Here is a 66,324-nt window from a genome sequence, read left to right on the forward strand (position 1 = left end):
ACTCTTTGTTATTTGGTTGCAGGGTTGCTTGAGAGAGACCATCTTCATCCTACGCCTCCTACGGATTGATAAACCTTAGGTCATCCACTTGAGGGAAATTTGCTACTGTCCTACAAACCTCTGCACTTGGAGGCCCAACAACGTCTACAAGAAGAAGGTTGTGTAGTAGACATCAGCAGTACACATCAAAGCTGCGGTAGATGTCTGGAAGAGTCAACACAGGTGTTGTCCTCAGTCGGATTTTTAGCTCATTGAAACTTTGCTCACAGTCCTCAGTCCATTCAAACTTCTTATCTTTCTTGAGAAGCTCCGTCATGGGTTTAGCAATCTTGGAAAACCCTTCAATGAAACGACTGTAGTAGCCGGCTAATCCAAGAAAACTCCGGATTTGTGATACGGTTGTGGGTGCCAACCAATCGAGCACATCCTTTACTTTGCTCGGGTCCACGGCTATACCTTCTGCGGACATCACATGTCCAAGAAATCCAACTCGCTTGAGCCAAAACTCACATTTACTGAATTTGGCGTATAGCTGATGGTCACGGAGTCGTTGTAACACAGCTCTGACGTGTTCTTTGTGCTCTTCTTCACTTTTTGAGTATATAAGTATGTCATCAATGAAGACCACCACGAATTTATCAAGGAAGTCCATGAATACTTTATTCATCATATGCATGAAGAAGGCAGTGGCATTGGTGAAACCAAAGGACATAGCTGTATATTCATAAAGACCGTACCGAGTAGTGAATGTTGTCTTAGGAATATCTTCCTTTTTAATCTTGAGTTGATGATATCCTATCCTTAAATCAATTTTGAGAATACCTTGGCCCCACTGAGCTGATCAAACAAGTCATCAATCCTGGGCAGTGGATATTTATTTTTGATGGTGACATCATTCAGTTGACGGTAATCCACACACATGCGGAGGATGCCATCCTTCTTATCCACGAAGATAGCAGGTGATCCCCATGGTGAAGAGCTGGGACGGGTATATCCTTTCTGGAGCATTTCACCAAGCTGTTTCTTTAGCTCCACTAATTCTGATGAAGGCATCCGGTAATACTTCTTGTATAACGGTGCGGTTCCGGGCACAAGATCTATTGCAAACTCAAGCTCTCGATCGGGCGGCATGCCTGGCAGTTCTTCTGGAAATACATCAAGAAACTCACAGACCATAGGAATTAATTCCAACTCACCAGCCACAGCGGTGAAGACCATTTCTTTCTTGGGTATGCTCCTGCGAGCATAGAATTTGATAGTTTGCCCCTCTTGACTGGTCAAAGTGACTTCTTGGGTCGCGCAATTTATGCATACTTGATATTGGGTCAACCAATTCATTCCCAAAATAATGTCCATCTTTACAGACTCAATGATTATCAAGGAAGTTGGAAAATGGGCTCCGTTGATATTGATTTCCAGATTACAGCAGACCAGATTGCTCCTGATCAAAGATCCTGGGGATTGTACCAGCATATTCTTGCCCAAAAGCGAACAAGGAAATTTGTTTTGGGCAACAAAACTCCGCGAAATAAAAGAGTGGGAAGCCCCAGAGTCAAATAAAATTACGGCAGGTATGTTATTAACAGAAAACATACCAATGGTGACTTCGGGGTTCTCTTGGGCTTCGTCTGCGGAGAGATGATGAACGTGCCCAGTGATGTTTTGCTGGGTAGGGTATGACTCCATAAAGTTGACTTGTGGCCTGAATAGAGCATTTGCCTTGCCGTTCTTGGGATACTGTCTGGCATAATGTCCGGTTTGCCCACAACTGAAGCAAGAATTGTTGTGCTGGCACTCTTCTCGCACCGGGTTGGTCACGACATTCTTGACTTGTGTGGTGGTTTTGTTAACATTCTGCTGTAAATTGGGCTTGTACTCCACCTGAGTATGCTGCCAGGTACGAGCCTTTTGCCCTGGCTGCACTTCCTTCCTTGGCTCGAACTTGCGCTTGTGATCTTTATTAGCAGGCCTATTGTCCAATACGAGCTTGTGCTCCCTTTCAGCAATGAAAGCCTTGTTTACCAGAGTTTGGAAATTTGGGAAATCAAACATACTGAGGGTACATCGGAGTTGCGGGTTTAATCCCCCAAGAAACCTGTCAATCTTTCTTTCTTCGGTGGCCACGTCATAAAGGGAGTAACGGGCCAAATGATTGAACTTCTGCAAATATTCACCCACAGACCGACTTCCTTGGAGGAGCGCGAGAAATTCACGCTGCTTAACCTTCATAATTCCAGTAGGAATATGATATTTCCGGAACTGATCCTTGAATTTTGCCCAGGTGATTTCTTCATCGACAGGCCACATGGCTTTTGCATTTTCCCACCATATGGCGGCAGCGCCTTCAAGATAATGAGTTGCAAACGGAACTTTTTCATCTTCTTCAGTACGAGCAATCTCAAGCTTCCTCTCAATGATTCACAACCAATCGTCTGCATCCAAGGGATCAATAACCTGACTGAAACTGGGAGGCTTGGTTCTCTGAAAATCTGACAGTTTGGAGTGATGACCGTTCTGATTTCCATTCTGTCCAACCACAGCTTGCACACTCCTTAATATTTCAATCAGATCATTATTCCTACTTTCCTCAAACATACGCAGAATTTTCTCGATGGAGGGCGGATTTGGCAATGGAGGCGATGGTGGAATGTATGGCTCGGGGGAGTGTCCTGCCTGTCGTGCGGAACGACAAACAGGAGCATCCTCATGAGCGTCGCTACTGCTGCCTCCCCGCGTCATCCTAATGTGGATTTTTCCCAAGACAATGCAACCGAGATGAGAAACATCCAAAATAAATTGGGGAAAATCCAGCAACAAAGCCCAAGAGAAAGCGAAATAACAAAGAAAATACGACGAATAAAATAGAGTTCCAACATAATTATACATAGACTCATACATGAAAGATAAACAACAAGCCAAGTTCAACTACTCTCATACATGAAACGGAGCATCATGACTCGTATGACTACATCCGTACATCATCCTGACGACTGCGGACACTCAAACGCTCTACTGCTCCGCTGGTGCTGCGAGGTCCTCTCCTGAAGCGGACTCGGATCTTGAACTGACGACGTTAACTAAAACCTCCGGGTTAAAGGTAACACAACAACGCTTCCTCGAGGGCTCTCCCTCTGGGGCAGGTGCAGGGTGAAGCATTGGGGCTACGGGAGTAGTGAGAAGGGAAGCCCACTCAGCAGGAGCGCTGAGAGCATTCATGGTCGTGGTGCCCGAGCTACTCGGAGGAGTAACCGGTGAAATAGGTGAACTAGAACTGGATGGAATATAAGGGGTAAATCCCATAGAGGATGGAGTAGTGAAATATCTAGAAGTGGCTAAAGCAGTACAAGCACGAGTCAGCTCTCGAGCCAGCTCGTGGATCATAAGGTAGCTAGAAGTGATATAACAAGAAAGGTGGCTAGCAACACTATCAGACTCCGGATCAATGATAGGAGAACGGACACAACCATTGTCGTGCAGGGAGGGATAGTAGTGGAAACCTGGGTGGTTCTGCATCCGGACCTCGTTATAATGAAGCTCGACAAGGACCTCGAATGCAGCAAACTGGACGGCCTGGGAAGCGATAGAAGCAAAACTGCTCCGAGAGGTACGAGTGCAAGTGATGGAATCGGAACTGGTGCGCGGAATAACCACTACGTGATACTCATACACTAAGTCTGCTAGACGCTCCCGGGGCTCCAATTGCCCGTCCGCTGAGTCCCGGATGCAATAAGCCCCTCTAATGAGGACTTGGTGTGACACCCCAAAATTTTGGCCTTGTTTTAATACATTAAAATTTTGCCAGGAAATTAAAACTTTTATTTTCTGGGCTCCCTTTTGATTTTTGAACCATTTTCTCCCTTGTTATTATGGAGTTTTTCCCCAAAGTGAAAACCTTTCAAATATGTTATTGGACTTGTTTAACCTCTCAAGAAAAACTTTTCTTTTATCAGTATAACTAATTACCTAATTAAATTGCTTGATCTTTATTTTCTTGAAAAATGGTTTCCCAAGGTTATATGGCCATAATTGAACTACAACAATTTGATAAATTCACCTAAAATTCCAACCAAAATTTGGAGATGTCATGTGATGTTTTTAAATCACTTTTATACAAAAATATCTTTTATTCATGTAATATTTTGAGCTCTACACTCAATTTTTCTTCTCTGGTCCAGAGTGCAATTTTGCACTACAACCCATCTAAATATTTCTTTCTGGCCTCCACCAAAATTATGGGATGTTGGTAGTAGCATATTATTCAACTTTATGCAAAAACCCAGTGATGTTATTTGAAAATTTTGAGTGAATCAACCTCTTTTCCATTCTGGTCTAGCCTTGTGATTTCTACTACAACCCTATTTATTTTTGCTCCAGTAACCTTGTGCCTTCTCCTACTTGTAGACAGCCCTACCAAACCCCTAAGTCCAGGAGCATGCACCCATTTGAATATTTTTGGTTCATGAAATAATGCCATTTATCTCCTGTCCAGAATTGTAGTTTTGCAAAACTTGCACTAACAAGTTTGTGCTTTTCACAAACTAACCTCACCACCCTCTTATTCATCTAAAGAGACCACCATCTGGAGTTTTTGGCCACTCCAAGACCTGCCCAAGTGCCCTTAGCATTTTGTCAAACACCTTATGGGCATGATCAGTTTTGACATGGGTTTGTGTTTGCTCTATGAACCCGATCCCCTGACCAAACCACCTTGTCCCTTGTTATCCTTACTAAACCTAGCCTAGTCCTGTTGCTTGCCAACCTCACCTGTGAACTGTAGCATGCCACGGCATTGTATCGAACAACTTCCGTGCGTGCACTGGACGCGTCCAGAGTGCGCGTATTGCACGAACCGCGCCCGAGCCGACACGCTGGCCCCCCTGGTTTTGGCCCGCTCTGCAGCACCACGCCACGCACTCCCCCCCCTCACAGCAACGCGCCAAGCCGCCCTGACAGCCTACAGCGATGCCGACAGAGCCTTTGGCGGCACACCGGTGTCCGCAACGCGCCTCTGCCACGGTCGGCGCCGCCAAAGCCACCCCGGCTCGCCACCTGCCCCTGGGAACAGCGCAAGCTTATCCCCTCGCTCGTCGGCTAGCTCTCGTCGCCTCCACGTCGCCCTGCAAGCTACAGAGAGGCGGTTCGCCGGCATCCTCATCCACCGCCGCGGAACCGACCTCGTCGCGCTATAAAAGGAGGTCCCCGAACTCCCCCGAGCACGCAGGCGACCTCAGGCCACCCCCATGGCACCCCCACAGCCAGCAATCGTCGGGGGAAAGCCGTCTTCCCCAACTCCGGCAGGTTCGGCCGCCGCCGCGTCCCAGCTCCATTCACAGCAACCAGAGCCCCTCCCGTCCGTCCAACGCCACCAAATGACTCCACTTTGACTTGCGGAGCCGCCCAACTACTCAAACCCGACCGGGAGCCACCGTAGTTCAAACGCCCAAAACTCCCGAAGCCACCAGCCGCCGCGAAGCTCGCCGTCGGCGATTCCCTCCACCCCCGACGACCCTACAACCACCGGGAGGACCGCCTAGGAGTGGCGGATCCATCCCTGCATTCAGATGCCCGCGAAGAACCGCCGTTCGCCGGCGACGATCGCCGGATGTACCGCCTCCTCTCGGGGCAGAGGAAGAGGAGGGAGGTCGACTAGTCAAACCTGACCAGTGGGTCCCCGGGCCCACTGCTAGTGACTCATGCGCCAGCCACGCTGGATAAGTGGAGGCGTAAAGGCTCAAGTATGTCTTCTCTGTGCGAAAGCGTAATCCCGTTCGAAGCGTTTTCTTTTCTGTTTTATTTAAATAACACATTTGACCAGAACTTTGACTATCTATAACTCTTTGAATATAACTCCAAATGAATTGATTCTTTTTCCTACATCTCTAAAATTCTGTCTAGTTTATTTTAAGATTTATTTGAAAATTTTCCAAACAACTTTTTTGTACTGTTTTTGAAATATGTGTTATTTGCATATTTTTGAAAATAGGATTTTGGAAGAGAAGAAAACTTTCAAAAGTTTTGGAGAACACCCCACCTCTCCACACCTTTAAGGAAAGCATTCTGAACCCCGGAATAATATTTTTGGTGTGTTAGTTGACATGTTTATAACACCACCTTATATCGGAGAACTTGTTATTTCATGTGATATGATCATTTGCATGAATGCATATTAGTGATTTCCTTGCTGTTGGAAATGAATATACTTGTGATGGTAATCATCCTCATGTGCCTTGCATGCATGCCGGAAAGAAATCCGGGAAAGCCTCTGCCTTGGGTAGGTGTGAGCTTATCGCTGGTCTTCGTCGGGACGGTTATGTCCGGTATGGCATGGTAAGGTATATTGAGTGGTGATTTTGTTGGTTGAAATATATTTGTTATACATGTCATGCAGGGAATTTATAAACCTCCTGAGTCGACCGTAGATCGAGTCTTGTTCCAGTAACCCCCATACTTGTTTTGTACTACCACTTGTCCCTGCCGCAGGTAGGGTACGGTTCAGTAAGTCGTCAACCCCTTTCAAGCACACACCGTACAGAGAGGCCACGGTGGAAGATACCGGTTGTAGCCGGTAGGTAGGCCACCTGGTCCGGGGGCATGGGTGTTTCCGGTTGGGACCGAGAGGGGAGGCCACCCCTTAGAGCGCGCGATATAAATTTGATCCCATGCTACGCGAGGTTGTAGCCTCCCCACTTAGAGTTTTGCTTAACAAGTGTCGTGGGTGATTCCAGACACCGATGAGTTAAGCTGGTGTGTGCAAGTTAGGCGTGTTTTCAACTAAAAGGCCGTAGACGGAATTAGTCCCGATGGACTAATGGAATCCATTACTCGTGGGTAAAGAGTACACCCTCTACAGAGATTAAAACCTATTCGAATAGCCGTGTCCATGGTTAAGGATTACAGTCTGGGATGGGTCAAGTGTTGGTCTTAGTGTCGGTCTTCGGAGGAGATATTGTTAAACCAAACTTGGATACCGACTAGTTACTTGCGAGGACCATGATTATTATTTTGTGATGGACTAACCCGTTGCATTATCTGTATTATTGAGTATCCCTGGGACGGTTCTACCTCCTGGATATTCATTGTGATTATTTATTTTATAAAGCCCTTTATGTGGTGTCGCTCAGACGCCCGACGGTGGCATTTCTTTAAAAGCCCTTTATGTGGTGTTCCTCAGACGCCCGACTGTGGCATTTCTCTTATAAGCCCTTTATGTGGTGTCGCTCAGACGCCCGACTGTGGCATTTCTCTTATAAGCCCTTTATGTGGTGTCGCTCAGACGCCCGACTGTGGCATTTCTTTTAAAGCCCTTTATGTGGTGTCGCTCAGACGCCCGACTGCGGCATTTTATTCCCACTCCATTACTGCTTATTCATGATTGCATGAAAATAACCTGCTTGCATGCATAAAAGATGTTTTAATTATGACTGACGATGTGATCATAGAATTTTTCAGTGCATGATTATCAATTATATTATCCCAGTGTTCATAATGTTTGCGAGTACATTCAAAGTACTCACTGGCTTGTCCCTGGCTATTGTCTTGGCCAGATTTCTGCATGGAGAGGAGCGTTGCGGTGACAGCCCCGGAAACTAAGCAACGGTGATAGCAGCCTCGCGAAGATAGGAGTTAACCTGGTCAGCTGTTCCTGTGGGAAATGGAGTCCCATAGACACTGATGTCTCACAAACCGCTTCCGCCATCGACCACTAGAAACCCAATTGTTGTACTCACAGGCCAGAATGGTCTTGTACTACATATTTTGTATTTTGCTTGGAATTTCTGTATCAAGTTGGAGCCTCATCAGCTAACAGTAATCCTGGGGCTGGTGAGCACGACGGCCATTTTCTGGAAATTTATACCCGGAAAACCGGTCGTGACAGACTTGGTATCAGAGCCAGGCTGACCATTGGCTAATCCTATCTTAGCCGGGTCTATAAACTTAGGCAAACCAACCCACCAAACCATAACCAAACCCCAGCCAAGCTTCTCGTGCAAGATAGCCACACAGTGACCCAACACCTTTTGGCAGTCGGTGCCCAACCTATCAACCTAACCTGTCGCTCATGCGGGAGTGATCGAATCTTAAATAGACCTTTCTCGCAAGCGTGCAAAGGAAGACTCCGTCCCCTTTTCCTATAAAAAGGGGCACGCTAGCCCCAACACAGCACAGCACAACCTCTACCCCAAACCAAGCTACAATGCCTGGCCCTGTCGTGCACAATGAGACCACGGCAACCAACCTTGGAGGCTTTGTGACCATACTCGCAAACCTCACCCGTCGTGCCTATGCGTTAGAAGAGCCCCCAGAATATGTTGTGTACCAAGGACCCATGAGCGGTGAGAACCGTCAATTCTGGGCCACTGTACACATCTACGGTAGGGTTCTAGAGCCCGAGCGCCCCTACAGGTTCACCGGAAGGACAACTTCCTTTGAGCCACAAGCCATCCAACTAGCTGCTCGAGAGGCTATAGTTCATCTCCGGCACTTGTCGCCCAGAGTTAACTGTCGCTCGTTCCACTACTACCCCAGACGTGAAGGGTATGGTAGACCACCCCAAGTTGCCAACGGAGATCACGAGACAGATCCTGCATTGTTGCACCTAGTGCGCTATGTAAGTGCACTAGAGGAACTGTGCGATCAAATCACTATTGATCTAATCGCAGCTCGTGGAGAGCTGGTTCGTCGAGCCCCGGCGAGAGAAGAGAACGAGCCCAACGCCGACAACCCAGTCGTGCTGTTTGGACACCCGATCGAGTCCCTGAGGCCTGCCCCAGCCATCGGCCAAGGTGCTGCGATAACCCCAGAGGTGCTTCGTCGCATATTGGGAGCACACTCCAACGGGATTGTGGCCAACAATCCCCGAGATGGTCCTCATCGCTACCCCGAGCCTGCAGCCCCTCAACCCACTCCAGCTAATTCCGACGACGAGACTCGTGGAGGAGCCTCAAGGCACGCCCGCTTGGATGTAAACGAGGTAGACTAGGTCACCCGAGTCGTATCGAGTCCCAGTGTACCCTCGCTTTGTAATCGTGTGGCCTTGTAATTAAATGCCGCCTGTTGTCGTGCCTCTGTTTTAATAGTAGCCTTGCCTGGATACGCCAGTATGCAGTATAAGATTTCTATCCCAGACACAGTTACCAAAAATCACCCCGTCAACCCCACTGTAACACATCACTATAGTGAGATGTGTGAATCTGTGGCTTGACCCCGACCCTTGGAACAGAGCTGAAAATTTTCTTTACCATTCACCTTGGTAAAAATGACCCAACTCCAGTGCTATAAAAAGGCCACCGCGTGACCTTGCCAAGCACCTCTCACCTTGTGCACCACCCTCACAACCATTTCCTAGCCATGCCGAGCCCCAGCATTTATCTGAGAACCCCAGATGCAACCCCGGGTAGTTTTGTCAAGATATTGCGGGATTTTACCTGCAGTACCATGGGCGCTACCCAGCCACCCCAGTATGAGCTGTTCAAATCGAGAATTACCCCTTCCACCTCAAGATATTGGGCAGCAGTACACATCCCTCCCGTAAACTCAAACCAAGATCCAACGGAGGTCTCCTTCGTGGGGAAATCTATGCCAACCCCACATATGGCCATAGAAGTTGTTGCATACAAAGCGCTTACTCGCCTTCGATTCGCGGTACCCTATGCCAGCGAACGAGGGTATTATTACTTCCCGAGCCGTGCAGCACCCGGAGGAGTGACATCTTTTCCCGGTGGACGCATTGAGAGAGACCCATTCCTGGCCAACCTTGTCCAGTACGTCATCGCTCAAGAGCATTTAACCCAATGTGTGATGGGTTATCTCCAGAGCCTCGCAGATTTAAATCCTCAGATCGCCATCGGCAGAGCACTAAGGCCCGACCAGGAGAGACACGTGCATCAACTGGTCAATCCACTTCCCCCGATAGAAGAGGAGTGTATCCCAGTACCAGAGACGTTTTCTAGGGACCCCGTCCAGTTACCGTTTCCATTTTAGACGTCGCTGCGGTGTTCATTATTGCAACATTTATTTATGTGTGTGACTTATGCGTGATACCCTGAGTTTGTATGACGAGTCAATAAATTGGCTTCTATTAATGTGTGTAGTTTTTGTTGTGGTTTATGCTCCTTTAAATTAACTGTTTTTCCCTCGTAAAATCCTGGAGTGAGATTTCTTTTCCCTGAGTTGCTACATCTGCACCTTCTCACGGCGTGGATTAATTAATTTCTCGCAACACCACGGCAGCAGACTCACAACCATAATCATGCGAACACATACACTGTTTGCAAAACTTTGCAACGGTGTTACATCCAGCTAATCACCCCCTAACAACAGTTAGCACCCGGCACACCCCATCTACTCCTCGTGATCACCACCACCGCGGAGAGCCAACACCCGAGCAGCAGCGTCGCGACGATCGTCGAGGATCATCGCGCACAGGAGCACGGAGAGCCCCAGCAGTGTTGCCAGCCCTCCGCATATCAGGATCGCAAACCAGTCCGGCATCGCCTCCGCCATTAGAGCCTAACCCGAGCTTTTGTAAGCAGTAATGGAGGAAGGAGGAGGAGAAGTGAGGCCAGGTGCGAGGAAGAAGAGAGGGGCACCCCGGCCGTTTTATAGCTCGAGCTCGGTGTACGGTGGGCGAAGTCCACCAACGCCGCTCATCGCCGATCGCCGGTGTTCGGAGACGAATCCGCGAGCAGTGCCGATAGCGCGCTGGCCCACGAGGTGAGTGCACGCTGCACCGGCAGCTAGCACGCCGCGCACTACCGCGGTACGGCCTAGATGCCCTACGCGCTAGACGTCGCCGGTGGAGAAAGCGCGGAAGCCGCGGGAGAGAGGAAGAAGAGAGAACCAGAGGGAGAAGAAGAGGCTGACAGTGGGCCCCGGGTCCACCTGTCGGCCAGAGAGAGCACTGTGCTCTCGGGTACGACCAGCGTATATTTAAATTTAGAAGTTACTCTAAATTTATATCCAACGTAGAAATCTCACGTTTTGTCCTGAACCGTAGATTTTTCCACGCAGCACCAGTATCCACACTGTGGTTTTGCACCACTTATTGCCCTCTCACTGTAGCCACATTTTTTATTGCGTATAGTTTTTCTTAAAACAACTTTGAACAAATCTCGAGGACGAGATTTTTCTTAAGGGGGGTAGTGTTGTGACACCCCAAAATTTTGGCCTTGTTTTATTAATTAAAATTTTGCCAGGAATTAAAACTTTTATTTTCTGGGCTCCCTTTTGATTTTTTGAACCATTTCTCCCTTGTTATTATGGAGTTTTCCCCAAAGTGAAAACCTTTCAAATATGTTATTGGACTTGTTTAACCTCTCAAGAAAAACTTTTCTTTTATCAGTATAACTAATTACCTAATTAATTTGCTTGATCTTTATTTTCTTGAAAAATGGTTTCCCAAGGTTATATGGCCATAATTGAACTACAACCATTTGATAAATTCACCTAAAATTCCAACCAAAATTTGGAGATGTCATGTGATGTTTTTAAATCACTTTTATACAAAAATATCTTTTATTCATGTAATATTTTGAGCTCTACACTCAATTTTTCTTCTCTGGTCCAGAGTGCAATTTTGCACTACAACCCATCTAAATATTTCTTTCTGGCCTCCACCAAAATTATGGGATGTTGGTAGTAGCATATTATTCAACTTTATGCAAAAACCCAGTGATGTTATTTGAAAATTTTGAGTAAATCAACCTCTTTTCCATTCTGGTCCAGCCTTGTGATTTCTACTGCAACCCTATTTATTTTTGCTCCAGTAACCTTGTGCCTTCTCCTACTTGTAGACAGCCCTACCAAACCCCTAAGTCCAGGAGCATGCACCCATTTGAATATTTTTGGTTCATGAAATAATGCCATTTATCTCCTGTCCAGAATTGTAGTTTTGCAAAACATGCACTAACAAGTTTGTGCTTTTCACAAACTAACCTCACCACCCTCTTATTCATTTAAAGAGACCACCATCTGGAGTTTTTGGCCACTCCAAGGCCTGCCCAAGTGCCCTTAGCATTTTGTCAAACACCTTATGGGCATGATCAGTTTTGACATGGGTTTGTGTTTGCTCTATGAACCTGATCCCCTGACCAAACCACCTTGTCCCTTGTTATCCTTACTAAACCTAGCCTAGTCCTGTTGCTTGCCAACCTCACTTGTGACCTGTAGCATGCCACGGCATTGTATCGAACAACTTCCGTGCGTGCACTAGACGCGCCCAGAGCGCGCGTATTGCACGAACCGCGCCCGAGCCGACACGCTGGCCCCCCTGGTTTTGGCCCGCTCTGCAGTACCACGCCACGCACTCCCCCCCCCCCCCTCACAGCAACGCGCCAAGCCGCCCTGACAGCCTACAGCGACGCCGACAGAGCCTTTGGCGGCACACCGGCGTCCGCAGCGCGCCTCTGCCACGGTCGGCGCCGCCAAAGCCACCCCGGCTCGCCACCTGCCCCTGGGAACAGCGCAAGCTTATCCCCTCGCTCGTCGGCTAGCTCTCGTCGCCTCCACGTCGCCCTGCAAGCTACAGAGAGGCGGTTCGCCGGCATCCTCATCCACCGCCGCGGAACCGACCTCGTCGCGCTATAAAAGGAGATCCCCGAACTCCCCCGAGCACGCAGGCGACCTCAGGCCACCCCCATGGCACCCACACAGCCAGCAATCGTCGGGGGAAAGCCGTCTTCCCCAACTCCGGCCGGTTCGGCCGCCGCCGCGTCCCAGCTCCATTCATAGCAACCAGAGCCCCTCCCGTCCGTCCAACGCCACCAAATGACTCCACTTCGACTTGCGGAGCCGCCCAGCTACTCAAACCCGACCGGGAGCCACCGTAGTTCAAACGCCCAAAACTCCCGAAGCCACCGGCCGCCGCGAAGCTCGCCGCCGGCGATTCCCTCCACCCCCGACGACCCTACAACCACCGGGAGGACCGCCTAGGAGTGGCGGATCCATCCCTGCATTCAGATGCCCACGAAGAACCGCCGTTCGCCGGCAACGATCGCCGGATGTACCGCCTCCTCTCGGGGCAGAGGAAGAGGAGGGAGGTCGACTAGTCAAACCTGACCAGTGGGTCCCCCGGGCCCACTGCCAGTGACTCTTGCGCCAGCCACGCTGGATAAGTGGAGGCGTAAAGGCTCAAGTACGTCTTTTCTATGCGAAAGCGTAATCCCGTTCGAAGCGTTTTCTTTTCTGTTTTATTTAAATAACAGATTTGACCAGAACTTTGACTATCTATAACTCTTTGAATATAACTCCAAATGAATTGATTCTTTTTCCTACATCTCTCAAATTCTGTCTAGTTTATTTTAAGATTTATTTGAAAATTTTCCAAACAACTTTTTTGTACTGTTTTTGAAATATGTGTTATTTGCATATTTTTGAAAATAGGATTTTGGAAGAGAAGAAAACTTTCAAAAGTTTTGGAGAGCACCCCACCACTCCACACCTTTAAGGCAAGCATTCTGAACCCCGGAATAATATTTTTGGTGTGTTAGTTGACACGTTTATAACACCACCTTATATCGGAGAACTTGTTATTTCATGTGATATGATCATTTGCATGAATGCATATTAGTGATTTCCTTGCTGTTGGAAATGAATATACTTGTGATGGTAATCATCCTCATGTGCCTTGCATGCATGCCGGAAAGAAATCCGGGAAAGCCTCTGCCTTGGGTAGGTGTGAGCTTATCGCCGGTCTTCGTCGGGACGGTTATGTCCGGTATGGCATGGTAAGGTATATTGAGTGGTGATTTTGTTGGTTGAAATATATTTGTTATACATGTCATGCAGGGAATTTATAAACCTCCTGAGTCGACCATAGATCGAGTCTTGTTCCAGTATCCCCCATACTTGTTTTTTACTACCACTTGTCCCTGCCGCAGGTAGGGTACGGTTCAGTAAGTCGTCAACCCCTTTCAAGCACACACCGTACAGAGAGGCCATGGTGGAAGATACCGGTTGTAGCCGGTAGGCAGGCCACCTGGTCCGGAGGCATGGGTGTTTCCGGTTGGGACCGAGAGGGGAGGCCACCCCTTAGAGCGCGCGATATAAATTTGATCCCATGCTACGCGAGGTTGTAGCCTCCCCACTTAGAGTTTTGCGTAACAAGTGTCGTGGGTGATTCCAGACACCGATGAGTTAAGCTGGTGTGTGCAAGTTAGGCGTGTTTTCAACTAAAAGGCCGTAGACGGAATTAGTCCCGATGGACTAAAGGAATCCATTACTCGTGGGTAAAGAGTACACCCTCTGCAGAGATTAAAACCTATTCGAATAGCCGTGTCCATGGTTAAGGATTATAGTCTGGGATGGGTCAAGTGTTGGTATTAGTGTCGGTCTTCAGAGGAGATATTGTTAAACCGAACTTGGATACCGACTAGTTACTTGTGAGGACCATGATTATTATTTTGTGATGGACTAACCCGTTGCATTATCTGTATTATCGAGTATCCCTGGGACGGTTCTACCTCCTAGATATTCATTGTGATTATTTATTTTATAAAGCCCTTTATGTGGTGTCGCTCAGACGACCGACTGTGGCATTTCTTTAAAAGCCCTTTATGTGGTGTCGCTCAGACGCCCAACTGTGGCATTTCTCTTATAAGCCCTTTATGTGGTGTCGCTCAGACGCCCGACTGTGGCATTTCTCTTATAAGCCCTTTATGTGGTGTCGCTCAGACGCCCGACTGTGGCATTTCTTTTAAAGCCCTTCATGTGGTGTCGCTCAGACGCCCGACTGCCGCATTTTATTCCCACTCCATTACTGCTTATTCATGATTGCATGAAAATAACCTGCTTGCATGCATAGAATTTTTCAGTGCATGATTATCAATTATATTATCCCAGTGTTCATAATGTTTGCGAGTACATTCAAAGTACTCACTGGCTTGTCCCTGGCTATTGTCTTGGCCAGATTTCTGCATGGGGAGGAGCGTTGCGGTGACAGCCCCAGAAACTAAGCAACGGTGATAGCAGCCTCACGAAGATAGGAGTTAACCTGGTCAGCTGTTCCTGTGGGAAATGGAGTCCCATAGACACTGATGTCTCACAAACCGCTTCCGCCATCGACCACTAGAAACCCAATTGTTGTACTCACAGGCCAAAATGGTCTTGTACCACATATTTTGTATTTTGCTTGGAATTTCTGTACCAAGTTGGAGCCTCATCAGCTAATAGTAATCCTGGGGCTGATGAGCACGACGGTCTTTTTCTGGAAATTTATACCCGGAAAACCCGGTCGTGACACTTGGTCAATTACGAACGACCATCCCATTTGGGTGACAGTTTGTGCTTATGCTTCTCCGGGTGGAGCCTCATGACCATGTCTCCTATGTTGAATTCCTTCGCCCGGACTTCCCTGCTTTGATAACGTCGTGCCTGCTGCTGATAGATCACGGATCGTAAGGCGTCCTGCCGATCGAGCTCGGCTGCTCCGTGGATTATATCACAAGGCAAGACGGCATCGGCGTCGTATACCATGAAGAATGGTGTGTACCCAGTGGATTGGTTTGGCGTGGTGCGTAGTCCCCACAGGACGGAATCAATTTATTCTACTCACTTACAATCTGCTTCCTTGAGGGAGCGGACCAGCCTCGGCTTGATGCCACTGAGGATGAGGCCATTTGCTCGTTCTACCTGCCGGTTTGATTGCGGGTAGTATACTGATGCGTAATCGAGCTTTATGCCCATTTTGGTGCACCAGGCTTTTACCTCTTTGGCTTTAAAATTTGTCTTGTTCTCTGTGATGATACTATGGGGTATACCATGACGATGTACTGCACCGGATATGAATTCGACCACCGGGGCTGCTTCAGCCAAAGTCACTGGTTTTGCTTTGATCCACTTAGTAAACTTGTCGACCATGACAAGTAAATACTTGTTTTTCCTTGAACCTCCCTTAAGGGGGCCAACCATATCGATACCCCAGACCGTGAAAGGCCAGGTGATCAAGATGGTCAGAAGAGATGTCGGGGGCATGTGACTTTGTTTAGCGAATACCTGGCAGCCGGGGCAGCGTTGCAAAAGTATTTTAGCATCGGCCCCTATCCTTGGCCAATAGAAGCCAGCCCGGAAAGCCTTGCTGACCAAGGTCCGCACAATGGCATGATGTCCGCTCATGCCGGAGTGTACCTCATTCAGAAACAACATTCCTTCTTCCTCGAATATGCACCGTTGGAGGACACCCGTGGTGTTTTGCTTGTAGAGCTCTCCCTCGTGGACCTTGTATGATTTAGATTGCCTTATTATCCGACGAGTGTCGGTTTGGTCCTCAGGGAGCTCCTTGTGGCGTAGGTATGCTAGGAGGGGTTCGGTCCATGGTGCGATAACCGCCATGACCTCATGAGCCAAAGTCGTTTGCTAAATGGTTGATCCTCCAATTATGTCCTGCTCTGCTTCGTCCTCAGGTGGGATAATTTGCCCTGCAATGTTTGACTTTGATGTTGTTGTGTTGTCCTGCCATCCATAGATGGCTTGAAAATCTATTCAAGGAAGGTGTTATCGGGAACCTTGTCCCTTTTCGCACCCATTCGGGCAAGTATATCGGTGGCTTGGTGGCTATCACGTGGGATGTGATGAAATTCCAGCCCTTCGAACCTGGCCGAGATTTTAAAGACTGCGTTCCGATGTGTTGTCATCTTCGGATCTTTGACGTTGAATTCACTGTTCACTTGGGATATGGCAAGGTTAGAGTCACCTCGGACCTCAAGGCATTTGTCACGCATCAAAATTACTATCCGAAGCCCATGCAGGAGGGCCTCGTATTCGGTAGCATTATTTGAGTCCATGTACATGATTTGCAACACGTACCGAACGTTGTCGCATGTTGGCGATGTAAGCACTACTCTAGCCCCTAGCCCGGCGAGCATTTTTTAACCGTCAAGCTACATTGTCCAGTGGTGAATACGTGTTCTACTCTCGAGGGAGCCCAGCTTCTGTCCATTCTGCCACGAAATCTGCTAGCACCTGAGATTTAATAGCTCGGCGCGACCGATATGTTATTTCAAAGGGTAGGAGATCTATGGCCCACTTGGCAATGTGTCCCATGGCATCCCTGTTATTAATTATGTCACTCGAGGGCACTTCGGAAGCCACGGTCACTGAGCATTCCTGGAAGTAGTGCCGAAGTTGTCTTGATGCCATAAAAATGGCATAGGCTATCTTCTGATAGTGTGGATATTGTGTCTTACACGGAGTTAAGACTTCGGAGACGTAGTAAATGGGATTTTGAACCTAAAGCTTATGACCCTTCATGTCTCGTTCGACCACGAGAACTGCACTGACGACCTGGTTGGTGGCCAAGATGTAAAGTATCATCGGCTCACATGTACCCGGTGTCGTTAGAATGCGATTTGTGGTGAGGAGGGTTTTAATATCTTCCAGGACAACCGCTGCCTCGGTAGTCCACTTGAAATTCTTGGTTTGTTTTAGCAATATGTAGAGGGGTAGAGCTTTTTCCCCGAGTCTTGAGATAAAGCGGCTTAGTGCAGCCACGCAGCCTGCCAACTTTTGGACATGTTTGAGTTCGGTTGGTGCCTCTAGTCGGCCCAGGGCTCGAATTTTGGCTAGGTTGGCTTCAATTCCTCGGCTGGACACAATGAAGCCGAGGAGTTTGAACGCCGGTACACCGAAGATGCATTTTTCGGGGTTTAATGCTGGTAAATTTTTCACGAAGGTTGTTGACTAGTTGTCCGCCGTGTTCAGTTTTGACAACCACATCATTGACATAAGCCTCAATGGTTTTACCGATGTGTTTTTTCAAACATGTTTGGATCATGCGCTGTTACGGTGCGCCGCCGTTTTTCAGTTTGAAAGGCATTGTGTTCAAGCAGAATGGCCTGTAGGGCGTGATAAATGCGGTCGCAGCCTGGTCGGATTCCTTCATCTTTATCTGATGGTATCTCGAGTAGGCGTCTAGGATGCACAGTGAGTCATGCCATGTTGTTGCATCCACGATCTGGTCAATGTGTGGTAGGGGAAGGGGTCCTTAGGGCAGGCCTTGTTGAGGTCCTTAAAATCGATGCACAAGCGCCAAGACATATCCTTCTTGGGTACCATGGCCAGATTAGTGAGACAGTAGTATATTTCTGCGACTCCTTCATCACCCTTTATCTTGAACTTGTCAAGTTGACTTTGAAGCACATCCAACTTGGATTCCTTGATGGAATCGGTGCCTTCATGCATATTAACCAAAGTATCCCAAACTTCCTTGGCATTCTCAAGACTTTGTTGAACTCCTCGGGGCACAATCCATTTTAAGAGTATGTCACATGCTTGAGCATTGTATTGTAACATCTTCAACTCTTTCGTTGTTGCTTCACGATCCAGAATTTTTCTATCTTCAAAGAATTCACCTCGCAAGCCAATACGAACAATTGCCCATTCGGCGGGATTATAACCAAGAATATGCATTTTCATCTTATGCTTCCAACTAGCAAAGTTAGTACCATCAAAGCAAGGACCTCTATGGTGATAACTGCCCTCACTAGAAGTCATACTTCTCCTTAGTGTTTAAGCCAAAGCAATGGAGACCAAAATTCTAATACCACTTGTAGGATCGTAAGTAGGTCTAGAGGAGGTGATTACACTACTTGCCCAACAAAAACCTAGAATTTTCCCAATTTTAGTTCTTGACAGATTTTAGCGATTCTCACAAGTCTACGAACACCCTACACATGCAAGTCTAATAGAGTAGTAGCAGAAAATAAAGACTTTGCAAGTGATAGTAAGTAGAGGAAGGGTTTGGAGATATGCAAATCGCTATGGGGACATGAAGATTTTTCCCATGGTTCCAATAGGTGGTGCTATCGTACATCCACGTTGATGGAGGCTTCAATCCATGAAGGATAACGACTATGAAAGTCCACATAGGGCTCCACCCACGAAGGGTCCATGAAGAAGCAACATTGCCTATTCCACCATGGCGTACACCCATGAAGGACTAGCCTCACTCGGGTAGATCTTCCCGAAGTAGGCGATCTCCTTGCCCTTATAAACTCTTGGTTCACTCCACATGATTTGAAGGCTCCCAAGTGACACCTAACTAATCTAGGAGACACAACTCTCCAAAGGTTATAGATGTTGTTGTTGATGATGAACTCCTTGCTCTTGTGCTTCAAAAGAAAGAAGTCTCCCCAACACTCCAACACTCTCTCACAGATTTTGTCTATGTGGTAGGAGTGGGATTTGGGTGGAAAGAAACTTGAGGTGGCTAGAGGTCAAAGTTCTATGGTTGAAGTAATATCCCTTTGATCTCAACAGAAGGATATGGAGCTCTCTCAGAAAACTGGATGGGAAGTGTATGCTTCGCTCTGGTTGCTCTCTGAGAGTTGGTGGAATGGGTCGGGGTATATATAGGTAGCACCAAAAATTCAACCATTACACACATTTATGCACACTTTAGTGGGACCGGGTGAAATCACTTTATGAGACCAATATGTGCAAGAGGTTTGAACTTTTAGGATTTTCGGTGAGACCGGATGAAACCACTCGGTGAGATCGAGTCACGCTGACCTGAGCACTTTCCACACTTAGGTGTCACCGATTGAAATCGATCAAAAATGTCGAGTCAATTTCAATTGGTAACAGAAGGTTAGCAAGTGCTCTTCGGTGGGACCGAAGGGCCAACTCGGTGAGACCGAGATGCTAGGGTTTAGGCAACGCCTATGTCAATTGTATCTCGGTGAGCCCGGGTGTATGTGTTTCGGTGGGATCGAGCTGAACTTTAGGGTTGTGGACACAATGGAATATGAGAGTGTGGTTGAGGATTATGGAGCAATATATCCAAGCATTTGGGTAGTTAGATCATCATCAAAACCTCATTCCTTTTTAATAGTATTGACTTTCTATGAACTCAATGTGATCTTGGATCACTTAAATAAAAATGTAGAATATTGAAGCTTTGCCAATTATATCCTTAGCATTTTAAGGGGTCCACATTCACTTCAATTGTTGTACCTTGATTGAACTTTCCTAAAATATTCTTTGAGTAGGCTTTAGTTCAATGATGTATATGTTGTGATGAATTACCAAAACCACCGAGGGACTAGATGCACTTCCATAAGCACTTATATAGTAGGCGATATTGCAAATTACGTACAATATTGTGGTTTGAAACCAATACCCAAATCATAAAAAATGTGCTATTTCCTAGCCCCCCCCCCCCACCCCCCTCCGGAGACTAATAATGGATGGATAACGCCACCGCTATTTAAAAACTTGATTGTAGTTATGATGCGCTAATACAAGTTTGTATATGTCGAGGGGAAGTGGACCTCCCCACTTCACTACACAACATGTACCCTGTTTGGGACTTCGAAGCCCAAGAAAGGATGACAAAAGGGGGCCCAAACCTAAAGCACTGACTTCGTAAACATGTCACCAATGGTTTATTTACATGAGAGGCTTCAAGGCTACAAGGACTCCGAAGTGGATACAAAGAAGGAGACCAAGACAGAGATGGCCAAGGCAAACGACCAAGGAACCAATAAATGGGCGACCGCCCGAGGGAGATCTTCATTTTTGATTGGAGCCAGAGGAACCCAAAGCCCCAAGATCTCCAAGATTAGCTTAGCAGATTAGATATGACTAGAAGCATACGCGCGCCTTGCTGCGCCGTTTTTATTTCCAACATTTATCCTTTGCTTCTCAATTCATGGATAGATATTAAGGAGCCTCAAAAAGGTTTGGTGTATACATCCTATAAATGCAAACCTAATGAAATAAGTATTAATAATAACAAGGAGTGATTTAATTTAAAAATTCTTAACCATCGAGTTGTAGTCCATACGTAGTTGGTGTGACATAGCATCAGAGAACACTAAACCAAATTTACATATTTACCAAGTGAGATGGCATCAAGCGGATTGCCAGAACTTAAGATTTCCACTTTCTGCATAATTGTTTGATGCAAATGTATGCATATGTTTTCTCTAAGGGAGTGTCTAGGTCTCAGTCGGCTGACGTCATCGCATGCAGATTAGGCCTGTTAAGTAGCTCTGTTTCTGCTGGGTTGAAACGGCTTAGCACCTAGGCGTATTTCGTTTTCCTCCTGTTTGTTTGTTTGTTACTTTGGGATGGGCTTCTCACTTTGTTTGTCGCATTGAGGCTGGACCAACAAGCTGCTACTGTTGTATGGGCTTTCTGGTGGGGTTTTGCTGTTTGTCAGGCCTGTTGTACCTGTGTCCCCATCCCTGGACGCACCAAAAACAAACCCATAAAGCCCATGTATAGCTAAAAGATGGGAAAACTTTTGCTCCTCTGTCAAAACCCTGAACCCTCACCCTCCCACCCTGAGAGAACACGCCAGTCCTTGCCCCTCCCACCTTTCCCTTCCTTCCTCCCCGTCCCTGCCTCCCCTACCCAACCCTAGTGTAGGTGGCGGCTGTTCTTGGACATGAAAGAAGCAGATGATGAAGATAAGAACAGGGACAAAGGGAAACAAACTCACCAGGGTGAGTTTGTGCGTCCATGGATCCATCTGCAGCTCCTTTCTTTTTCAATTTTCCTGATCTTGTTCCCTTTCTTATTTTTGGATCTGAAAACCTTCTGATTTCTTCTTCTCCCTTTGTTTTTCTGCAGCAATCTTGGAGCAGTATGGAAAATTCCTGATGGGCACGCAGGTTTGCCTCTGAGATAACTTCATGGGAGGAAAAGTCCATGTTTGTCTCACATGTTGTTCAAAGTTTCTCTGAAGAAAAAAATGAAGAAGAAAATTGTAGTATATTAGAAGCATGTAGTATATTAGATGCGTGTAGTATTTTAGAAGCATGGGTATTCAGTGGTTTGATGACATAAAGGATAATAATTTCCATGCTGCTATTTTTGTGTATGTCCAACACACATACAGTTTAGGATAGAGAAGTTTGTGGACAGAGAAAAGGTTGTATGCTTGTTTTGGATAGAGGAGTTGAAAATTTGCTATTGTTGTTGACACTTTTTGAATATGATAAACTAATGAACATGGTTCTTTGCATGAGACAAAAAAAACATATGTCATGGGAATTGATGTTGTACAGCTCCCTACAGAAACATGTATATGATCTGTTTTGATTTTCATGTTTCAGGGCAAAAAAATAGAATTACCTAGTTGTAAAAATTCAGCAAATTCTTATAGATGCCCCTCCCCTGAACAAGTAGTGTCCCATGATTACCCCAGTACAAATACAGTGAAAACTGAACTTTTTTTCAAGATCTGCTACAGCGGGTTGTATAAGAAGAAGCATATAAAAGCATACATGCCCCTGCCCCCTCTGGATCTATATAGAAAGATGGAAATGTGCAGTATATGTAACATCTTGTTTGCTAACTACAGAAGATAGAAAATGTATACCTCACAATTAATGATTCTCTCTTCATTTTGTAGGTGCCGGGTGAAACTATGGCACAAGGAACTCCAATCAGTCATGGACCAGTCCCAGTTGATCCAGTAACATCGGTTCATGTAAGGATCCATGTTTTTTTAAAAGAACAAAACCATTAGATTGTGAAAGAAAAAATACATCATTTTTTGGGTGGCGTAAAAAAAAGAACTTAGAACATTACTCTCTATGTGCAGCAGCCATACGTTGGTGCCCAATATGTGCAACAGCAACAAGCTGGGACGCGACTGGCATTTCAAACATCTTCAAGTCCTTTTGCAACGCATGTACGTGCTTTCATGAAAAAACTTGTTCTTCTACTATGTTGCAGATACTTATAACTCGGAAGAAGATAAAAAGAGAAAAGAAAGTAACTTATACTATTACCAAATTCTAACATGCAAAAAGGTGAAAATAAATGCAGGAAATGAATTTCCTTGGAAGTGGTTACATGAGCTACACACAATTGTTGATGGCTGCTGATCAAGAGGTACTATAAGTGCCTTTATATTGTTGACTTTGACATGTATAGTGGAAACAAAAAAATGTTGAAAATGTCAACAAGTAAAATATAAACTACATAACACGTTTGTGCTCACAGGCTGGTATTGGTGGATCTCAACATTCTGGTCAACAACAAGATTCTGGTGGCAGGGGGTTTTGTGAGGTATGATTTCATTTACATATGTACATATCCGACTGCCCTTTCCCCCATGTGTGACAGAAAAAATAACAAAAAAAATGCTTACTCTTTTATTCTTGTTGTTGCTTATACGGAATGACACATACATGATAACTGAGTGGTATGGGCGTTTGCAAGGACAAGATGAGGGGGGCCAGCCAACAGGGAGGCAGCAAGTGGGAAATGTAGATGTGGGGGCAGAAGGTTTCCCTAGCTGGAGCTGGGATGGCAACACAGCTGAAGGGCACCAAGGTTGCAGCTACCAACCTAGATACAGAGAACAAGATAGCGATGATGGTGATTTTGACTTTGATGAAGGTGAGGATGACTTGGATGATGATTTGGATGATGAAGTTGCTGCTGGTTCAAGCCATGGACCTAGTTTCCCTGAGGACATGAGTCTTGATGGTGGTTTGGGGGATGATTCAGCAGCTGCTGGCTCCAGCCATGGTCCTAGTTTCATGGATGGCATGAGCTTCGATGATGTTTCAAACAATGGTAAACAAACAGACGCACATGGAAAAAACAAGAATGTCTGTGATTGTGATGATCAACAGGAAGGCGAGCCAGTGCAACAAGAAAATGTTGAACACCTGTCACAGGAGGACATACTCATGTTCATAGAAAGTGACAATGTTTGTGCGGCTCAGGCTCAGACTTGCAGCCAAGAAGTATGGAGCCACCATGTGCCATATGTGGGCATGGTCTTTGATTCTTGTGATGCTGCCCATGCATTCTACAATGAGTATGCAGCCATTTGTGGTTTTGCAATCAAGAAAGCAGGCAACTACCATGCAACTAAACCTGGTAGCAAGACAGTGTCCCGCTACACTTACAGGTGCAACCGCTCGGGTAAAGTTGTTGGCGAGGATGTGCTTGAAGAAAGGAAAAAACAGAGGCAGCTCAAGAAGCAAGAAAAAACAAGGATTCCCCCGCCCGAGAAGGCAAAAAGGAAGAGGAAAAACTTCATACAAATAATCGGGTGCCAGGCTAAAATGATTGCAACACTAAAAGGAGACAAATGGGTTGTCACGGTTGTTGACCTGGAGCACAACCACACCCTTAGCCCTCCAGACGAGAGCAAGTATCTTAGATCGCACAAGAAGATGACAGAGGAAGAGAAGTTGTTTATCAGGACATTTAACTCTGTACAAATGCCCACTAGGAAGATTATGGCCATTCTTTCTTACCTGCGAGGGGGTGATGCACCATACACTAAGAAATATGTTAGCAATGTGAGGACGGCAATAAACAGAGAGAATGGCAAGGGAGATATGCTGCAGGTCCTTGAGTACTTTAGGAACAAACAAAAGGAAGATCCAAATTTCTACTATGCATTGAAAGTTGCTGACGAGGACATCAACAAGGTGTTGTGCATATTCTGGGCGGATGGCTACTCGAGAAAAATGTATGAGCTGTATGGTGATTGTTTGAGTTTCGACACGACATACAAGACAAACCGATACAATATGCCATTTGCACCGTTTGTTGGCATCACTGGACATGGGCTCAACTGCTTGTTTGCTTGTGCTATAGTGCACAATGAGACGGCGGACACATTTGAATGGCTTTTCGACACATTTCTGGACTGCATGCATCGAAAAGCTCCTCTCACGGTCATTACTGACCAAGATGTGGCGATGAAGACCGCGGTTCCTGCTGTTTTCATGGGTGTTGTTCACAGGTGTTGTCTATTCCACATAATGAAAAAGGTTCGGGAAAGATGTGTGAGAACCTTTTCAACACAACCAGACTTGTATGCTAACTTCAGCGACATCATGCATAACTGCTTGACAGAGGTAGAGTTTGAGACGTTGTGGCCACCCATGACGCAGAAGTATGGAGTAGAGAATGTCAAGTACTTCAGGTACATGTGGAAGTACAGGAAGTTGTTTGTCCCAGTCTATTTCAAGAAAAGCTTCTTCCCTTTCATCCACTCGACTGCCCGGAGTGAAGGGACAAATGCCATATTCAAGGACAATGTAGGCTCAACATTCAGTGTGATTACCTTTTTGCGTGAGTATGAGCGGATATTGAAAGCGATGCAGGAGAATGAGAAGGAACAAGACTCTATTACCAGAACAACAAAGCCAACCTACTGGCTGGGCACTGAACTGGAATTGCAGGCTGTAGAGAAGTACAACAGAGCGATATTCTACAAATTTCAGAAAGTTATAAAGTTTGCAAGCCAGTTGCATGTGGAGGAGGTTGAGAAAAACACAAGGTACGAGGTGTACAAGACAAGGATGCTCGCTGAGAAAGACTTTAGAATCCGGAGATATGTTGTCATTGTTGATATGCACAGAGAGGATTTTGCTTGCATTTGTGGAAAGTTTGAAAAAGATGGCATTGTGTGCAGCCACATACTTAGGGTATTAACACACCTCAACTTGCCAGTGCTACCTGAGAAGTACTATATTGACAGATGGAGACCCAAGCAAAGAAAAGACATTAGAAAACTCAGGTACGGCGTCCCTGAGGAGCTAACAGCAGGGGACCATCACCTTAGATACATGTTGCTGTCTAGCAGACTGAATGAAATGGCTTCGGATGCTGCGTCATCCAATGAAAAATATATGTATGTGGTTGGTGAAAGTGTGAGGATTGAGGCAAAGCTAGATGAGATGAGTTTGGCAGAGGAGGAGCAAAAAATGCAAGATAAGCATGTTGATAGAGCTCTAGCCCCTACTATGGTCACACCGCACACTGATGGGTACGGGGAAAGTCTAAAGGATCCTGATGTTATTGTTCCGAAGGGGCGTCCACAAGAGCGTTACAAGACATTTTTGGAGAAACTACAAGAAAAACAACAAATTGGTTGCAGCCATTGTGGTCAGCATGACCATGTTTTTGCTCCGTGCACAAACAAACACATCCCCAGGTCCCAATTTCACAAGAAGACTACATTCGGCGAGCAACCAACAGGTTTGCCTCAATCCTCGCACTTTAAAAGGACTACTGCTTAAAATCTCATCACTCTGCTGCTGTCATTTGTTTGTACCTAAAAAACTAAGAAAAAATATTGTTGTCACAGGAGTCCCTGGTGCTTCAAAGGATAGTAGTAGGAAGAATCAAACAGGAGGGGGGACAAAAGCAGGTGACAAACGGAGTGCACAGAAGGATACTACTAGTGGGCCTAGTGCCTCAAAGGGGATGTCTAGCAAAAAACAAACAGGAGGGAAGCAAAAAACAGGCGAGAAGCGGAGCGCACGAAAAGATACTACTGGTGCATCTTGAAGAAAAAAAGAGTTGAAAGTTCTTTAACAATAAGTACATTATAAGGAGAGAAGATGAAAATTGTTGCATGTTTCTCTTCCTCTTTTTTTTGCTTATGAACTGAAAACTCTGTTGCTGCACAAATGATGGGAAACAATGTGGATAAATTACCTTGTTTCTATTGGTCTTGATCTTTATGAGTGTTTCCTTGCATTATGAGAAAAATCCAAATGGGCATTGTTTCTCCTCCTTAAGTTCATAAGTTTTTGGTGCCTGTTGTATGATCTTTATTAGTAAAATGACAAAATACAGTAAAACTGAAAATTGTATGAACAAAACATGCTACCCTAGCTGGGATTCTGAAAGATGACTTCATACTTTAATATGTTTGTAAGCAAAAAATGAGTGCAGGAGTAAAATGATACAGGAAAAACTCAAACATGAGCAAAGAATTTAGGTGGATCTGAACCTAAAAATATAGAGATCTAGAAACTTAAAGATGACTGCTGTGCATTAAAATGAGTACAAAAAAGATATAAAAAGAGAGGGTGACCTTTGTGTCGTCATCTCCTTGGCCCTCTCCATCAGATGGAAAACACCAGAAAAAGTATTGATGCCACACAGGAAACATGAAAATTCATTTAAGCAAAATTTTGGAAAAAAGGTACAGACATAAACACATGAGGAAAAACACTGTTATAGTTCCTGTGTTTCACCAAATTACCGAGTGAGAAAGAACAAACTAGGGGAGAAGTACCTTCAGGAGCACATGTTTCCCAACCAAACAAAAAAAAATAGAGGGGGCATATATATATCTACAACAACAAGAAGGGTCTACATTCTCTGTTCATACAAAAAATAGAAAAACATCTCGAAAATGTTTAACAATTGCTAACTATGTGTTTGATGCAGCTCCTCTTTCCTTTGATTTTGCTGATATGACTCTTGATACAACTCCTCTTATCATCTATGAGTGGTGTCTTTTAGTAGCTGTCAGCACTTTTTCATGTCTGCACGGAAGGATAAGAACACAAAGGGGAAACTTAATAAAATCCTGTCACAAACATAAAGCAAAGGAATCTGAAAAAACCAGAAAAATGCATATGGGGTTAACCTATAGGCGGAACTCCTTCACACGCTTCTTCTCGTCATCCAAAGTGTTGTAGTGGCTGAACATGAGATCAACAGCATATCGGATCCTTGCATCTGGGGCATCTTTTGGTGAAAAAACTATAGGGGTTGGATTCTTTGGGCACCATCCATTAGTTTCATAGTGAAAATGCCACAATCAATACTGAAAAAAGACATACACATAGAAAGGTACAGGTGTTTGTGAACAAAAATCACAAAAAATGTATTAAAAAGTTACAACAAAGCAAAAGGAAGTCAGGAAAAATAAAAGCGTAGATGTTTGGTTTCGTACTTGTTATCTTGTTGAGGGACTTTAGGGTAAACAACAGGGAATGCATTGAAATCCATTGGCTGGAGCCGAGCTTCGTACCAAGTGCATATAAAGCTTGAGATCTGCCTCAAATATAAAAAATAAACATTTATTGATGTTTGCAGGAAAAACTTGCAGACAAAATATAATTATCACAAAAACAAAAAACAGTATTTAAAACCCTTGTACTTACAATCTTCTTTTTTATGTTCATATGATATGATCTCTTCTCATCATAGAAATAATCTAGAAAATAAAATGTGCAACCCTTGATGTCGACGACGAACAGAAAGTAATGTTCCTCTTGTAGTGTTGGAAAGTACAACTTGTGTACATCCATTTTGGAGTTGATGCAGAAAAAGGGAAAATATAGATAAGAAGTTAGTGTATATTGAAATAAGGAAAAAACACTAAACTAAATCATAGCTGAACTTGTGTTGTGGAAAAATGAAAAGATGAAGTTTGACAAAAAAACCTTGTCTGACATCGAAAGATTATGTGCTTTTCCAGCTCCAATGAAACTCGTAATCAGTTTCTTCCTCCACCAAATTCTTGCCTCATCATTTTTCCATTTGCCCAGGAAATATTCCTTTTAAGTTGTTGAATGATGAAAATTTTGAAAGGTAGGTAAGTACGATGACAGAAAACAAATAAAAACAAGAGAAATCATAAAAAACAAACAGAGAGAAAAAAGGTTGGGTTTCATTTGCTTACAGATGCAGTGTGGAAGAAATAGTGCTTGAGTGAGTTCCTAGGATGATTTTCATTAAATAGGTGCCTACAGTACACATTTATGACATAGGCCTGGACCCGGCCACCTATTTTCATCGAGTTACCCAACTGTCCAAATGTGGCAATGGTTTTGTCAATCAAAACTGCAGGTTTGCTGTACATATAGAACAAAAGGAAAACATGTCAGCTTGCAGGTTAGCTTACGCACAAAAAGTATTTACAGTGAGTATAAGGCAAGAAAAACATTTTGCAAAAAAGAAATAGTGCATCTGAGAAAAAACTCACGATCCTTCAACATTGGCCAGGGATGTTATGTTCTCATACATCTTTATCTCGTGTGGCATTATTGGGCCCCTTTCGCTGCAGTCGTACGGTGAGCTACGGTACCTGCTTGGTTGGACAATCCTCTTTGGTGGTGCATTTTCTTTTCCACGGAAACTGCTTGGCCTTCCTAACGAGAGATTTGTGTTGTAAAAATCATCAGTTATGTTGACCAATGTGCTGCGCTCTTGCCTAAACATGTTTTCTCCATGAATTTTGAGTTGTCCTGACTATACATATGACACAAAAAGGGCAAGAAAAAATAAAAATGTTAGATGCATAATTAAAAAGAATTTAAGAAAAAGAAAAGAACGATTAACAAACAGAGAGCACTTAAAAAATAAAAAACGGCTTCTTATAGTTTTTTCTTCCATTAGTTGTACTGGATTCCTTTTGCTGCCACTGGATTCTTGTTGACAGCTTTCCTCCTCTGCAAATAACCTTTTTCCTATTATTGGAACCATGGAGTAGTCCTGGGGGAAACATAAAAATAGAACCAAACACACAAAAAAGTGCATATGAAAAGGATTGTTTTAGTACGAAAAAAGAATACATGCTTATATTTGATAAGAAATCTGCTATTTCAGGACTACCTTCTTCATTATGAGTGGGGGAGTCTCGGATGTGTACTCGTTATTATTTTTGCATGGTGAGTAGCAAGTTTGCATGTGATTCCACCCAGTTGACATTTGAACTTCAGGTGTTGTTTGTGCCACATAGGGTGAATAAAAAAGAAGAAAGGAAGGAAAAAGTCAACCCTGGAAATGGAGAAAAAAACCTATTTGTGATAAACTACTACAAGACAATAAAGTTTTTTGCGAAACTGACCAAATCAACAATCTCATCAACTGGTTTTGGGGGTTGTGGCGTCTCACACATCAAACTTCTTTGTACTTCCCTATGGGCGCACTGAATGCTTAGCTCGTAGTTTGAACTACTGCTTCCCTGTTTCTGTGTTGCATGTCGCAAAAACCAAGTAACAAAAACACAGAGAGAGAACAAAAAAGTAAAAAAAATAGCCTGGGTTTATAGGAAAAATTTGAACAGATGGGGGGGAGAATACCTTCAAGTTTGTATTCCCTTGCACACAAATGTCAACTTCTTCTGGCTATACTTCCTTGAAGTTTCTGGCGATCTTCAACTTCGTTGCCTGTTTATGAGAAAAAGAAAAAATGTTATGTGCATTGAAAATATGGCATTTATGTTGACAGGAGAAACCACTTGTGGATGAAAAAAAGATATTGAAAAACTAGCCTCTATCTTTTTTTTGCAACACTCATCCTTCATCCATACAGGCCTCCACAATTCATGTTCTTCAATTATATTTCCACATTCATCCACATCTTCAGAGATCCTGAATGAGGGGGTGCTATCATCGGCGAAGAAATATTTTTCTCTTGCCTTGTCTAGAAAGTCGCTAATGATTTTATATCCTCTTGCAAAAACCTCATCTGTATGTGTCCCTGAAAACAAATAAAGCATTTCGGTAACACACACACACACAAGAAAATGAGACCTCTGATTGTGCTGGTACATTAATGTCTATGCTTCAGTTCTTATAAAATAGAGAGCATAAAAAAATAGAAGACATGTGTACCACTCTCTGGTTGCGCTTTTACATTAATGTCTATGCTCAGGTTATCTGGGCGCCCCCTAAATTTTTTCCTCTGCAGGTCCTGTTTTCAAGTAAATAAACAAAAAAGAAAGAAAAAAGACACAGTTAAAACACATAGAAGAAGGCAAAAAAATTGACAACTAGAGAGTGTAAGCATGTCTATGAATGCCACTGCTGACATGAAGAAAAATAAAATTTGTGTACCAATTCCTGAATTGATGTGTTTTGAAAACCAGAAAATGTTGTTTGCTTTGATTCCATGAAAATTATTTTGGACTGAATGAGCTCTGTTGGGATGTCTTCCTTGGCACTCTCTGCTACATTTTGAACGTGGTTCTCTTTTGCTTCTCCAATAAGCATGTAGTTGAGGTTGCTGCTTTTCTCTTGTTGATTATCTAGAGTGTGGACTTCATCCTTTTCTTCACCCTGTTTTGAGGGGATTTTTTCGTCAGCCTGTTGCAGGAAAAGAATGCAAACACAAAAAGCAAAAAACTATGTTAGACGAATCTTTTTGAAAATCAACTTGCATTACGAAGAAGAAAAAAAGCACATTCTGTACCTTCAAAAGAGATTCCAAAGGCTTCTTGTGCTTGATTGAACAGGGATCATGTGGTTCGCTGCTTGATTGGGCATCTATCCTCCTCCTTTTGTATTGCATCAAAATTTCTGTGGTTCAAAAATGAAAAAATGGAGTTAGGAATGTAAGTTCAAGAGAACGAGAAAAAGAAAAGAACATTAAAAAGTTACAAAAAACCAAAAAGTTGTACCTCCATCTACATGGTTTCCTGGAGCGAAAGTTGATGCGGCTGGAACACACATTTCTGGCATGGGGTCCTTTCAGGAATGCTCTCTTTGACATTGTGCTCCGGAGTCAGACTGTTTAAGGGGACATGGTTAGACGCAAAAATAAAAAGAAAAAAATGGTGTGAGATCAGAAAAGCTATGTGTTTGCAGTGCGCACCTTCAACTTGCCTATTTCATGGACTTTAGGAGGGCTGCTACAAAACCCATTAGCTTCATTTATGCTCCCTTTTCCAGCATTTGTTTTGATGCAGAAGAACCAGCAGACTGTTGGCTAGTTGATAGAACAACTGTTTTCCTTTGTAGCAGATGCCCTGCATGGGGAGGAGAAAAAAGGGGGCACCAGACGGGAGGTGTGACACATTTGTAAAAATGTTGACTTATAGACTGACTTGTAGGCACATGTTAGAAAAGGAACTACTACTGAAGGATTATAGCAAAAAATGGTGACACACCTCTATCATTTTCCTCTTGAAGTTCAGTCGATTGTAGTTTGACAGTGTCTCCTGAGTTGTTGGACTGTTGGCTTGCATTCAATTCAGTTCCTGTTGAGCCCACTTTAGCTGTATCACCTGATTCACCAGAGGCATTGGTTATGATGCGGATCTTGTCTAGCAGAAGCCCTTTAGCTTTGATGCAAGTATTTATGTCTTCATTCTTCATATGGTTTTCGTAAGCGAGGAAGATATCCTCTTTGACCTAGTCCAAAAAAAATACATGATGCATCACAAAAAGTGAAAACTTGTAAAAAAGGCATAGGCTGTACATATAGAAACCGCATAAAAAAGAAGGGTTTGCTTCAATGAAAAAAAGCACAGGGTCACAAACCTTGTCAGACAAAGAATTCCCTGCAACATTGTTTATCGCTTTCCTGAAATTTGAATTCTTAATCGTACTTGCCCACTCGTATGTTCCATCCTTGTAGCAGGTTTCTGATACTTCTTTTATCTACAAAAATGCATATAGAAATAAAAGAAATGTAAGAAATTTAAAAATTAGAAAATGTTGCACAAAGGATGTCATGCTTTTGGATGACAAAAAGAAAAGGAGGGAAAAGGAACTTACTGTGAGACATCCATACTTTCCATCTCTTCCAATGGTCATGTCACTTAAATGCTTGACCATATCTCCCTTTCAGACACATATTCTGGGCATCAAAGATGGGATTTGAATTGAGCCAAAATCAGTAAAATCAAGACAACGGACCTGCAAAAAAACAAAAAAATAGGTAAAGCATTAGATTAGATGATATAGGACTACACCAACAAAGATAAAACAAACACAAAAAATGGCTTAATCACATAAAAATAACACGTTGGATTTGAAAAAAAAGAGTGACATACTGCTAGGTGGTATATACATCCTCCTAGAGTCATCATTGTTCGGTTCTACTTCAGCTTTTCCTTTTGGTATTTCTTTATATACATCAACTCCCAATCATAAACAAACCTGCACCAATTTAGTTGCTTGAGTTGCTCCACATTAACTAGATCTCCCATATATTTGGTGCTTGGTTTAGTGTTTGATGTCGGGCAGAGGAATGTTGATAATGCCACAACCAGGAAACAACGGATGATCTGGTCGTCAGACATATCTTCGTTCATCAGCTTATCGCCAAAGAAAATAAAGAGGCAACACAAATCATTCGTTAGCTATTTTTTAAAACATCAAAGAAAGAAAATAATCATAGCCTCTCTTTCAACATGTGTTGCCTAGTTAAAAACTTCCTATATGAACTAATAACCTTGGAAAAAGAAAAAGTGTGTATTTGTATATAAAGAGTTACACACCACTGTCAGAACTTCTTCATACAGCAAATCGTCTGATGCTTCAATGTCAGTGATCTCGACATCATAGCCTCTCTCATCTAAATCAGTATCTTCCACACACTGATGTCTCCCTTCTTCATTCCTTTCACTACCAGGGTTCCCTTCTTCATCTTCAATATATGTACCTGGGTGTGGCTGTGTTCACAAAAAAATGCATATTATACATTAGTGTTGCATAGTAACATGTATCTTTTGCAAACATACTCTAGGCCAAAAAAAGATAAATAGCAAAAACAACACACATATGTTGCAGGGTAACTTCCCTTGTTTGCTAATGCTTAACGAAAAACCAAGCAGTAGACATTGCAAAAAGCATACAAAAATGGGTGATTGCATTTAACAAAAAAGAGGCAGTTAGCTAAAAAGAAAAGGTGGATTTAACACAAACACAAATAAGAGAAAGATAAATGATCACTTGATTCCCTCTCAAAACTTTACTGTGTAGTTAGCTAAAAGAAAAAAATACTGCACCAAAATCATTCAAAAAAGTTATGCATCAGAGACAAGGATTATGATCTTGTTGTCTAAATTCAGATAAGGGAAAGTGAAGAACACAGCGATTATGATTGATTTGGTTAGTAGTGCAGGCTTGAGAAAGGTGCTGCTAAGTGAGATGCAGTTAGGCAAAAACAAAATACTTAATAAAAGTAGCAGGTTTCTTTTTTCGTGTGTGAGGAAAAAGAAGGACAACTAGCAGGTGCTCAAAGTCACAGCCTCGTTCGCGGTGTGGACATCCGATCCCAACCACAATGCTCGTCGCGCCACGCGGAAGCACGCACGCACGCATACCCCACATTGGCTGTTGCCGCCCACCCATGTGTCCCTCCGTCGCAAGTACTAGCTCAGCTCAGATTTCTGTGAGGGAATGGAGTATGGCTAGAATTGCCTAGAAACAGAACTATGTATAACACAACACTGGCCCAGCTTGGTGTAGAACACACACATTGGCTCAAAACAAAAAATCAACTATCTCAGTATGCCAAATGCCTCAAAAAAAATTCAAACAGGCATTGGCAAAAATACTTGGTACAAGCAGGCCAAAAATAATTGAAAAAATACATCAGTGGCAACCAAGTACGACTAAAGCAACCAAAAACATGCCCAAAAAATGGTCATATCCACAAACTCCATCCCAGAATCTATATTCACACCATATACTCCATCTCCACAAACTTCATGCCCAAAAAAATGATGATGAGATTCATAACAAAATGTACAAAAAAAGGGGTTAAATCCAAACAAATAAAAAAAGATGATGAGATTTCGAGTGCGTACAGTTTTAAGCTCTTGACCTAACCCTTCTTTCAAGGACGCCTTGGCTTTACTTTCGATCTCGTGTTCAATCTTCTTGCGGGCATCCATCAGACACTGCTCCATAAAAAAAGAGGCACATTAATTTAAAAAATATAGATCACAAAAGTGGATTTACACACAAAAAAGACAAAAAATAAAAATAAACATGATCACTGGTTTCCCTCTCAAAAACTTTATTGTGCCACTTAGCTAACAAAATAAGATACAGAGCCGGGATATGGTTTAGAATTGGTTAAGAGGAATTTACGCATAGGAAAATAAACCGAGCATTGTCCTCAAAGAGGAATATGGCCTAATATATACTTGATTTCTCAAAAAGAGTTGCAAGTAGCAGAAAGAGAATCACAAATAGTATCTTTTTTTGGTTTGAAACAGCGACAAAAAATTACCCAAAAAAGACACCTGCCATCTTAGAGCATGCTGCATTTCTTTCACAAAAAATGGTTTGATCCGTCTGAATGTTTTGCTTGTAAACTCAGGGCGGATGTTTGCAAGAAATTGTGCAGACCTAAAATTGTAAAACGTTCTTAGGTGCGTACATTCTCCTAAGATGCAATCTCAACAAAATACAAAATCCCTCCCATGCTCACAAATCACTGAATGACTAGACAAAAGGGGACTAGACACAACATATTCCAGTTAGCAAATTCAGCCAGGGGACAAGACGCAAAAACATATTCCAGTTTGCATGACAAAACTTCTAAATTCTGCTATATACTAGCAGTTCTGGTGCCATCATTTACTTGTGAATCGTAGATATATCTTGTTCAAAACATAAGTACAAATAAAAACATGTTCAAGTACACAAACTCTGAATTTTCAGGCAACAGAGTGCACAAACATTGTTCAAGTACAGGAATCATTCGCTCCAAATTCCAGTTGGCAAATTCTGCAAGGGGACTATACTTGACGCCGCATATCAAGATTGCAAAACTAAAAAACAAGCAGCAAAATGCAAAAACATGCATACATATCTGTCCATGATTCGTGTTCCCGCTCTCTAAATTGATTAGTTGCCGTTGTATCTGAGCAGCTCCCACATGCTAAGTTCAGAAAAAACACAAACAAACAGAATGCCTTCTGACAGTGAACAGAATTAGACTGACGCTCTCATAGAGCACATAATAAAATTCAGACATAGTCCTACTAAGTTCCACATCCTGTTGACCGGGCGTGGCGCTGGCCGGGGTGCCACTGGAGAACGATGGAGAAGACAACCACGCTGCCCCGGACACCCTCTCGTCGGGCAGCACCACCGGCGCCCATTTCACCTCACGGCCGACCACGCTAGTCCCCCCCCCCCCATGCCGCTGCACGAAAACACACCAAAATCCCTCTTCTACACTTGCAATTCCCTCACAGAATCATGATTCTTCAACAAATTATGAATCCTATACTGCAGAAAATGGACATCCGCAGCTCGATTTCACCTCGCGTACACGCAAACGGGGGGCGATTTGTGTGGGTGGAGCGGAGAGAGCGGAAAAGGGGCTGTAGCTCACCTCATCAGCGAGGCGCGCGAACTCTGGAGGGGCGCCGCCGAGCATCTCGCTGCGGGCGCCGACGAGCATCTCGTCACCGGCGACTTCCGCCCCAGAAACCTTGGATGTGACCGCCCCCGTGATGCGGCTTCCTTCCTTTCCCGTTCTCTCTCTGTGTCTATGTGCCGTTGGGTGACCTCTAGAAAGAAGTAGAGCCTGGGTCCACATTCTGGAGACTTAAAGAAAAAAAGAAAAAGAAAATAGAAAACAGCAGCACACCGTGTGTAGTCACTATTTTCCATTGATTTGTTGGGCAATTATCTCTGCTTAATTAATCAATAAGACAAATCTTTTGCCTCCATTTCAAAAAAACTCCTTCCTACACAAAAAGTATTAAAAAAATGTGTCAGAGGATCTGGACAAGTAACTCTTCTTCCTTAATATGCTCCTTTTCTTTTTGAGAAAATGAGCTCCGTTGTTAGAATAAGATACAAAAATATATATTTTTTTCTCAAATCCTTGGGAAAACAAAAAATGCAAAAGGAAGAAAGTAAACAAATGTATATGAATATTATTTTTTCGTAAATCCTCTACACAATGAGGGTAGAGCATGCTTGATTTGTGTTTGCGAGCGTGGTGGAAAATGGCGGTGTTATGGTGCTCGTATAACACATAGTGAGGGTAGAGGATTCACGGGTGGAGTTGCCCCCTTCCGACCAAGCAAAAAAAGTGTAGTTTGAGAAAAAAATGTTTGTAAAAGAACATGTAGTTATACTCCGGGGGACAACGTTTGCAATTGCATGACTAGTTGTTGCCCTCTCTTATTGTCACCCTCTCCGGTAAAAACAAAGCCCCCTAATTGCAACTAAGTTGGAAGACACTAAGTTCCGACCATGCTAGAAAGACATGCAGTTGCATGAGTATAGTTGGGCATGCAAACTGGGCCCCATGTCGCTCAATGCTGCCCTAGTGCGGGACATGCAACTAGGCCCCATGTATCTTGACGTCGTTCCCTTTCGACAAAACAAATGCCCCCCTAGTTGCAACCAAGTTACAAGACATGCAGTTGCGTGCCTAGTATGGGACATGCAACTTGCCCCCAATCTCTCTCGACGCCGCTCGCTCCGACAAAACAAAAGTCCCCTCTCCCCCCTAGTTGCAACCAAGCTAGAAAACATGCAATTGCATGCTTGGTGTAGGACATGCAACTGGGCTCCCCATGTCTCTTGACGCCGCGCCCCTCCGACAAAACAAAGCCCCCCTAGTTGCGACCAAAGCTATAAGACATGCAGTTGCGTGCCTGGTGTGGTACATGCAACTAGTCCCCATGTCTCTTGACGCCGCCCCCTCGACAAAACAGAGCCCCTCCCTAGTTGTGAACAAACTAGAAGACATGCAGTTGTGTGCCTGGTGTGGGAGCAGGCAACTAATACCCATGTCTCTTGACGCCGCCCCCTCCGACAAAACAAGGCCACTCCTAGTTGTGACCAAAACTAGAAGACATGCAGTTGTGTGCCTAGTGTGGGGCATGCAACTGGTCCCCATGTCTCTTGACGCCGCCCCCTCTGACAAAACAAGGTCCCTCCCAGTTGCGACCAAGCAAGAAGACATGCAGTTGCGTGCCTACTGTGGGACATGCAACTAGGGCCCCATGTCTCTTAACGCCACCCCCTCCGACAAAACAAAGCCCCCCTAGTTGCGAACAAACTAGAAGACATGCAATTGCGTACCTGGTGTGGGACATGCAACTAGGCCCGATGTCTCGACGCCGCCCCATTCGACAAAACAAAAGGTACCCTCACCCCCAGAGTTGCAACTAAAAACTAGAAGCCGCCCCTTTGACAAAGCACAAAAAAATGGGAAAAGTCAAAGTTGCGACCAAGCTAGAAGACATGCGGTTGTGTGTCCTAGTGTGGGAGATGCAACTCGGGCCCCGTGTCTCTTCGACGCCGTGCCCTTCCGACAAGAAAAAATCCCTCTAGTTGTGACCAAGCTAGAAGACATGCAATTGCGTGCCTGGTCTGGGACATGCAACTGCCCCCCCCCCATGCAATTGCGTGCCTGGTCTGGGACATGCAGCTGCCCCTCTGGCAACCAACAAAAAATGGAAGTCAAGTTGCAAACCAGATAGAACGCATGCAGTTGCGTGCCTAGTGTGGGAGATGACACTGGGGCCCCATGTATCTCGACGTCGCGCCCTTCCAACAATAAAGAATCCCGCTAGTTGCGACCAAGCTAGAAGACATGCAATTGCGTGCCTGGTTTGGGACATGCAACTGCCCCCCCCCCCCCCCGTGTCTCTCGACGCCGCGCCCACCGACAAGACAAAAAGCCCTCTAGTTGCGACCAAGCTAGAAGATATGCAATTGCGTGCCTGGGCTGGGACATGCAACTGGGCCTCCCCCGTGTCTCTCGACGCCACGCCCACCGACAAAACAAAAAGCCCTCTAGTTGCGACCAAGCTAGAAATATATGCAATTGCGTGCCTAGTCTGGGGACATGCAACTGAGCCCCCCATGTCTCTTGACACCGCGCCCACCGACAAGTCAAAAGCCCTCTAGTTGCGACCAAGCTAGAAGACACGCAGTTGCGTGCCTAGTGTGGGACATGCAACTGGGCCGCATGTCTCTTGACGCCGCCCCATTCGACAAAAAATTGGGTACCCCCCTCTCCCCGAGTTGGGACCAGAAACCTAGAAGCCGCCCCTCCGACAAGCAACAAAAAATGGAAGTCAAGTTGGGACCCAGCTAGAAGACATGTAGTTGCGTGCCTACTATGGGACATGCAACTAGGACCCCATTTCTCTCGATGTCGCGCCCACTAACAAAGACAAAAAAAGCCCTCCTAGTTGCGACCAAGCTAGAAGACATGCAGTTGCATGCCTGGTGTGGGACATGCAACTGGGCCCCATGTCTCTTGACGACGCCCCCTCCGACAAAACAAAGCCCCTCCTAGTTGCGAACAAACTAGAAGACATGCAGTTGCGTGCCTGGTGTGGGACATGCAACTAGGCCCGATGTCTCGACCCCGCCCCATTCAACAAAACAAAAAGGTACCCTCACCCCCCGAGTTACCAACCTAAAAACTAGAAGCCGCCCCTCCGACAAAGCACAAAAAAATGGAAAAAAGTCAAAGTTGCGACCAAGCTAGAAGACGTGCAGTTGTGTGTCCTAGTGTGGGAGATGCAACTCGGCCCTTCCGACAAGAAAAAATCCCTATAGTTGCGACCAAGCTAGAAGACATGCAGTTGCATGCCTGGTGTGGGACATGCAACTGGGCCCCCCATGTCTATTGACGCCGCCCCATTCAACAAAAAATTGGGGGACATGCCCCCCTCCCCGAGTTGGGACCAGAAAACTAGAAGCCGCCCCTCTGGCAACCAACAAAAAATGGAAGTCAAGTTGCAACCAAGCTAGAAGACATGCAGTTGTGTGTCCTAGTGTGGGAGATGCAACTCTGGCCCCGTGTCTCTTCGACGCCGCGCCCTTCCGACAAGAAAAAATCCCTCTAGTTGCGACCAAGCTAGAAGAAATGCAGTTGCGTGCCTAGTGTGGGAGATGCAATTGGGGTCCCATGTCTCTTGAAGCCGCGCCCTTCCGACAAGAAAAAAATGCTCTAGTTACGACCAACTAGAAGACATGCGGTTGCGTGCCTGGTGTGGGACATGCAACTGGGCCATATGTATCTCGACGCCGCGCCCTTCCAACAAGAAAAAATCCTCTCTAGTTGCGACCAAGCTAGAAGACATGCAATTGCGTGCCTGGTCTGGGGCATGCAACTGGGCCCCCCCATGTCTCTCGACGCCGCACCCACCGACAAGACAAAAAGCCCTCTAGTTGCGACCAAGCTAGAAGACATGCAGTTGCGTACCCTCCCTCCCCCCGAGTTGGGACCAGAAAACTAGAAGCCACCCCTCCAGCAACCAACAAAAAATGGAAGTCAAAGATTGTAACCCAGCTAGAAGACATGCAGTTGCATGCCTACTGTGGGACATGCAACTGGGGCCCCATGTCTCTCGGCGCCGCGCCCTTCCGGACAAAACAAAAAGTGTATCCCCCCCCCCCCCCCCGAGACGCGACCAACAAAAATAGAAGCCGCCCTTTCGACAAAAACAACAAAATGGAAGTCAAGTTGCGACCAAGCTAGAAGACATGTAGTTGCATGCATAGTGTGGGAGATGCAACTGGGGCCCCCATGTCTCTCGACGCTGCACCCTTCCGATAAAAAGAAAATATCCCTCTAGTTGCGACCAAGCTAAAAGACATGCAGTTGCGTGTCCTAGTGTGGGAGATGCAATTCGGTCCCCATGTCTCTTCGATGCCATACCCTTCCGACAAGAAAAAATCCCTCTAGTTGTGACCAAAGCTAGAAGACATGCAGTTGCATGCCTGGTGTCTTGACGCTGCCCCATTCGACAAAACATTGGGTACTCGCCCCCCTCCCAGAGTTGGGACCAGAAAACTAGAAGCCGCCCCTCCGGCAACCAACAAAAAATGAGAGTCAAGTTGCAACCCAGCTAGAAGGCATGCAGTTGCGTGCCTAGTGTGGGAGATGCAACTGGGGCCCCATGTCTCTCGACGCCGCGCCCTTACAACAAGAAAAAATCCCTCTAGTTGCGACCAAGCTAGAAGACATGCAATTGCGTGCCTGGTCTGGGACATGCAACTGCCCCCCCCCCACCCATGTCTCTCGACGCCGCGCCCACCGACAAGACAAAAGCTCTCTAGTTGCAACCAAGCTAGAAGACATGCAGTTGAATGCCTGGTGTGGGACATGCAACTGGGCCCCATGTCTCTTGACGCCACCCCATTCGACAAAAACATTGGGTACCCCCCCTCCCCGAGTTGGGACCAAAAAACTAGAAGCCGCCCCTGTGGCAACCAACAAAAAATGGAACTCAGGATGCAACCCAGCTAGAAGACATGCAGTTGCGTGCCTGCTGTGGTACATGCAACTGGGCCCCATGTCTCTCGATGCCACCCCATTCGACAAAAACGTAGGGTAGTCGGTGTTGCGACCAAGTTAGAGAAAACATGTAGTTCCGTGCCTAGTGTGGGATATGCAAATAGGCCCCCGTGTCTCTCGACAGCTCCCGCTCCGACAAAACAAAAAGGTGCCCCCCTCCTCCCCCCGTTGCGACCAAGAAAACAAAATGTCCCCTCCCCTAGTTGCGACCAATGTAGAAAGACATGTAGTTTTACGTGCCCCCTAGTGCGGAACATGTAAATTGGGGGCCATGTCTGTCGGATTTCGGGTTCCGGCAGACCCTTGAGGTTCGAACACTGGGGTGCGCGCGGAGATTTCGCCTCCTACCTACCTGCACCCCTCCTCCTTGCTAGGATCTAAACTAAGGAATGAACAACACAAGAGACACAGGGTTTATACTGGTTCGGGCCACCATTGTGGTGTAATACCCTACTCCAATGTGTGGTGTGGTGGATTGCCTCTTGGGCTGATGATGATGAACAATACAAGGAAGAACAGCCTTGCGAGGGTCTGTCCTTGACTGGGGTGATGAACTGGTGGGAGGAGCTCAGTCACCTTTCTCTCTCTCTCTCTTTCTGATCTTCTCTCTCTCTCTTCCCTGCCTGCCTCTCTTGCTCTGTGGGTGGCTGGTCATATTTATAGAGGCCCTGGTCCTCTTCCCAAATATCGAGCGGGAAGGGAGCCAACAATGGCGGGCTAATTTGAAGGGGGACAGCTAGTATCAACTATCCTGACAAAAGTAGTCTTCGCCTGCGCAAAGCTCTGGTGATGACGCCGTCTTGGGCTCCACGGTGACCTCCAACTCGTAGTCCTCCTGGTCTTGGTCTCGTTGCACCGAAATGGCAACCTTTGCCTGATGCCTCGGTACTCCGCGGCTGCGCCCTTGCCCCCTTTGCACCAAAGAGGAAGGGAGGACGCTACGCGGGCTGGCACCCACCTGGCGCCCCTGGTCGTCATGGCTTACGTCACGGGCACCTCGTGAGGTACCACGCCTTGATCTCTCTGCCTCCTCGTGAGCCAGCCTAACGAGGCCGCGCCTGAGGAAGCTTCGCGTCGTCCGCCCCGCGAGGCTTGGCCCCTCGCGAGGGTCTTGGGTTTGTATTGGTGAAGATGGGTCGTGCTGGGCCCCCCTTTGAGCCACGCCGCAGGCCGCAGGCAGGCAAGTCTGGGGACCCCCGTTCCCAGAACGCCGACAGTAGCCCCCGGGCCCAAGGCGCGCCCGGACTTGGCCGTGCAGGGAGGCGGAAGGGCAAGAGCGAAGCGCCACGGGCCCTAACAGCCTGCGGCCTTCGGCGCCGCGTGGCGGTTGACTGGACGTGGGCGCCCTAGCAACCGCGCGAGTTGATAAAGGAGCGGCATCCACCTAGGCTTTGCTTCTTGCTTTCCCCGGTTGCTGCTCAGATCCCCTTTCTTGGGCCTCTCCTTCCTTCCTCCAAAATTTCCAGATCCACTCCGACGGTGTGACCTAGGAAGCCATGGCGCCTCGTCAGCCCCCGGCCGTAGCTTGGTACTCGTCTGCCCTGGATCCGCCGAATGTGTCGGAGGCGAGCCTCGCCCGGTTGCGCCGGATGGCGACGGCGTGGGGCGTCAACGGGGCGAAGGTGTTCAAAGCCGGCTCCGCCACCCCTGAGGGTCAAGGGAGCACCTTCTGTCCGCTCTTTGTAAGTGTCATTGCTGCTCGCTTGGTGCCTCCCTTCTCTAAGTTCTTCTTATCTGTCCTCCGCCACTATAAGCTACAAGCCCTGCATCTCCACCCCAACTCCGTCCTTCTCCTGGCGATCTTCGCCTATTACTGCGAGGCTCACGTAGGGGTGCAGCCTTCAGTGGCCTTGCTGCGCCACTACTTCTACCTCCGGACCTCTCGTGGTACTGCTTCCGCGTGCGCGAGCTTCGTCGCGTACGGTGGCGCCATTGCCATTTCGAACCTCGGGAAAAAGATTGAGGGCTTCAGGAGCAAGTGGGTCTTGGTGGATGCAGGGCGCAGCCACCCTCGGCTAATCTTGCCCACGGAGCAGCCCACGAGCTCCAGCGATTGGGGTCGAGCGAAGCTCACGGACCCCCGCGCGAAGCTGATGTTGGAGAAGATGGACGCGGATCTGAGGCCGGCCAACATGGCGGCGGCGAAGCTGACCGGCGCGTCGCTGCTGAGGGAATTCCTGGAGCACCATCTGGCCCCGCTTCGGCAGTACTCACTTCCGATGTGGAGGCCCCGTCCGAGCCCCGCGGCCTTAGCCGACGGAGATCTGGCTGCTGTCCTCCAATCTCTGGTCGGGGGCGATGTGGCGAGGTTGGCGGGCGCTCCCACACCCTTGTTCCTCCGCGACGACTGGGAGCAGGTAGTGGAGTCCATGCCTGTCTTCAACGGGGATGGGCCCGTGCCCGTGGAAACTCCCGAGGAACCGGTGGACGTGCCCTCCGACGACTCCAACGAAGAGGAGGAAGGAGGGGAGCGGGGAAAAGGGCCTGACTCCGAGGCGATTGACGGAGAGTCGAGGGCTCCCCTCCCCCGGCACCGGTCCCGCGTTCTCCGCCTCTCTCCGAGCGATGGCGACGAGGATGACGATGAAGACGACGGCGAGCAGGACGGCGGGAGCTCACCCTCGATCCCTAAGAAGGACAGGACCGGGCTGATCTCCCGCGGGTCTGCCCCGGCCCCGGGGCAGATCGCAGATGCGCCTTCCGCCTCCAAGCTTCTCGAGGTTGACCCTTCCAGCCGGCTTTCAGGCTTCAAATTTGGCCGGAGGCCGCTTGAGCTCACTGGCGACGACCCGTATGCATTCGATTCTTGTCTTTATCTCTTGCTCTGCTTCTGAAGCTTGACGTCCGCGTCTCTTGGATAGGCTGGCTCCCGCTACAAAGAAGCCGAAGGGGGCTCCCGAGGTTCCATCCGTGGCAGCGCTTCTGCCCGCGAAGGAGGGTGACCGCGACGCACAGGCTTCTCCTGCCCGGTCGTCCTCGCGAGGCCTGGCTGAGCCGGCTGGGGCGAGCTCCGCCCCCACGGCCCAAGTGGCTCCCGAGGTGCTCTTGCCTGCCGCCGCCATTTCGGCTGTCGGGGCGCGGCAGACTCCGCCTCAGGATGCTGTGGCCGCGCTGCCGTCTTCTCCTACTCCACCGGCTGCTGTCTCTCCGAATCCTTCTGCCGTTCTGGATCGTGCTGTTGCTGAGCTGGACCGACTGCGTCAGGATCTTCTTGGCGCCGACCCCCGCTTGGTGGCTGGGCGCTTGGAGCTGGCTTCAGGATGGGTTCGCTCCGATGCTTCGATTCGGGCGGCGCTGGTCCAGGCCTCGACGGCGTGCGACGAGGAGAAGCAGGCCGTCCTTGAGGCGAAGGCTGCTCGTGATGCAGCCCTGGCAGAGGTGGTCGACGTCCGTGGTCGTTGCAAGGCGCTGGAGGGCGAACTGCAAGGTCTACGGGACCAGCTCGTGAACGAGGTCCGTCTTTGCAAAGAGCAGGAAGAAGGCGTGAAGGCTCGCGAGGCGGCTCTCAAGGAGAGGGAGGTCAAGCTCAAGAAATGCCACGACGGCCTAGGCGCGCTGGAGCAGGAGCTGGGGGCGAGGAAGGCCAAGCTGGACGACGAGGCCCTGGTTCTTGCCGAGGACCACGTGGCCTTCACGGAGATGGAGGCGAGGGCTCGCTCCTCACTAAGGACGCTTTACGACAGCGGCCTAGAGAGCCCACTGGCTGGCGCCGAGGACGGCCCCGCCAAGCTGCTTCCCTTCCTAGTTCACGCTCTTGAAGATGTCGCCCTTGGCCTGGGCCCCAGGGCTGAGGCCGAGGCGCGTGTCATGTCTTCTGCAGCAATGACGCGGGTCCTCACCCACATCTACCTTCGCGATCCCGGTGTCGACCTCGACAGCCTGCTGGAGCCAGTGAGCGGCGAGCGTGCCGCTGCCGCTGCCGAGGCCGTGATGGGTCACGCAGAGGCCCTGCTGGGGAAGTTACGGGCCTTCAGCACCAAGCCGAAGCAAGGCGCTGCCGACCCTACCGCTCCGTGAGGCGTACCCAATCCGCGCTGCTCCATCGCCAACAAGTGACTCCGTCGCGGCTCCTGTCCTGCCTTTAATTCCTGCACATGTATCATGCCTTGAGGAGGCATTTAAACTTGCGTTTGGCATTGATATAACAGTGTGGACTATAATATTTGCTTTTGAATTCCTTGAAATTTGTGCCTTTCCTTCCTACTTGCTTATGTTCTACGCCGGCAGAGCCCGGCCCCGCGCATGCCTCACCCAGCATTGGTCCCGACCGGAAACCAGGACGGGGCCAAGGAGTGAGGGGCCACGTGACAAGTTAGGCTCCTGAGTCGCGATGCTCAGGAGTCCCCCTTGGTGCACGAATAGCAAGTAGGGAGGTGTGATGCAGGTGGATCTATCGTTCTACGTCTGCAAAGCCCGGCCGCGCGCGTACCTCACCCAGCATTGGTCCCGACCGGAAACCAAGACGGGGCCACGGAGTAAGGGGCTACGTGACCAGTTAGGCTCCTGAGTCGCGATGCTCAGGAGTCCCCCTTGACGAAGAAGGACCTTCGTACCTTGGCTCCGCTTGGGGAGAGACGCGTGACGAACCAGGCTCGGGGGGACCTGGCTGAGCGGCGTGCGTCTGGGTGTGACCCAGGCGCAGCCCCCGTGCCCAGCCCCCTCGCGCGGCACTCCCGAGGGGAGGCGTTACGACGAGGCTAGACACTGAGCTCTGGGCTCCGTGAGGTTGGTGCGGTCCGGGGGCCACCCTCAGTTGTTTATCACCAACGCAGAGCATAGCGCTACCGTATGTGTACGGGCATAGCCGCTCCTCGGCAGTGTCGTCAGCCAGTGCGGAGCATGGTGCTTCCACTGGTACGTGGGAGGGGGGGCCCTCTGGGAGGTGCCCCCGAGGCGTGTACAGCCCCGCCCTGACACGTGGCTGGCACAGTAGGGCCTGGCGAGGTGTATCTGGGCACCCGTGAGCCAGCGCGGGACTCACGGGGCCCTACCTCTAGGCGGGTTGCGCCTGGCACTGGGCCTTATCTTGTGATGTGTCCCTACAAATTTGGTTAGATGTCGGCACCCTACGTCCCCGGGTCCCGGCCCTCGAGCTGGTCTCAGCCGTCGATGGTATGCCAGGTCGCGATGCCATGGACAAGGCCAGAGGGTGAGGGCTGGAGACCCAGTAAGATCCCTGAGTCGCGATGCTCAGGTACCCCCCCCCTTTAACGTGCAAGTGGTCGGCATGGAGAAGAAGAAGTGTCGTGGACCGGCATCAAATAATCAAGCATGGTGGGTCTAACGCATAATCGGAAATAAACGCAAACGGGATACATGCTGCTGGGCCTGGCCCGAGTGGCTTGGGGTTCATGCGGCCCGACGGGCGCCCCCAACAAGGTAAGCTAACAAAATGGAATAAAAAGGGATACACGCCGTAGGGACGGACCCACGCGGCCTGGGAATAATGCAGCCCTGGGGGGTGCTCCCAGCTGGAAGTGAAAACTTGAAAGATGTCACCTGATGATGCTGAGGACGAAGGGGTGTTGGTGTAGCAGACTCGGTGGGCTGCGGGAGCCGATCCTCACGAGCCCCCAGGCCCAGGGGCCTCGGGAGGCTCCGGAGGCGCTGGCGGCTCCTCACGTGCCATCTCCATCCCTGCCAGGGCTGCGGAATGCCTGGCCTCTTGTGCCTCCATGATGCCCCTCATGAGGCGCTGGTACGTGGCAGCTGCGTTCGGCAAGCCGTAAGGCATGCGAACGTAGCTGTGGGGTGGGCCTCCGTAGCGCCCCACTCGGGAGGGCCAGAGGCGCTCCAGAGAGGCGACTCGGTTGAGCCCTGGTATGTCGATGCAGACACGCAGCCCACCATTCTCGCCTGGATGGGGAGCCACTGCTGGTAGGCGGCGACTGCCTTTCATGACTCTTGACTCCTGTAGCTCCTGAATGGCCTTGCTGACGAACTCCTGAGGGTCTGGATCTCCTTGCCTTGCTCCTTCTTGAGGGAAACGTGCTTCAAAACACGCCTCCATGTGGTGCCCAAGCGCCTCCCTCGTAACCCTGGCTAGGTCGATGGCCCTCCAGGGGAGAGCCCCCGAGCCCTGCCTAAGGAGGGCGCCAGGCGCGCTTTCCTATGCAATGGAAGGAGGTTCCCCCTGGGCAAGCGCGGGCCCAGAGGGGCCTGCCTCCTGAGTGGTCGGGCCGGACGATGTCTTCTTCTTCTTAAGGACGGTCCCGGGAGGCCTCCTGCTTCCACGATCCGGGTCTTCCAGTGACGCGGCCTGAAAGGCTCGTTCCAGGGAACACACCGCGTCCTTTTCTTCACAGGGCACCGTGATGACTCCGCCGCTTCCTGGCATCTTGGGGACGTTGTAGCCGTGGTGAGTTACGGCCATGAACTTGGCCAGCGCTGGGTACCCAAGGATGGCGTTGTACGGCAGGCGAATGTGAGCGACGTCGAAGTTGATAAGCTCGGTGCAGTAGTTGTCGCGTGCCTCGAAGGTGAAAGGGAGGCGGACCTGCCCAATCAGGACCGTGGAGCCGTCGGTGATACCGGAGAAAGGCTTGGTTGGCTGAAGCTGGTTGTAGGGCACTTGGAGGTTGTTGAATGTTTCCACGGACAGGATGTTGAGCCCTGCCCCGCCATCGATGAGGGTCTTGGTGACCACCATGTTGCTGATGATTGGGGAACAAAGCATCGGGAGAACTCCGGCTGTAGCCGCACACTTGAGCTGATCTGCTGAGCTGAACGTGATGGCGCACGCCGACCACCTGAGAGGGCGCGTGGCTTCGAGCCTGGGAAGGACTGCGTTCACTTCGCGGGCGAACTGCTTGAAGATACGCTGAGAGGCTGGGGCTTGTGCCCCGCCCAGGATGCAGGCGATCGCGCGCGGCTCCTGGAAGCCCCCAGCCCCCTCGTCCTGGTGGCGGTCCTTGTTTCTCCTTGGCTGCGGCGGCAGCGGTGGGAGGCCTGCGTTGCCTTGCGGGCGATCCTCGCGAGGCTGATCCCTCCAGTCTCCCTCGCGAGGCTGATCTCTCCAGCCTCCCTCGCGAGGCGGGTCTTGCCAGCGATCCTCGCGAGGTTGATCGCGCCACCCTTGGCGCGGGCCACGGTCTTCCCAGCGTCCTGCGTTCCTTCCTCCTCCTCGGCCGTAGCCCCGGTCACTGCGGTCAGGGCGACGGCCGATCCTTCCTTCTCGCATGGCTCAAAGCTCTTGACATTCGTTGGTGTTGTGGGTGTGGAGGTCGTGGTACACACAGTACCGGCTGCCCTTGGAAGGTTCGGGCTGATCTCTGCCCCGCTTGGTGTCTGGTTCTGCCGCGAGCACGGCAGCCCCCTTGCGCTTCACATCCTTGGCCTTGGGCTTCTTCTCTTCTGGGTCTGCGGCAGGCAGCTCGAGGAGGGAGAGACGCCCTTCCTCGGCCCTGGTGCACATGGTTGCCAAGTTGAACAGCTCCAGGGAAGTGCACAGGTCTTCATGCATCGCCAGCTCCTCCTTCATCTTGACGTCGCGCACGCCGTCGGAGAAGGCCGAGATGATGGCCTCCTCAGTCACCTTGGGAATCTTGAGGCGCGCGCTGTTGAAGCGCTGGATGTACTTCTGCAGGGTCTCCCCGGGCTGTTGCTTGATGCGGTGCATGTCACTCACGGCGGGTGGCCGGTCACGAGTGCCTTGAAAGTTGGCGATGAAGCGGGTGCGCATCTCGTCCCAGGAGGAGATTGTGCCTGGAGCCAGGTTCAGGAGCCAGGTCCGGGCCCCGTCCTTGAGCGCCATGGGGAACCAGTTCACCATGACCTTCTCGTCTCCGTTGGCAGCTTCGATGCCCAGCTCGTAGAGCTGGAGGAACTCCGCAGGGTCAGCCTGCCGTCGTAGCGAGGAGGCAGGTCTGGCTTGAACTTGCCGGGCCACGCGACGTTGCGTAGCTCGGCAGTGAAGGTGCGGCAGCCTGCTGTGGCCACGGGAGGCCTTGGATGACGGGGAACTTGGTCCTGCATGTCCCCACGCGCTGCAGCTAGGAGCAGCACAGGGTCCTGATGCGCGGGAGCAGGAGCATGGTCGCGACGTGCTGGAGCAGGGAGCGCCCGGGCAGCTTCCTGCGGGCGAGGGACTTCTTGACAGCTCTGCTCTTGCTGCGCTGGCGCCTGACGGAGCGGGTTCTGCCCAGGGGCCACGCGCCTTGGAGCCATGGCGCCTTCCTGAGGAGGAGGCGGCCGGGGCGTCGCCGGGGCTTCACTGCCCACGCGGGGCGGGGTGCGGTGCAGCGGAACGAACGGCGCGGGAGAGCCCCCTGCGGCGCGGACAAGCTCGGTGACGCGGTCGAGCCATTCTTTGTAGACGTTGTCGACGGGATGGTAATGCAGGAGCTCGTTCGCCGCGATGAGTGCAGCCCGAGCCTCCATGGGCGCGCGAAGCGCGCGGGACGAAGAACCAGCTGGGGTGAGCGAGGGAGTTGCGGTGCTGCCGTCTTGCCGCATGGACGGATGCTGGGATGATGCTTGCTGCTCATCCCCCGCCGGGCCGGTGGCGGCGTTGACGGCAGGTGACGGGGAACGGCAAGGATGCACGCCGACAGGGGCCGTCTGGGCGACGCGGGAAGCGAGCGCGGCCCGGCGCTCGGTGCGGGCCTGACGAGCGTCAGACATGGGCGTGATGGTCGGAGGAGAACGGGGTGGTGGAAGACGAATCCCGGCGCACCCCTACCTGGCGTGCCAAATGTCGGATTTCGGGTTCCGGCAGACCCTTGAGGTTCGAACACTGGGGTGCGCGCGGAGATTTCGCCTCCTACCTACCTGCACCCCTCCGCCTTGCTAGGATCTGAACTAAGGAAAGAACAACACAAGAGACACAGGGTTTATACTGGTTCGGGCCACCATTGTGGTGTAATACCCTACTCCAGTGTGTGGTGTGGTGGATTGCCTCTTGGGCTGATGATGATGAACAATACAAGGAAGAACAGCCTCGCGAGGGTCTGTTCTTGACTGGGGTGATGAACTGCTAGGAGGAGCTTAGTCACCTTTCTCTCTCTCTCTCTTTCTGATCTTCTCTCTCTCTCTCTTCCCTGCCTGCCTCTCTTGCTCTGTGGGTGGCTGGTCCTATTTATAGAGGCCCTGGTCCTCTTCCCAAATATCGAGCAGGAAGGGAGCCAACAATGGCGGGCTAATTTGAAGGGGGACAGCTAGTATCAACTATCCTGACAAAAGTAGTCTTCGCCTGCGCAAAGCTCTGGTGATGACGCCATCTTGGGCTCCACGGTGACCTCCGTCTCGTAGTCCTCCTGGTCTTGGTCTCGTTGCACCGAAATGGCAACCTTTGTCTGATGCCTCGGTACTCCGCGGCTGCGCTTGCCCCCTTTGCACCAAAGAGGAAGGGAGGACACTGCGCGGGCTGGCACCCGCCTGGCGCCCCCGGTCGTCATGGCTTGCTTCTCGAGCACCTCGTGAGGTACCCCGCCTTGATCTCTCCGCCTCCTCGTGAGCCATCCTGACGAGGCCGCGCCTGAGGAAGGTCCGCGTCGTCCGCCCCGTGAGGCTTGGCCCCTCGCGAGGGTCTTGGGTTTGTGTTGGTGAAGATGGACCGTGCTGGGCCCCCCTTTGAGCCACACCGCAGGCCGCAGGCAGGCAAGTCTGGGGACCCCCGTTCCCAGAACACCGACAATGTCTTTTGACGCCGCCCCCTCCAACAAAACAAAGGTCTCCCCCCCAGTAATCATTTTAGCAAAAGACATGCAATAGCCAAAATAGATCGCGACAGGCTTAAAAAAATCTATAAATGTTTCATCGTCCACATTGTCCATTCGTTTGCATGTAAGGAGCGTGTTCCTCGACATGACAATTAAAAACACATAAGCTGGTTGGATTGCGTGGAAAAAATTGACATGTATAGAGGAAGTCTACTGTCTTTGAAACGAATACAGTAGCACACATTTTGACATTTAAAAAATAGCATGTGCACATAAATTAAAAAGTATATGAATGTTTACTGAAAAATCAATAAAAAACTTAGGTGAACACTTGAATATAATGTAGAAAAAGGGGTTCCCATCATATATTATTCCAGCCGCATTGTTTGGTGGACACATAAGAAACGCAAAACTACACTGACAGGTTCAACATGGCATAAAAATGAAAAAAGGTTCGTCATACAGACTTCGACACAGAAATATATAGAATACCCAACAGATGAGTATTATAGACGCAGCTCTGCTTGTCATCAGTTGCTGTGCCTGGTGCCTAGCCAAGCTTCTTCAAGATAACCAGGACATGGACATCATCCCTCTCGCTGCTCTTGAAGCCAATAAGAACAGCTGTGTTGACTTTGAGTCCTCTGCTAGCTGCGAAATTTTTCCACTTCTTGCTGCCAAACAAAATGCGGCCATCATCACTAGTTTTGTATGAGATTTTTTTGAATCTCCGACCATCCACAGAAATACCAACAACCCCTTGTTCTTCAAGCAGCGTGGCAGCAGCAACTTTCTTGGGTATTTTCTGTCAAAAAAACACAAACAGACACGAAAAAAAGTGAGTGTTCATATCAAAACAATCAAACTTTCTTTGGTCTTTGAATACTTTAAAAAACAGGTAAAAACACAATTCAGATTTTTTTTGCTTGAAAAAAAGAGCATACTGGAAAAAAATTGAGCACGAATACATGTTCAAAACATGCTTGCAGATACAAAAAACTAATATATATGCATTGTGTGTTCATATATATATGCATGTAGCATACATATATTACCCCCCGCCCCTTCTCTTTCAAGGAATCATATTTGCATTGTGTGTTCACATATATATGCCTGTAGCATTGTGTGTTCACATATGACTCTTGATACAGCTCCTCTTATCATCTATGAGTGGTGTCTTTTAGGAGCTGTCAGCACTTTTTCATGTCTGCACGGAAGGATAAGAACACAAAGGGGAAAATTAATAAAATCCTGTCACAAACATAAAGCAAAGGAATCTGAAAAAACTAGAAAAATGCATATGGGGTTAACCTATAGGCGGAACTCCTTCACACACTTCTTCTCGTCATCCAAAGTGTTGTAGTGGCTGAACATGAGATCAACAGCATATCGGATCCTAGCATCTGGGACATCTTTTGGTGAAAAAACTATAGGGGTTGGATTCCTTGGGCACCATCCCATTAGTTTCATAGTGAAAATGCCACAATCAGTACTGAAAAAAGACATACACACAAAAAAGGTACAGGTGTTTGTGAACAAAAATCACAAAAAATGTATTAAAAAGTTACAACAAAGCAAAAGGAAGTCAGGGAAAATAAAAGCGTAGATGTTTGGTTTCATACTCGTTATCTTGTTGAGGGACTTTAGGGTAAACAGCAGGGAATGCATTGAAATCCATTGGCTGGAGCCGAGCTTCATACCAAGTGCATATAAAGCTTGAGATCTGCCTCAAATATAAAAAATAAACATTTATTGAGGTTTGCAGGAAAAACTTGCAGACAAAATATAATTATCACAAAAACAAAAAACAGTATTTAAAACCCTTGTACTTACAATCTTCTTTTTTATGTTCATATGATATGAGCTCTTCTCATCGTAGAAAGAATCTAGAAAATAAAACATGTGACCCTTGATGTCGATGACGAACAGAAAGTAATGTTCCTCATGTGGTGTTGGAAAGTACAACTTGTGTACATCCATTTTGGAGTTGATGCAGAAAAAGGGAAAATATAGACAACAAGTTAGTGTATATTGAAATAAGGAAAAAACACTAAACCAAATTATAGCTGAACTTGTGTTGTGGAAAAATGAAAAGAGGAAGTTTGACAAAAAACCTTGTCTGACGTCGAAAGATTATGTGCTTTTCCAGCTCCAATGAAACTCGTAATCAGTTTCTTCCTCCACCAAATTCTTGCCTCATCATTTTTCCATTTGCCCAGGAAATATTCCTTTTAAGTTGTTGAATGATGAAAATTTTGAAAGGTAGGTAAGTACGATGACAGAAAAAATAAAAACAAGGGAAATCATAAAAAACAAACAGAGAGAAAAAAAGGTTGGGTTTCATTTGCTTACAAATGCAGTGTGGAAGAAATAGTGCTTGAGTGAGTTCCTAGGATGATTTTCATTAAATAGGTGCCTACAGTACACATTTATGACATAGGCCTGGACCCGGCCACCTATTTTCATCGAGTTACCCAACTGTCCAAATGTGGCAATGGTTTTGTCAATCAAAACTGCAGGTCTGCTGTACATATAGAACAAAAGGAAAACATGTCAGCTTGCAGGTTAGCTTACGCACAAAAAGTCTTTACAGTGAGTATAAGGCAAGAAAAACATTTTGCAAAAAAGAAATAGTGCATCTGAGAAAAAACTCACGATCCTTCAACATTGGCCAGAGATGTTATGTTCTCATACATCTTTCTCTCATGTGGCATTATTGGGCCCCTTTCGCTGCAGTCGTACGGTGAGCTACGGTACCTGCTTGGTTGGACAATCCTCTTTGGTGGTGCATTTTCTTTTCCACGGAAACTGCTTGGCCTTCCTAAGGAGAGATTTGTGTTGTAAAAATCATCAGTTATGTTGACCAATGTGCTACGCTCTTGCCTAAACATGTTTTCTCCATGAATTTTGAGTTGTCCTGACTATACATATGACACAAAAAGGGCAAGAAAAAATAAAAATGTTAGATGCATAATTAAAAAGAATTTCAGAAAAAGAAAAGAACGATTAACAAACAGAGAGCACTTAAAAAATAAAAAATGGCTTCTTACAGTTTTTTCTTCCATTAGTTGTACGGGATTCCTTTTGCTGCCACTGGATTCTTGTTGACAGCTTTCCTCCTCTGCAAATAACCTTTTTCCTATTATTGGAACCATGGAGTAGTCCTGGGGGAAACATAAAAATAGAACCAAACACACACAAAAGTGCATATGAAAAGGATTGTTTTAGTACGAAAAAAGAATACATGCTTGTATTTGATAAGAAATCTGCTATTTCAAGACTACCTTCTTCATTTTGAGTGGGGGAGTCTCGGTTGTGTACTCGTTATTATTTTTGCATGGTGAGTAGCAAGTTTGCCTGTGATTCCACCCAGTTGACATTTGAACTTCAGGTGTTGTCTGCGCCACATAGGGTGAATAAAAAAGAAAAAAGGAAGGAAAAGTCAACCCTAGAAATGCTTGGAGAAAAAAGCCTATTTGTGATAAACTACTATAAGACAATAAAGTTTTTTGCGAAACTGACCAAATCAACAATCTCCTCAACTGGTTTTGGGGGCTATGGCGTCTCAGACATCAAACTTCTTTGTACTTCCCTTTGGGCGCACTGAATGCTTAGCTCGTAGTTTGAACTACTGCTTCCCTGTTTCTGTGTTACACGTTGCAAAAACCAAGTAACAAAAACACAGAGAGAGAACAAAAAAAGTAAAAAAAATAGCTTGGGTTTATAGGAAAAATTTGAACAGATGGGGGGGGGGGGAGAATACCTTCAAGTTTGTATTCCCTTGCACACAAATGTCAACTTCTTCTGGCTGTACTTCCTTGAAGTTTTTGGCGATCTTCAACTTCGTTGCCTGTTTATGAGAAAAAGAAAAAATGTTATGTGCATTGAAAATATGGCATTTATGTTGACAGGAGAAACCACTTGTGGATGAAAAAAAGATATTGAAAAACTAGCCTCTATCTTTTTTGTAACACTCATCCTTCATCCATACAGGCCTCCACAATTCATGTTCTTCGATTATATTTCCACATTCATCCACATCTTCAGAGATCCTGAATGAGGGGGTGCTATCATCGGCGAGGAAATATTTTTCTCTTGCCTTGTCTAGAAAGTTGCTAATGATTTTATATCCTCTTGCAAAAACCTCATCTGTATGTGTCGCTGAAAACAAATAAAGCATTTCGGTAACACACACACACACAAGAAAATGAGACCTCTAATTGTGTTGGTACATTAATGTCTATGCTTCAGTTTTTATAAAATAGAGAGCATAAAAAATAGAAGACATGCTTACCACTCTCTGGTTGCGCTTTTACATTAATGTCTATGCTCAGGTTATCCAGGCGCCCCCTAAATTTTTTCCTCTGCAGGTCCTGTTTTCAAGTAAATAAACAAAAAACAAAGAAAAAAGACACAGTTAAAACACATAGAAGAAGGCAAAAAAATTGACAAGTAGAGAGTGTAAGCATGTCTATGAATGCCACTGCTGACATGAAGAAAAATAAAATTTGTGTACCAATTCCTGAATTGATGTGTTTTGAAAACCAGAAAATGTTGTTTGCTTTGATTCCGTGAAAATTATTTTGGACTGAATGAGCTCTGTTGGGATGTCTTCCTTGGCACTCTCTGCTACATTTTGAACGTGGTTCTCTTTTGCTTCTCCAATAAGCATGTAGTTGAGGCTGCTGCTTTTCTCTTGTTGATTATCTAGAGTGTGGACTTCATCCTTTTCTTCACCCTGTTTTGAGGGGATTTTTTTGTCAGCCTGTTGCAGGAAAAGAATGCAAACACAAAAAGCAAAAAACTATGTTAGACAAATCTTTTTGAAAATCAACTTGCATTACGAAAAAGAAAAAAAAGCACATTCTGTACCTTCAAAAGAGATTCCAAAGGCTTCTTGTGCTTGATTGAACATGGATCATGTGGTTCGCTGCTTGATTGGGCATCTATCCTCCTCCTTTTGTATTGCATCAAAATTGCTATGGTTCAAAAATGAAAAAGATGGAGTTAGGAATGTAAGTTCAAGAGAACGAGAAAAAGAAAAGAACATTAAAAAGTTACAAAAAACCAAAAAGTTGTACCTCCATCTACATGGTTTCCTGGAGCGAAAGTTGATGCGGCTGGAACACACATTTCTGGCATGGGGTCCTTTGAGGAATGCTCTCTTTGACATTGTGCTCCGGAGTCAGACTGTTTAAGGGGACATGGTTAGACGCAAAAATAAAAAGAAAAAAATGGTGTGAGATCAGAAAAGCTATGTGTTTGCAGTGCGCACCTTCAACTTGCCTATTTCATGGACTTTAGGAGGGCTGCTACAAAACCCATTAGCTTCATTTATGCTCCCTTTTCCAGCATTTGTTTTTGATGCAGAAGAACCAGCAGACTGTTGGCTAGTTGATAGAACATCCGTTTTCCTTTGCAGCAGATGCCCTGCGTGGGGAGGAGAAAAAAGGGGGCACCAGACGGGAGGTGTGACACCTTTGTAAAAATGTTGACTTATAGACTGACTTGTAGGCACATGTTAGAAAAGGAACTACTATTGAAGGATTACAGCAAAAAAATGGTGACACACCTCTGTCATTTTCCTCTTGAAGTTCAGTCGATTGTAGTTTGACAGTCTCCTGAGTTGTTGGACTGTTGGCTTGCATTCAATTCAGTTCCTGTTAAGCCCACTTTAACTGTATCACCTGATTCACCAGAGGCATTGGTTATGATGCGGATCGTGTCTAGCAGAAGCCCTTTAGCTTTGATGCAAGTATTTATGTATTCATTCTTCATATGGTTTTTGTAAGCGAGGAAGATATCCTCTTTGACCTGGTCCAAAAAAAAAATACATGATTCATCACAAAAAGTGAAAACTTGTAAAAAAGACATAGGTTGTACATATAGAAACCGCATAAAAAAGAAGGGTTTGCTTCAATGAAAAAAAGCACGGGGTCACAAACCTTGTCAGACAAAGAATTCCCTGCAACATTGTTTATCGCTTTCCTGAAATTGAATTCTTAATCGTACTTGCCCACTCGTATGTTGCATCCTTGTAGCAGGTTTCTGATACTTCTTTTATCTACAAAAATGCATATAGAAATAAAAGAAGTGTAAGAAATTTAAAAATTAGAAAATGTTGCACAAAGGATGTCATGCTTTTGGATGACAAAAAGAAAAGGAGGGCAAAAGAACTTACTGTGAGACATCCATACTTTCCATCTCTTCCAATGGTCATGTCACTTAAATGCTTGACCATATCTCCCTTCCAGACACATATTCTGGGCATCAAAGATGGGATTTGAATTGAGCCAAAATCAGTAAAATCAAGACAACGGACCTGCAAAAAAACAAAAAAATAGGTAAAGCATTAGATTAGATGATATAGGACTACACCAACAAAGATAAAACAAACACAAAAAATAGCTTAATCACATAAAAATAACACATTGGATTTGAAAAAAAAGAGTGACATACTGCTAGGTGGTATATACATCCTCCTAGAGTCATCATTGTTCGGTTCTGCTTCAGCTTTTCCTTTTGGTATTTCTTTATATACATCAACTCCCAATCATGAACAAACCTACACCAATTTAGTTGCTTGAGTTGCTCCACATTAACTAGAGCTCCCATATATTTGGTGCTTGGTTTAGTGTTTGATGTCGGGCAGAGGAATGTTGATAATGCCACAACTAGGAAACAACGGATGATCTGGTCGTCACACATATCTTCGTTCATCAGCTTATTGCCAAAGAAAATAAAGAGGCAACACAAATCATTCGTTAGCTATTTTTTTAAACATCAAAAAAAGAAAATAATCATAGCCTCTCTTTCAACATGTGTTGCCTAGTTCAAAACTTCCTATATGAACTAATAACCTTGGAAAAAGAAAAAGTGTGTATTTGTATATAAAGAGTTACACACCACCGTCAGAACTTCTTCATATAGCAAATCGTCTGATGCTTCAGTGTCAGTGATCTCGACATCATAGCCTCTCTCATCTAAATCAGTATCTTCCACACACTGATGTCTCCCTTCTTCATTCCTATCACTACCAGGGTTCCCTTCTTCATCTTCAATATCTGTACCTGGGTGTGGCTGTGTTCACAAAAAAATGCATATTATACATTAGTGTTGCATAGTAACATGTATCTTTTGCAAACATATTCTAGGCCAAAAAAAGATAAATAGCAAAAACAACACACATATGTTGCAGGGTAACTTCCCTTGTTTGCTAATGCTTAACGAAAAACCAAGCAGTAGACATTGCAAAAAGCATACAAAAATGGGTGATTGCATTTAACAAAAAAGAGGCAGTTAGCTAAAAAGAAAAGGTGGATTTAACACAAACACAAATAAGAGAAAGATAAATGATCACTTGATTCCCTCTCAAAACTTTACTGTGCAGTTAGCTAAAAGAAAAAATACTGCACCAAAATCATTCAAAAAAGTTATGCATCAGAGACAAGGATTATGATCTTGGAGTCTAAATTCAGATAAGGGAAAGTGAAAAAGACAACGATTATGATTGATTCGGTTAGTAGTGCAGGCTTGAGAAAGGTGCTGCTAAGTGAGATGCAGTTAGGCGAAAACAAAATACTTAATAAAAGTAGCAGGTTTCTTTTTTTGTGTGTGAGGAAAAAGAAGGACAACTAGCAGGTGCTTAAAGTCACAGCCTCGTTCGCGGTGTGGACATCCGATCCCAACCACAATGCTCGTCGCGCCACGCGGAAGCACGCACGCACGCATACCCCACATTGGCTGTTGCCGCCCACCCCTGTGTCCCTCCGTCGCAAGTACTAGCTCAGCTCAGATTTCTGTGAGGGAATGGAGTATGGCAAGAATTGCCTAGAAACAGAACTATGTATAACACAACACTGGCCAGCTTGGTGTAGAACACACACATTGGCTCAAAACAAAAAATCAACTATCCCAGTATGCCAAATGCCTCAGAAAAAAATTCAAACAGGCATTGGCAAAAATACTTGGTACAAGCAGGCCAAAAATAATTGAAAAAATACATCAGTGGCAACCAAGTACGACTAAAGCAACCAAAAACATGCCCAAAAAAATGGTCATATCCACAAACTCCATCCCAGAATCTATATTCACACCATATACTCCATCTCCACAAACTTCATGCCCAAAAAAATGATGATGAGATTCATAACAAAATGTACAAAAAAAGGGGTTAAATCAAAACAAATAAAAAAAGATGATGAGATTTTGAGTGCGTACAGTTTTAAGCTCTTGACCTAACCCTTCTTTCAAGGACGCCTTGGCTTTACTTTCAATCTCGTGTTCAATCTTCTTGCGGGCATCCATCAGACACTGCTCCATAAAAAAAGAGGCACATTAATTTAAAAAATATAGATCACAAAAGTGGATTTACACACAAAAAAGACAAAAAATAAAAATAAAAATGATCACTGGATTCCCTCTCGAAAACTTTACTGTGCCACTTAGCTAACAAAATAAGATACAGAGCCGGGATATGGTTTAGAATTGGTTAAGAGGAATTTACGCATATGAAAATAAACCAAGCATTGTCCTCAAAGAGGAATATGGCCTAATATATACTTGATTTCTCAAAAAGAGTTGCAAGTAGCAGAAAGAGAATCACAAATAGTATCTTTTTTCGGTTTGAAACAGCGACAAAAAATTACCCAAAAAAGACACTTGCCATCTTCGAGCATGCTGCATTTCTTTCACAAAAAAATGGTTTGATCTGGCTGAATGTTTTGCTTGTAAACTCAGGGCGGATGTGTGCAAGAAATTGTGTAGATCTAAAATTGTAAAACGTTCTTAGGTGCGTACATTCTCCTAAGACGCAATCTCAACAAAATACAAAATCCCTCCCATGCTCACAAATCACTGAATGACTAGACAAAAGGGGACTAGACACAACATATTCCAGTTAGCAAATTCATCCAGGGGACAAGACGCAAAAACATATTCCAGTTTGCGTGAATTCAGCGAGGGGACTACAAAACTGCTAAATTCTGCTATAGACTAGCAGTTCTGGTGCCATCATTTACTTGTGAATCGCAGATATATCTTGTTCAAAACATAAGTACAAATAAAAACATGTTCAAGTACACAAACTCTGAATTTTCAGGCAACAGAGTGCACAAACATTGTTCAAGTACAGGAATCATTCGCTCCAAATTCCAGTTGGCAAATTCTGCAAGGGGACTATACTTGACGCCGCATATCAAGATTGCAAAACTAAAGAACAAGCAGCAAACTGCAAAAACATGCATACATATCTGTCCATGATTCGTGTTCCCGCTCTCTAAATTGATTAGTTGCCGTTGTATCTGAGCAGCTCCCACATGTTAAGTTCAGAAAAAACACAAACAAACAGAATGCCTTCTGACAGTGAACAGAATTAGATTGACGCTCTCATAGAGCACATAATAAAATTCAGACATAGTCCTACTAAGTTCCACATCCTGTTGACCAGGCGTGGCGCTGGCCGGGGTGCCGCTGGAGAACGATGGAGAAGACAACCACGCTGCCCCTGACACCCTCTCGTCGGGCAGCACCACCGGCGCCCATTTCACCTCACGGCCGACCACGCTAGTCCCCCCCCCCCATGCCGCTGCACGAAAACACACCAAAATCCCTCTTCTACACTTGCAATTCCCTCACGGAATCATGATTCTTCAACAAATTATGAATCCTATACTGCAGAAAATGGACATCCGCAGCTCGATTTCGCCTCGCGTACACGCAAACGGGGGGCGAATTGTGTGGGTGGAGCGGAGAGAGCGGAAAAGGGGCCGTAGCTCACCTCATCAGCGAGGCGTGCGAACTCTGGAGAGGCGCCGCCGAGCATCTCGCTCCGGAAACCTTGGATGTGACCGCCCCCGTGATGCGGCTTCCTTCCTTTCCCGTTCTCTCTCTGTGTCTATGTGCCGTTGGGTGAACTCTAGAAAGAAGTAGAGCCTGGGTCCACATTCTGGAGACTTAAAGAAAAAAAAGAAAAAGAAAATAGAAAACAGTAGCACACCGTGTGTAGTCACTGTTTTCCGTTGATTTGTTGGGCAATTATCTCTGGTTAATTAATCGATAAGACAAATCTTTTGCCTCCATTTCGAAAAAACTCCTTTCCTACACAAAAAGTATTAAAAAAATGTGTCCGAGGATCTGGACAAGTAACTCTTCATCCTTAATATGCTCCTTTTCTTTTTGAGAAAATGAGCTCCGTTGTTAGAATAAGATACAAAAAAATATATATTTTTCTCAAATCCTTGGGAAAACAAAAAATGCAAAAAGAAGAAAGTAAACAAATGTATATGAATATTATTTTTTCATAAATCCTCTACACAGTGAGGGTAGAGCATGCTTGATTTGTGTTTGCAAGCGTGGTGGAAAATGGCGGTGTTATGGTAGAAAGACACTAAGTTCCGACCATGCTAGAAAGACATGCCGTTGCATGAGTATAGTTGGGCATGCAAACTGGGCCCCATGTCGCTCAATGCTGCCCTAGTGCGGGACATGCAACTAGGCCCCATGTATCTTGACGTCGTTCCCTTTCGAAAAAACAAATGCCCCCAAGTTGCAACCAAGTTAGAAGACATGCAGTTGCGTGCCTAGTATGGGACATGCAACTTGCCCCCAATCTCTCTCGGCGCCGCTCGCTCTGACAAAACAAAAGTCCCCTCTCCCCCCTAGTTGCAACCAAGCTCGAAAACATGCAATTGCATGCTTGGTGTGGGACATGCAACTGGGCTCCCCATGTCTCTTGACGCCGCCCCCCTCCGAGAAAACAAAGCCCCCTAGTTGCGACCAAAGCTAGAAGACATGCAGTTGCATGCCTGGTGTGGGACATGCAACTGGTCCCCATGTCTCTTGACGCCGCCCCCTCCGACAAAACAGAGCCCCTCCCTAGTTGTGAACAAACTAGAAGACATGTAGTTGCGTGCTTGGTGTGGGGACATGCAACTAATCCCCATGTCTCTTGACGCCGCCCCCTCCGACAAAACAAGGCCACTCCTAGTTGTGACCAAAACTAGAAGACATGCAGTTGCGTGCCTATTGTGGGCATGCAACTGGTCCCCATGTCTCTTGATGCCGCCCCTCCGACAAAACAAGGTCCCTCCCAGTTACGACCAAGCAAGAAGACATGCAGTTGCGTGCCTACTGTGGGACATGCAACTAGGGCCCCATGTCTCTTGACGCCGCCCCCTCCGACAAAACAAAGCCACCCTAGTTGCGAACAAACTAGAAGACATGCAATTGCGTACCTGGTGTGGGACATGCAACTAGGCCCGATGTCTCGACGCCGCCCCATTCGACAAAACAAAAGGTACCCTCACCCCCCCCCCCCGGAGTTGCAACCTAAAAACTAGAAGCCGCCCCTCCGACAAAGCACAAAAAAATGGAAAAAGTCAAAGTTGCGACCAAGCTAGAAGACATGCAGTTGTGTGTCCTAGTGTGGGAGATGCAACTCGGGCCCCGTGTCTCTTCGACGCCGTGCCCTTCCGACAAGAAAAAATCCCTCTAGTTGTGACCAAGCTAGAAGACATGCAATTGCGTGCCTGGTCTGGGACATGCAACTGCCCCCCCCCCATTCAACAAAAAATTGGGTCTAGAAAACTAGAAGCCGCCCCTCTGGCAACCAACAAACAATGGAAGTCAAGTTGCAAACCAGATAGAACGCATGCAGTTGCGTGCCTAGTGTGGGATATGACACTGGGGCCCCATGTATCTCGATGTCACGCCCTTCCAACAATAAATAATCCCTCTAGTTGCGACCAAGCTAGAAGACATGCAATTGCATGCCTGGTCTGGGACATGCAACTGCCCCCCCCCCCCCCCCCCCCCGTGTCTCTCGATGCCGTGCCCACCGACAAGACAAAAAGCCCTCTAGTTACGACCAAGCTAGAAGATATGCAATTGCGTGCCTGGTCTGGGACATGCAACTCGGCCTCCCCTGTGTCTCTCGACGCCACGCCCACCGACAAAACAAAAAGCCCTCTAGTTGCGACCAAGCTAGAAAGATATGCAATTGTGTGCCTAGTCTGGGGACATGCAACTGATCCCCCCATGTCTCTTGACACCGCGCCCACCGACAAGACAAAAGCCCTCTAGTTGCGACCAAGCTAGAAGACACGCAGTTGCGTGCCTGGTGTGGGACATGCAACTGGGTCGCATGTCTCTTGACGCCGCCCCATTCGACAAAAAATTGGGTACCCCCCTCTCCCCGAGTTGGGACCAGAAAACTAGAAGTCGCCCCTCCGACAAGCAACAAAAAATGGAAGTCAAGTTGGGACCCAGCTAGAAGACATGCAGTTGCATGCCTACTGTGGGTAATGCAACTAGGACCCCATTTCTCTCGATGTCACGCCCACTGACAATGACAAAAAAGCCCTCCTAGTTGCGACCAAGCTAGAATACATGCAGTTGCATGCCTGGTGTGGGACATGCAACTGGGCCCCATGTCTCTTGACGATGCCCCCTCCGACAAAACAAAGCCCCTCCTAGTTGCGAACAAACTAGAAGACATGCAGTTGTGTGCCTGGTGTGGGACATGCAACTAGGCCCGATGTCTCGACCCCGCCCCATTCAACAAAACAAAAAGGTACCCTCACCCCCCGAGTTGCCAACCTAAAAACTAGAAGCCGCCCCTCCGACAAAGCACAAAAAAATGGAAAAAAGTCAAAGTTGCGACCAAGCTAGAAGACGTGCAGTTGTGTGTCCTGGTGTGGGAGATGCAACTCGGGCCCTTCCGACAAGAAAAAATCCCTCTAGTTGCGACCAAGCTAGAAGACATGCAGTTGCATGCCTGGTGTGGGACATGCAACTGGGCCCCCCTTGTCTATTGACGCCACCCCACTCAACAAAAAATTGGGGGACATGCCCCCCTCCCCGAGTTGGGACCAGAAAACTAGAAGCCGCCCCTCTGGCAACCAACAAAAAATGGAAGTCAAGTTGCAACCAAGCTAGAAGACATGCAGTTGTGTGTCCTAGTGTGGGAGATGCAACTCTGGCCCCGTGTCTCTTCGACGCCGCGCCCTTCCGACAAGAAAAAATCCCTCTAGTTGCGACCAAGCTAGAAGACATGCAGTTGCGTGCCTAGTGTGGGAGATGCAATTGGGGTCCCATGTCTCTCGAAGCCGCGTCCTTCCGACAAGAAAAAACGCTCTAGTTGCGACCAACTAGAAGACATCCAGTTGCGTGTCTGGTGTGGGACATGCAACTGGGCCCTATGTATCTCGACGCCGCGCCCTTCCAAGAAGAAAAAATCCTCTCTAGTTGCGACCAAGCTAGAAGACATGCAATTGCGTGCCTGGTCTGGGGCATGCAACTGGGCCCCCCCCATGTCTCTCAACGCCGCGCCCACCGACAAGACAAAAAGCCCTCTAGTTGCGACCAAGCTAGAAGACATGCAGTTGCGTACCCTCCCTCCCCCCGAGTTGGGACCAGAAAACTAGAAGCCACCCCTCCGGCAACCAACAAAAAATGGAAGTCAAAGATTGTAACCCAGCTAGAAGACATGCAGCTGCGTGCCTACTATGGGACATGCAACTGGGGCCCATGTCTCTCGGCGCCGCGCCCTTCCGGACAAAACAAAAAGGGTATCCCCCCCCCCCAAGACGCGACCAACAAAAATAGAAGCCACCCTTCCGACAAAAACAACAAAATAGAAGTCAAGTTGCGACCAAGCTAGAAGACATGTAGTTGCGTGCATAGTGTGGGATATGCAACTGGGGCCCCCATGTCTCTCGACGCTGCACCCTTCTGACAAAAAGAAAATATCCCTCTAGTTGCGACCAAGCTAGAAGACGTGCAGTTGCGTGTCCTAGTGTGGGAGATGCCATTCGGTCCCCATGTCTCTTCGACGCCATACCCTTCCGACAAGAAAAAATCCCTCTAGTTGTGACCAAAGCTAGAAGACATACACTTGCGTGCCTGGTGTCTTGACGCCGCCCCATTCGACAAAACATTGGGTACTCGCCCCCCTCCCAGAGTTGGGACCAGAAAACTAGAAGCCGCCCCTCCAGCAACCAACAAAAAATGAGAGTCAAGTTGCAACCCAGCTAGAAGGCATGCAGTTGCGTGCCTAGTGTGGGAGGTGCAACTGGGGCCCCATGTCTCTCGACGCTGCGCCCTTCTAACAAGAAAAAATCCCTCTAGTTGCGACCAAGCTAGAAGACATGCAATTGTGTGCCTGGTCTGGGACATGCAACTGCCCCCCCCCCCCCCATGTCTCTCGACGCCGCGCCCACCGTCAAGACAAAAGCCCTCTAGTTGCAACCAAGCTAGAAGACATGCAGTTGAATGCCTGGTGTGGGACATGCAACTGGGCCCCATGTCTCTTGACGCCACCCCATTCGACAAAAACATTGGGTACCCCCCTCCCCGAGTTGGGACCAGAAAACTAGAAGCCGCCCCTCTGGCAAACAACAAAAAATGGAACTCAGGATGCAACCCAGCTAGAAGACATGCAGTTGCGTGCCTACTATGGTACATGCAACTGGGCCCCATGTCTCTCGATGCCACCCCATTCGACAAAAACGTAGGGTAGTCGGTGTTGCGACCAAGTTAGAGAAAACATGTAGTTCCGTGCCTAGTGTGGGATATGCAAATAGGCCCCCGTGTCTCTCGACGGCTCCCGCTCCGACAAAACAAAAAGGTGCCCCCCTCCTCCCCCCGTTGCGACCAAGAAAACAAAATGTCCCCTCCCCTAGTTGTGACCAATGTAGAAAGACATGTAGTTTTACGTGGCCCCTAGTGCGGAACATGTAAATTGGGGGCCATGTCTGTCGGATTTCGGGTTCTAGCAGACCCTTGAGGTTCGAACACTGGGGTGCGCGCGGAGATTTCGCCTCCTACCTACCTGCACCCCTCCGCCTTGCTAGGATCTGAACTAAGGAAAGAACAACACAAGAGACACAGGGTTTATACTGGTTCGGGCCACCGTTGTGGTGTAATACCCTACTCCAGTGTGTGGTGTGGTGGATTGCCTCTTGGGCTGATGATGATGAACAATACAAGGAAGAACAGCCTCGCGAGGGTCTATTCTTGACTGGGGTGATGAACTGCTGGGAGGAGTTCAATCACCTTTCTCTCTCTCTCTCTCTCTTTCTGATCTTCTCTCTCTCTCTCTCTTCCCTGCCTGCCTCTCCTGCTCTGTGGGTGGCTGGTCCTATTTATAGAGGCCCTGGTCCTCTTCCCAAATATCGAGCGGGAAGGGAGCCAACAATGGCAAGCTCTAGTGATGATGCCGTCTTGGGCTCCACGGTGACCTCCCTCTCGTAGTCCTCCTGGTCTTGGTCTCGTTGCACCGAAATGGCAACCTTTGCCTGATGCCTCGGTACTCCGCGGCTGCGCTTGCCCCCTTTGCACCAAAGAGGAAGGGAGGACGCTGCGCGGGCTGGCACCCGCCTGGCGCCCCCGGTCGTCATGGCTTACGTCACGGGCACCTCGTGAGGTACCCCGCCTTGATCTCTCCATCTCCTCGTGAGCCAGCCTGACGAGGCCGCGCCTGAGAAAGCTCCGCGTCGTCCGCCCCGCGAGGCTTGGCCCCTCGCGAGGGTCTTGGGTTTGTGTTGGTGAAGATGGGCCGCGCTGGGGCCCCCTTTGAGCCACGCCGCAGGCCGCAGGCAGGCAAGTCTGGGGACCCCCGTTCCCAAAACGCCGATAGTAGCCCCCGGGCCCAAGGCGCGCCCGGACTTGGCCGTGCAGGGAGGCGGAAGGGCAAGAGCGAAGCGCCACGGGCCCTAACAGCCTGTGGCCTTGGGCGCCGCGTGGCGGTTGACTGGACGTGGGCGCCCTAGCAACTGCGCGAGTTGATAAAGGAGCGGCATCCACCTAGGCTTTGCTTCTTGCTTTCCCCGGTTGCTGCTCAGATACCCTTTCTTGGGCCTCTCCTTCCTTCCTCCAAAATTTCCAGATCCACTCCGACCGTGTGACCTAGGAAGCCATG

The 66,324-nt window shown here is 47.3% G+C and overlaps 4 protein-coding genes across 13 annotated transcripts; 2 read left to right on the top strand and 2 right to left on the bottom strand.

Moving 5' to 3' along the window:
• The first annotated feature begins 21,304 nt into the window (after positions 1 to 21,304).
• LOC123130551 (uncharacterized) lies at positions 21,305 to 23,022 on the top strand. Of its 2 annotated transcripts, none has more exons than XM_044550422.1 (6): positions 21,305 to 21,443; positions 21,571 to 21,611; positions 22,355 to 22,432; positions 22,547 to 22,636; positions 22,774 to 22,839; positions 22,951 to 23,022. In XM_044550422.1, the coding sequence occupies exons 1-6, from the start codon at positions 21,386 to 21,388 to the stop codon at positions 23,020 to 23,022; spliced, it is 405 nt and encodes a 134-aa protein (XP_044406357.1). In that variant the 5' UTR covers positions 21,305 to 21,385. The 2 variants fall into 2 exon arrangements, with proteins under 2 accessions (XP_044406357.1, XP_044406359.1); XM_044550424.1 differs by having other exon boundaries at positions 22,550 to 22,636.
• A 78-nt stretch (positions 23,023 to 23,100) lies between these two features.
• On the top strand, positions 23,101 to 26,578 carry LOC123130550 (protein FAR1-RELATED SEQUENCE 5). The gene is made up of 2 exons (XM_044550421.1): positions 23,101 to 25,956; positions 26,066 to 26,578. The coding sequence occupies exons 1-2, from the start codon at positions 23,139 to 23,141 to the stop codon at positions 26,266 to 26,268; spliced, it is 3,021 nt and encodes a 1,006-aa protein (XP_044406356.1). The 5' UTR covers positions 23,101 to 23,138; the 3' UTR covers positions 26,269 to 26,578.
• Positions 26,579 to 26,928: 350 nt separating this feature from the next.
• On the bottom strand, positions 26,929 to 56,195 carry LOC123127249 (ubiquitin-like-specific protease 1A). Of its 7 annotated transcripts, XM_044546861.1 has the most exons (18): positions 55,978 to 56,195; positions 55,681 to 55,835; positions 55,487 to 55,595; positions 55,278 to 55,384; positions 54,922 to 55,170; positions 54,700 to 54,778; positions 54,360 to 54,566; positions 54,169 to 54,255; positions 53,928 to 54,050; positions 53,690 to 53,803; positions 53,456 to 53,569; positions 53,061 to 53,326; positions 28,403 to 28,574; positions 28,164 to 28,277; positions 27,882 to 28,013; positions 27,671 to 27,771; positions 27,362 to 27,541; positions 26,929 to 27,257 (listed from the first exon to the last, which is right to left on the bottom strand). In XM_044546861.1, exons 1-8 carry the CDS (start codon positions 56,051 to 56,053, stop codon positions 54,200 to 54,202), a joined length of 1,038 nt encoding a protein of 345 aa, XP_044402796.1. In that variant the 5' UTR covers positions 56,054 to 56,195; the 3' UTR covers positions 26,929 to 27,257; positions 27,362 to 27,541; positions 27,671 to 27,771; positions 27,882 to 28,013; positions 28,164 to 28,277; positions 28,403 to 28,574; positions 53,061 to 53,326; positions 53,456 to 53,569; positions 53,690 to 53,803; positions 53,928 to 54,050; positions 54,169 to 54,199. The 7 variants fall into 7 exon arrangements, with proteins under 7 accessions (XP_044402796.1, XP_044402797.1, XP_044402793.1 ...); XM_044546862.1 differs by lacking the exons at positions 53,061 to 53,326; positions 53,456 to 53,569; positions 53,690 to 53,803; ... (1 more) ...; positions 54,169 to 54,255; positions 54,360 to 54,566 and adding exons at positions 28,706 to 29,214; positions 29,335 to 29,435; positions 29,570 to 29,692; positions 29,805 to 29,891; positions 29,996 to 30,204; XM_044546857.1 differs by lacking the exons at positions 26,929 to 27,257; positions 27,362 to 27,541; positions 27,671 to 27,771; ... (8 more) ...; positions 55,681 to 55,835; positions 55,978 to 56,195 and adding exons at positions 50,718 to 51,210; positions 51,461 to 51,612; positions 51,717 to 51,897; ... (2 more) ...; positions 52,520 to 52,633; positions 52,758 to 52,929 and having other exon boundaries at positions 54,169 to 54,187.
• On the bottom strand, positions 56,083 to 60,320 carry LOC123127250 (uncharacterized). 3 transcript variants are annotated; one of them, XM_044546864.1, is made up of 7 exons: positions 60,184 to 60,320; positions 58,626 to 58,718; positions 57,312 to 57,485; positions 56,865 to 57,098; positions 56,587 to 56,727; positions 56,351 to 56,469; positions 56,083 to 56,219 (listed from the first exon to the last, which is right to left on the bottom strand). In XM_044546864.1, exons 1-6 carry the CDS (start codon positions 60,226 to 60,228, stop codon positions 56,383 to 56,385), a joined length of 774 nt encoding a protein of 257 aa, XP_044402799.1. In that variant the 5' UTR covers positions 60,229 to 60,320; the 3' UTR covers positions 56,083 to 56,219; positions 56,351 to 56,382. The 3 variants fall into 3 exon arrangements, with proteins under 3 accessions (XP_044402799.1, XP_044402798.1, XP_044402800.1); XM_044546863.1 differs by having other exon boundaries at positions 56,865 to 57,128; XM_044546865.1 differs by lacking the exon at positions 56,865 to 57,098.
• Positions 60,321 to 66,324: the final 6,004 nt, after the last annotated feature.

The sequence above is a fragment of the Triticum aestivum genome, chromosome 6A (genome assembly GCF_018294505.1).
Source record: "Triticum aestivum cultivar Chinese Spring chromosome 6A, IWGSC CS RefSeq v2.1, whole genome shotgun sequence".
NCBI lineage: Eukaryota > Viridiplantae > Streptophyta > Magnoliopsida > Poales > Poaceae > Triticum > Triticum aestivum.

What these genes read in the sequence shown, in the direction of transcription:
- LOC123127249 (XM_044546857.1), bottom strand. Translation starts at nt 53,785, where the DNA reads ATGTCAACTGGGTGGAATCACAGGCAAACTTGCTACTCACCATGCAAA. An exon ending in CCCCACTCAAAATGAAGAAG is followed by an intron (nt 53,570 to 53,689) that starts GTAGTCTTGAAA and finishes TGTTTCCCCCAG; the next exon opens with GACTACTCCATGGTTCCAAT. An exon ending in ATCTTTCGACGTCAGACAAG is followed by an intron (nt 52,371 to 52,519) that starts GTTTTTTGTCAA and finishes GATGTACACAAG; the next exon opens with TTGTACTTTCCAACACCACA.
- LOC123130551 (XM_044550422.1), top strand. Translation starts at nt 21,386, where the DNA reads ATGAAAGAAGCAGATGATGAAGATAAGAACAGGGACAAAGGGAAACAA. An exon ending in AATTCCTGATGGGCACGCAG is followed by an intron (nt 21,612 to 22,354) that starts GTTTGCCTCTGA and finishes TTCATTTTGTAG; the next exon opens with GTGCCGGGTGAAACTATGGC. An exon ending in TGATGGCTGCTGATCAAGAG is followed by an intron (nt 22,840 to 22,950) that starts GTACTATAAGTG and finishes TTGTGCTCACAG; the next exon opens with GCTGGTATTGGTGGATCTCA.
- LOC123127250 (XM_044546863.1), bottom strand. Translation starts at nt 60,228, where the DNA reads ATGCTCGGCGGCGCCTCTCCAGAGTTCGCACGCCTCGCTGATGAG. An exon ending in TCGCACGCCTCGCTGATGAG is followed by an intron (nt 58,719 to 60,183) that starts GTGAGCTACGGC and finishes TTTATGGAGCAG; the next exon opens with TGTCTGATGGATGCCCGCAA. An exon ending in TAGGTCAAGAGCTTAAAACT is followed by an intron (nt 57,486 to 58,625) that starts GTACGCACTCAA and finishes TTGTGAACACAG; the next exon opens with CCACACCCAGGTACAGATAT.
- LOC123130550 (XM_044550421.1), top strand. Translation starts at nt 23,139, where the DNA reads ATGATAACTGAGTGGTATGGGCGTTTGCAAGGACAAGATGAGGGGGGC. An exon ending in ATTCGGCGAGCAACCAACAG is followed by an intron (nt 25,957 to 26,065) that starts GTTTGCCTCAAT and finishes TTGTTGTCACAG; the next exon opens with GAGTCCCTGGTGCTTCAAAG.